This window comes from Hypanus sabinus, chromosome 1 (genome assembly GCF_030144855.1).
Source record: "Hypanus sabinus isolate sHypSab1 chromosome 1, sHypSab1.hap1, whole genome shotgun sequence".
NCBI classification, from domain to species: Eukaryota; Metazoa; Chordata; class Chondrichthyes; order Myliobatiformes; family Dasyatidae; genus Hypanus; species Hypanus sabinus.
Genome location: NC_082706.1, coordinates 195,271,123 through 195,343,211, shown reverse-complemented (window position 1 = coordinate 195,343,211; position 72,089 = coordinate 195,271,123).

Below are 72,089 nucleotides of genomic sequence, written 5' to 3'. Positions count from 1 at the left end.
CGGAAATGAACCACTTCACACTTATCTGGGTTGAACTCGATCTGCCACTTCTCAGATCAGTTATGCATGCTATTGATGTCCCGCTGTAACCTCAGACAACCTTCCAGACTATCCACAACACCTCCAACTTCTGTGTCATCAGCAGACTTACTAACCTATGCTACTACTTCTTCATCCGGGTCACTTATAAAAATCACAGAAAGCAGGACTGCCAGAACCAAACACTGTGGAGCACCACTGGTAACTAACCTCCATGCAAAATATGAACCATCTATAACCACCCTTTACCTTCTGTAGGCAATTCAACTCTGGATCCACATAGCAAGGTTTCCTTGGAGACCATGCCATATTACTTTCTGAATGAGCCTTGTATGGGGAACCTTATCAAATGCCTTACTGAAATCCATATGCACTACATCTACTGTTCTACCTTCATCAATGTGCTTTGTTACATCCTCAAAGAATTCAATCAGGTTTGTAAAGGATGATCTGTCCTTGGCAAAGCCATCCTGACTATCCCTAATTAGATTATGTCTCACTGGTCTATAATTTCCTGGGTTATCTCTACTCCCTTTCTTGAACAAGGGAAGAACATTTGCAGCTTTCCAACCTTCTGGTACTTGTACACTCCCAAGTGATGATGCAAAGGTCATCACCAGAGGCTCGGCAATCTCCTCCCTTGCTTCCCACCGTAGTCTAGGTTATATCTTATCCAGTCCTGGTGACTTACCTAACTTATCTTTCAAAAGCTCCAGCACATTCTCTTTCTTAGTGTCTATACACTCAAGCATTCAGTCCGCTGTAAGTCATCCCCATAACTGCCAAGGTCCTTATCACTGGAAAATACTCAGGCCGAGACCCATACTCAGGACTGAGAAGGAAGGGAGAAGATGCCAGAATAAAAGGGTAGAGGAAGGGAAATAGGCTAACTGGAAGGTGATAGGTGAACCAGGAAAACATAATTTTATTAATTATTATTAATTATAAAATGACTGGATTAAAGTATAGGGGGTTGTCAGAGGCAGTTTTTTTTACACAGAGAGTGATGAGTGCATGGAATGCCCTGCCATGGATGGTGGTAGAGGCAGATACATTCAGAACATTTAAGAGATTCTTAGATAGGTACACAGATGACAGAAAAATGGAGGGCTATGTAGAAGGGAAAGTTTGGGTTGATCCTAGAGCTGATTAAAATGTTGGCACAACCTCATGAACTAAAGAGCCTGTATTGTGCTGTAATAATCTAAATTCTGTGTTACTATGTTAACAACAGTTTGGGCCATATCACTCCTCCTCCAAGATCAAACTCTCCTAGCAAATCAACTCAATTAAAATTTGCTTTGGTGAATGTGTTGTGGTCCCATTTATGAGCAAGAGCTGAACTGGAAATCATTGGCCAATAAATCAGATCAGTAATTTTGAAGCAATTTTGTTAATCAATGTGTGGTGAAAATCAGCTGTCCATCACCTGGTTTTGGCAAATAGTGTAGATGCTTTTCAGGAATAGAGGTATACAACGTGATGAGGGGTATAGATATGATGACTACAGTACTAGGGTGATGGGATGGAGGTACGTCTCCACCAGAAGAAGTGTCAGGCACTCCTACCCTCTACTAGCCTGCAGGTCACCCTCGGGCAAAGTATAGCACCTGCTTAGCCACCCCCTCCACCAACCGATCAGGGTCACATGTCAGCAAGTGGTAAATAGTCGTATGCGCAGCTGGTTCATTTCACAAGTCCTGGTTATGCAATCACTGATGTCAGGCTGACAGTCTCTGAAGAGTATTGATAACGGCTGGGGTCATTCATCTTGTAAAGACACTGACAAGAAGAAGGCAATGGCAAACCACTTCCGTAGAAAAATTTGCCAAGAACAATCATGGTCATGGAAAGACCACGATCGCTCACATCTTCTGCCATGGCACAGAACTAACAAATGACTTTTGTACAGTACACGCAGACTTTTTGGGTAAGACTATAACTAGAGGTCATAGGTTGAGGGTAAAAGGTGTAATACTTAATGGGAATCTGAGGGAGATCTTCTCCACTCAGAGGGTGGTGTGACTGTGGAGTCAGCTGCCAGCAGAAGAGGCAGATGCAGGGTCAATTGTACCATTTAAAAGGAGTTTGGTTTGGTACGTGGATGGGAGGGTTTTGATAGGATATGATCTGAGTACAGGTAAGTGGGACTTAGGCAGAAGATCAGGTTGGAATGGACTAAGTGGGCTGGAAGACCTGTTTCTGTGTTATAGTAGTATATGGCTCTATGAATGCTAAGCATGTACAGGAGAGTGATAGGAACTGCAGAATATATTGAAGAAGGAGGAGAGAAGCCCAACTCAACTCTACATTAGCATGTGTCAATATTACATTAATTACTTGGGCTGAATGGCCTACTTCTGAGCTGTATGTTCTATTCAATTCTATGTAATCTGCAGTGATTTCAATTATAATGCCTGTGACTGTTTTATTTTGTTATTGCTAACATTTCAATTCCATTATTTGATTGACTATTCATTTTCAACAAATTGAGGATTACCAGTAGAAATCTGAATCTTCAGCAATGCCACCTTCCTCAGCAAAAAAAAAAAATGTAGATTACACTTTCTTTTAAATTTAATGGAAATATCCAACTGGTCTCAATGGGAAGCTAGCTATTACCAGTGTAAAACCAGAGAAAAGAACAGGATTTATAGCCATATTGGGCAAAGTGTCCAGTTAGAATGAATAACAGCATATTTATTGGCTGCAAGATATCTTATTATTAGAAAAATTGCTTTGTCTGAAATGACAGTCTTATTCCAGCAACACCAGTTTTAAAAAAGTAAACACAAATTATCATGTTGCAATAAGTTAATTACAACACACTCAGTGGCCACTTTATTAGGGACCTCCAGTACACCAGCTCTTCAATGCAAGTATCTAATCAGCTAATCATTTGGCAGCAACTCAATGCATTAAGGCATGCAGACATGGTGAAGAGGTTCAGTTGTTCCGACTAAACATTAGAATGGGCAAGAAATGTCATTCATTCATTTTCATTTTCAATCTTTTCTTTTCCAACAGAAAAATAGATACAAATCAGAGAAGTTTCAGTAAATATATAATACAAAAATGTAGAAACAACAAAAGAATATATACTTTTGTACTATCAAAGTCAAATAAATATAATATTAAACTATTGTATATAGCATATAAACAAGAAACCACAACTCCTCTTGGCAAATCGTAGAGAGAAAAAAAAAGATTGGAAATTTTATTAATAAGGAGAAAAAAAACCCTGCTAAACTGACCTAAAACAAAAAAAGAAAGATTGGGCAGTCCATTTGAGGATAAAATTAGAAAAAAAGAGGAAAGAAAAGAGGAAAGAAATGTGATCCAAGTGACTTTGACTGTGGATTGGTGTTGTCAGGTGTGGTAGTTTGAGTATCTCAGAGAGCATTAATTTCCTGGGATTTTCTCCTCAACAATCTCTGGACTTTACAGAGACTGTTGTGAAAAAAAAACATTTAAAAATCCAGTTCTGTGGATGAAAATGCCTTGTTGAGGAGAGAGGTCAGAGAATAATGGCCAGAATAGTTCAAACTGACATGAAGGTGACAGTAGCTCACATAACTACACATTTAACAACAGTAGTTTACTGAAAAGCATCTCTAAATGCACAGCACGTCAAAACTTGAAGTGGATGGGCTACAGTGGCAGAGGAATACATAAAGCAGAAGGCCATTTTATTAGGTAACTCCTATACCTTAAAGTGGCCAGTGAGTGTATATCAATGTTTAAAATTGCATAGTGCAGTGCAGGATCACAGGCCAAGTTCAAAGCAAAATTTTTGAAGAATACATTCTTTCTCTAGGAACATGGGGTTGAAGAGCCTCTCGGAGAACTATAGATATAATGAGCTTTTGTTCAATCTGTCTCCGTGAAGTTTTATAGTGTTTAGGTCCAATGGTAATAAGTGGGAGGTGATTGGCGGCTCCTAGATGTGGCAATGACCATCTTAAGACCATAAACCTACAGGACATCATCATTATTTTGTGCTGTGTCATATGATGTGGGTGCAGATGGGGCTAAGCAGGTGCTACACCTTGCCCAAGGGTGACCTGCAAACTAGTGGAGGGAAGGAGCACCTTACACCTGCTTTGGTAGAGTCATATCTCTGCCCCGCCATCCAATCATCAGACATAGGAGCAGAATTAGACTATTCAGTCCATTGATTATGCTCTGCCAATCCATTATGGCTTGATTATTATTCCTGTCAACCCCATTCTCCTGCATGCTCCCTGTAACATTTGATGCTTTTGAGATCAGTCTCGGTGGACAGATCCCTCTCCTGGAATGTCCTATAACACTATTCATTATTTTAAGACTAAGAGGCACTTTAACTCTTTGTGTTTCAATACCTTAATTTTAAAGTGCATCTTAACACCAGTATCTGGTCCTTTCATGTTTAGTGCTTACTATCAATGTCTTTTCTCATTCAGCTAACAAATTCCATACCTCCCCCTAATAACTTCTGGTTGTTCTTCCAATTTCTGATCTCATAATGGTGTCTTAGATTCCAGTAAACATAGATAAGGCCATAGAATATGAGACAGTACAAAACAGTGCATGCTCTTCAGCCAACAATGTTGTGCCAACTTTTTAACTGACACCAAAATCAATATAATCCATCTCTGCTATATAACCTTCCATTTTCCTCTCAGCCACCTGCCTATCTACAAGTCCTTTAAATGCCCCTAATGCAACTTCCTCTATCACCACTTCTGGCAGCACATTACTTCTTACAATCACCTTATAATTATACTCCCTTGTATTAGGCATTTCCGCCCTGGGAAAAAGTCTCTGACTATCCACTATATCTATGACACTTATCATCTTGTACACCCCTATCAAGTCACCTCTCATCCTCCTTCCCACCAAAAAGAAAAACTCTAGCTTGTTGAGCCTTGCTTCATTACACATGCTTTCAAATCCAGGCAGCATCCTGGCAAATCCTCTCTGTACCTCTCTCTCTCTCTCTCTCTCTCTCTCTCTAAAGCTTCCACATATTTCCTATAATGGGGCGACCAAAACTGAGCACAATACTCCAAGTGTGGGCTAAGCTGAGCTTTATAGAGCTACAAGATTATCTCGTGGCTCCTGAACTTTATCCCTGGATAACTGAAGGCCAACGTACAACACCCCTTCTTAACTACCCTTTGTCTCATATGACTCAGTGTCATCTATTATTTTCTTGGCACATTTCATCAAGCATTCCAGAATGTCTCATGGACAGTAATGAAAAAGCCTACTGTATATCTGTTGATATGCATATTCAGGAGCCAATCATTGTCTTGCTAAATGCCATTAAATATTAAAAATTTGCATTATAGGTCACATATGACTCATCAATAGTTGGGTGTATAAAGGGAGGATGGGAGGATGAATACAGGGCCCTGGTGGAGGACTTTGTCAAATGGTGCAAGCTGAATCATCTGCATCTCAACATTAGTAAGACAAAGGAGATGGTGATGGACTTTAGGAAGACTAAGCCTGCACTGCTCCCTGTTACTATTAATGTTGAAGATGTGGATGTAGTGAGGACCTACAAGTACCTGGGGGTGTACCTGGATAATAGACTTGAGTGGAGCATAACACAGAAGCTGTGTACGAAAAGGGCCAGAGTCGCCTCTAATTCCTGAGGAGACTGAGGTCCTTTGGAGTGTGCAGGACTCTCCTTCACATGTTCTACCAGTCTGTTGTCACTAGCACAAGCTTCTATGCGGTGGTGTGCTGGGATCAGTGACATCGACACAGGTGATGCCAAGAGGTTCAATAAACTGATTAGACAGGCTGGTTCTGTTATAGAATTTAAACTAGACACACTGGAGGGTGTGGTTGAACAAAGGACCCTACCAAAAATTGTAGCAATTCTGGATAATGTCTCTCACCCTCTTCATGCCACCTTAGGTGAACAGAGAGACATTTTTAGTAATAGACTAAGACAACCGTGCAGCTCCAAACAGCACTATATGAAGTCATCGTTATCCTTTGGCTCTATAATGAGTCAACCTATAGTGGGGGAAGTGATGACCTCCCCGCTCCTGTTAGACTGCTTGTGGTAACTTATTTTCTATTCTTTCTACTTCTTTTCTAATATGTATATCTGTACACTTGTAATGTTACAGTGACAGTGTAATTTGCTTTGGGATCAATAATGTATCTATCTATCTATCTATCTATCTATTATCTATCTATATACATCCTAAGATGTGCTAGGGTCAACCCACAGGTGCTGCCACACTGCAAGTGCCAACATAGCATCTCCAGAACTTATATACCCTAAACCAGAGCACTCAGAGGAAAATACAATCACTTAGGGTACATACGAACTCCTCACGTCCAGTGGCTGGAATTGAACCAGTTGATCGCTGGTTGGCGGCACTGTAAAGCATGCCACCCATCAGGGCCACTTGTGACAAGTAGCTACCCACTGTCCAAATAATTCAGTTTGTTTCAAGAGCCAATTATTCCAAGTAGCTGCAGTCTTAGTCAGCAGCACTGTTCCAATATAGAGTGGTCCTTGAAATCACAAGTATACCATGTGATTTTAATACTGATCACTGCAATAAAAGACTTTGTTAATGAAATATGAAAATTTGATGGAAGTGGTTTGAATCTGATCTTTGCTAATTATTAATAGTTGCACTATTAACTATATAACTAGTGGTGGCTTTATTGGGTACACCTGAACACCTGCTTATTATTCCCTGTGCAGTTGGATCCACAATTTCCTCACTTGCAGACCCCAGTCAGTTTGGATTGGGAATAACTCATCCACAAGCTCCATTAGTACAGTGCACCAGAAGACTGTGTGCTTAGCCCTCTACACACTTTATACTTGTGACTGTAAAGCTAAACATGGATAATGCCATATTTATGTTGGCGGATGACACCACTGTAAGACATGGGCGATCATGGTCTTTCCATGACCATGATTGTTCTTGACAAATATGTCTACAGAAGTGGGTTGCCATTGCCTTCTTCTGGACAGTATCCTTACAAGATGGGTGACTCCAGCTATTTTCAATACTCTTCAGAGATTGTCAGTGGTCACATAACCAGGACTTGTGAGATGTACCATCTGCTCCTACGACCATCCACCACCTGCTCCCATGGCTTCACATGATCCTGATTGGGGATATCAGAGCATGTGCTACAATTTGCCCAAGGGTGACCTGCAGGCTAGCAGAGGGAAGGAGAACCTTCTACCTCCTTTGATAGAGACGTGTCTCTACCCTTCCACCCTAAAAGAAATGGCTAATGAGACAAACCATGGTTAAAAATTTAAAGATTTTCTACGTTGTTGCAATGACATTAGTGAAGAAGGGAGTATCAGTACAGAAGTTAATGGTTCTTGCAAATAATTTTTCACTGTAATTTCCTTTCTCAACAGTATGTTTTTGCAAGAGATCCAGGGTTGCATCTTACAGCATAATATTTTACAAAATGTAATGTGGAAACCATATTAAAATCAGGTGTCTATATCTGCTGCAACACCTCTTTGTTTAATTTTCTTTCATCTCTTGCAAAAGGGTTGGGCTTGACTCTAAGTTACATTGACAAATGTGAGGTAAAAAATTCACTTATTCTCCACCACCTTTTATGTGTTTCCCTGAGGTTGCCAGCAGAAGGGTAACAATAGAGAAGTGAAAAACTCAACAAAGACCTATTGATGATGATCGCATACTGATTGGGCACTTACAGTATTTGAAGATACCATACAAAGAATTTTGTGCTGTCATTTCCAAATGGAAATTCTTAACTTTTCTGGGCCCTCTTGTGACAATCATTTAGAATGCATAAATATAAGTGGGTGTGGATGAAAGGCCCTAAGTTTTTTGATAACTTAAATTCGCGATTATAATGGGCTTAAATAAGTGGAAAATACATTTGGCTTTTTCAAGTGAGATTTTAACTGAAGATTTGCTGATCTTTTCAACTGGACACAAATAACCTTTAGATCTAGACACTTCCCCTGATTTTCTAGGTGTTGTGTACAGTAATTTTATCATATAGATCAAGTAGTAATTTCACTCTGTCCTGAAGCAGGAAAAATGAAAAAAAAAAGGTAATCCACCAAAGACAAGTGAAAAAATCACATTTTTGTGAAGAAAGGAAAGAACATGGATTTATATAACATCTTTCTCTGCCTTGGGTTGTTATAAAGTGTTCAGAGCCAATGCCATTGAATTTGAAAGCAGATTTATCCACTACTTACATTATCCATGACTACTGTGTATGATTCCCTGAAGGTATAAATTGAAAACATTCATATGAGTACCAAGACCTGTCAGGAACACAAAATCTACCAAGCATATAAAATTACCTCATTCCAGATAATCCAATCCCTTTGTTGAAGGGAAATGCATGATGATACTGAGACAGCTAATGAATTATTGCAATGGGTCTCTCTCCAACTTAATCACCAAATACCGTGCAAGATCACCATAATTCCAAATGTTCTTATGAGTGAGCTTAAAAGTGGGAGTAGTGAAATGTCACGGTTGACAGTTCCACATTTATATTCATCACTTATTTGGAGCTCGTATCCAAAAGCTTTGGACATGCATTTCCTCGGTCTATTGCACAATCTGACTTGAGCATAGAGCTCTCGAATTCCCATAGGTTTTGGTCTGATTTCATTCTGTAACTTTCTGAGAATGTCTTCAGCCACATGCAACATTTCCCCAAGGATTTTGCTCATTCCATTGACATTACAGCAGGGGAGAGAGAAATAGATGCCTGGATGTTCAATTTTTTTTGTCTAAGTACTACAAAGAACTGTATTGATTAAAGATTACGCTATTTCATTGGAATAAAGCAATGGGATAAAGTGGCAATTCAGTACGTTGGTCAACAATGTTAGGGGTTGATATTTCAACTTCATTGTTATGTCTTTCTGCTAAGAAATAAGATATTCAGCCAGTAATATATTACCACCCTTCAGCTTTTTTCCACATGTAAAATCCTGGATTATTTCTTATTAGAAGCAATAACCAATTCTAATTTTCATGCTGAACACAAGCAGTAAGCTAACTCCTCCTACACAAGGCAGATATCTCAGCTGAGATTGCTTCTCATGCATCAGGAGCAGTAGATACACAAACTGCACAGACGCAAGCTCATAAAAATGTGAATTGTTTTCAGACTCCTCTTGTCGCATAGCATCAGGTGTCAGATGATCAGAAGCGGTGAAGCAATACCAGGGATGTCAACGAGAGTGTCAATGGCAAGCTGTTTACTCACTGTCCTGCCGACCACGATGTCAAGCTGAACAGAGGCCGAGGAACAGGCAGGCAGTGTCATCGTGAGATCTACCTGCTGAAAATGCAATACGCTGTGCCAACGATACCTTAAAACTGTAAGACATAGGAGCAGCTCCACCATTCCATCATGGCTGATTTATTTTCTCTCTCACAGAGTCATAGAAAAGTACAACTCAGAAACCGGCCCTTTGGCCCATCTAGACCATGCTAAACTCTCATCCGCAATTGCCTGCATTCTCCCCGTAACCGTTGATGTCACCAGTAATCAAGAACTTATCAACCTTTGATTTAAATGACTTGGCTCCCAGAGCCACCCATGGCAATGAGTTCCATAGATTCATCACTCTCTGGATAAAGAATTCCTCCTAATCTCTGTTCTAAAGGGACATCCTTGTATTCTGATACTGTGCCCTCTGGCCCTAGACATCCCCAAGACACCATGGTTCTCAATTTTTATACCTTGTATAACCTTTAGACCTGTGCAAAGATAGTTAGTATTGCACAATATACTGTAGGTTCTTTAAATGGGTAACAGATATTTTTATTCACTGCAAGGCTGTTCTGACTTACTTTTGCTTCCTAAAAGCACCACAGAAAAACAACCCAATTAAAAGTTTCAAGTGAACCCAGATGCTGATGCCTCCAATGGTCATTTTTATTGGTATCAAGACCCCAGCTCTAAACTGAAAGCATGAGTCAGGATAGAATGCAAGATTGAACATTGAATTCAACAACTTCAGATAACTATCTATTTTATACTGTTCTTCATTGACTGCAGCTCCACATTCAATATGATAATTCTAAGTAAATTCACCTTTGAACTCCTAGACCTGGGACTCAACACCTTCTTTTGCAAGTGGATCCTTGACTTCTTGACCAATAGACCACAACATTAAGGATAGGCAGTAGTAACTCTGCTACGATTATCCTGAACACAGATGTCCTGCACAGCTACATCCTTAACTGTCTAGACCCCTCCCTGTATACTCAAAACTATTCAGCCAGACTCTGCTCTAACTCCATCTATGTGCTTACAGGGTGGTTTTTATTTCAAATAACAGTGAGTTAGAGTACAGGAAGGAGATAAAGAGCCTAGTGACCGGGTGTCATGACAACAACTTTACTCTCAATATCAGCAAAACAAACAGCGCTGATCATTGACTTTATGAAACAAGCTGGTGCACATGTTCCCAGTTACATCAACAGATCTGAGGTCAGGAGTGTTGAGTTCCTAGGAGTGGACAGCACTAATGTCCTGTCCTGGTCCAATTAATATTGATGATTCCGGCCAAGGAAACTCATGAACGTCTCTACTTGAGGGCGGAGGACTGATATTGGAAGGCGGAGCTAAACGGCGACTCCGTTGCTTGCGTCTTTAGAAACAGCTCTATTTCCATTTATAATATCTCTATTTTTCCCTTTCAGGGTTCTTTTGAAGACCCTGACCTGGATTTATGCACTGACTTTGGTTCTTTGCAATGGAACCCACTCGCAGGGTGTCACGACTGGCCGTTATTCGACATGCCAAGGGCGCAGCCTACGATTTTGGCTTACTTTTAGAGGCCCAGGATCTCAGGGCTCTGGAAACAGGCAGATCAACGGTCACTGTCACAGACTGGTGTGTCGTGGGAGCAAGAAGATCTTTGGCTGTGGGCCTGAAGACCTGAAACCTTTGGGCACAGAGCTCAGAAAAAGTGACACAACAGATTCTTAACATCATAAACCAGCAAGTTGTTTGTTATGTCTCCCCTCTCACTGTGAAGTGGAGACATCTCTTTCTCCCTTATTAAGGAGAGAGAGAACTTGTGGTACATCGAATACTGGGTGAACAAGTAGTCTTTGGAGTACTGCACGTCTGTGTCTTTGCTGTTGGCTTGCTCATGCTTGAGAGCTTGGTGGGGAGCATCAATGCTTTTATAGCTGGTGGGGGGTGGGGGATTGTTGTTTGCTGTTGCTTATGCGCTGGAGGGAGGGGAGCTGCGGGGGGGGGGGTACTTTGGGGCTCTAACATTTAACTGTCAAACTGTCATTCATTCTTTGGGACACTCCTCTGTTTTTGTGGATGGTTGGGTATTGTATACATTTCTCTGACATTAAATGTACCTTTGAAATCTTTGAAACCTTTGAAACTTTCTTAGCAAACAGAAGAAATTTCTCTACTTCAAAATTAATCCATCATCAAGGATATGGGGCCATAGGTGGAGACTGGTTAAAGGGAGCTTGCTGATTAACATTAGGAAGCACTTCTATACACAGCAGGTTGTGGACACATAGAACAAACTATCTCGTTGTGTAGTTGAGAGTGGCACCTTAGAGACTTTCTTATCTAAACTCAATAGTTATTTCAACACATGATGTGAATAGGAATTTGGCAAACTTTGTTGAATCAAATGGCCTGTCCTTGTCAAAAACTTTCTAATGTTCTAATTTTCTAATGCGTCCTTTGACCCCTGTAGGAGAAATCTGAATTGTTATTCAAAATAATGGGTGACTTTAACAAACTGGTGCACACCAGGAGACCAGTCAAAGTGAATCTATCTAATCATGAATTTGGAACTAATCTTACATTCTTGGATGATGAAATTACCAGTAAAACAACATTTTGATACAGGATGGTGGCTACATAATGATTTAAGTAAGTGACAGACTAGGAGCTGATTGCAGAATAAAATGATCATCTACAGGTCTATCAGCAAATCCAATTTTCAATTATAACAATAAGTGCATGCTATAAAACAATTAGTCATCATCATGATGTGACTTGTCATTTGACATGGGTGATCAAGGTCTTATGACCGCGATTGTTTGTGGGAAATTTTTCTACAGAATTGGTTTGCCATTGCCTTCTTCTGAGCAGTGCCTTTACGAGACCAGTGATCCCAGCCATTATCAATACTCTTCAGAAATTGTCTGCCTGGTGTCAGAGGTCGTAGAACGAGGACTTATGTTATGCACCAGCCACTCACACGACCATCCACTACCTGCTCCCATGGCTTCATGTGACCCTGATCCGGAGGCTAAGGAAGTGCCACATCTTGTCCAAGTGTGACCTTCAAGCTAACAGGGGGAAGGTGTGGCTTTTACCTCCTTTGGTGGAGACATGTCTCCACCCTACCACCCAAACACAGTTAGTAGAACTCCTGAAGCCTGGTGTTGTCACTGCCACATTCCACATTTCTACTTTTGCCTGCATTTCCCTGTTATCACATTGGAACAATTCACAGCACTATTTACCAGTTATTAGCCCTCATTATTATTTCCCCTACAACATCCCTCACCAATTGTTATTGGTACACCACTACACTATTGATACACTATTTTGGATACGTCAAGGCTTGTATGGCAACTGCTCTACACATGAGCACAAAAAACTGCAGAGAATGTTTTCTAAATAACAAAATAAGAGAATAAACTGTAATAACTCAGTGAAATGCATAACTGGTTTGGAAGCACAGGCTTTTAGTATGCTTTGCTGGGATGCCTGGCCCCAATAACCATTTCTTGACAACATGTAGAGTGAATCAATTTGGGTGAAGACTGCCTTCTGTCATGGCAGCAACCTCAGGAGCAAGCTGAGATGAATCATTCGCTTGGCACTTTTGTATGAAAATGCTTGAAAATTCTTCACCTTCATCTTTGGTACTCAACTGCAGGCCTCCAGCATCAGCATCACTGAGAGAGAAAATATTTTCTTGGAGCTGTCCCTTGGTTTCCATGAACTCCACATCCACCACAGGATAAAAGAACTTTATTTGATTGTGCTCCAGAGAAGTAACAAAATTATTTCCCCTTCCCACTTCTTTCTTTTACTATTCCCCATTCTGCCTCCTCTATTTTCCCTTCTCTTCTTCTCACCACCTTCTGGTGCCTTGCCTCTTTCTCTTTTTCCCATGATCCACTCTCCTCTCCTATACACATTCCTTCCTCTCCAGCCCTTTACCTTTTCCACCTATCATCTCCCAGCTTCTCAGTTCATTCCCCTCCCCCACTGTCCTCACTTGAATTTACCTATCACCTTCCAATTTGTACTTCTTATTCTGGCTTCATCGACCTTCCTTTTCAGTCCTGATGAAGGTTCATAACACAAAATATGGACTCTTTATTCCTTTCTATACGTTCTGCCTGGCCTGCTGAGGTCCTCCAGTATTTTGTGTGTGTTAATAAAACCATTTTGTGTCTCCTGGCAATTTCAGATTCAGTTAACAAGCCATTAAAATTAAACGTTAAATTCAGATACTCTGACCAACCTCTTGATGTTAAGCAATTCTTTTATTGACATTTTACACCTTTCAGTCAAAATTTTGTCCTCAGGATACTACATAAAAACTAGAAGGGGTTTCCTCTAACAGAGACACAAGGGAGAAAACAGATACTGGCAGTCTCAAGTAACGTGCAAAAAATTCTGGAACTCAATGGATCAAGCAGCATCTATGTTGGGAAATTAATAGGCAACCCTTTAAGGGTCTTGGCTTAAAACATTGACTGTCTATTTCCCCTGATAGATGTGGCATGACCTCCTGAGTTTCTGCAGCATTTGAGTGCGTTGTTTTGGTTTCCCTCTAAGGATCTTGTTTTAATACTTTATTGTAGTTGTTTTTGCTTCCTGTCCAGTGATGCATCAACTTCAAAAATTTCAATCATCAAGAAAATCTGCAGTTGTTGAGTTTGTTGTATCCCCAGAAAAAGAATTTACGGATACTAGAGTAACATGCATGCCAATATTATATATACATACAGCATAATCAAAATGTTGTAACAAATTCATTTTACTACTGTGTTTCAAATACATCTGCTGGGAGATAAATTCATTTAATGTGTATAATAAAGCTGTAATAAAGTTTTGCTATGTTCTTTGCTCTAATGTTGATCTTATGTTAATTCCCGGAATGGCGGGACTGTCATATGTTGAAATATTGGAGCGAATGGGCTTGTATACACTGGAATTTCGAAGAATGAGAGGGGATCTGATTGAAACATATAAGATTATTAAAGGATTGGACACATTGGAGGCAAGAAGCATGGTCCCGCTGATGGGTGAGTCCAGAACCAGAGGCCACAGTTTAAGAATAAGGGGTAGGCCATTTAGAACAGAGATGCGGAAAAACTTTTTCACGCAGAGAGTGGTGGATATGTGGAATGCTCTGCCCCAGAAGGCAGTGGAGGCCAAGTCTCTGGATGCATTCAAGAGAGAGTTAGATAGAGTTCTTATAGATAGCGGGGTCAAGGGAAATGGGGAGAGGGCAGGAACGGGGTACTGATTGTGTATGATCAGCCATGATCACAGTGAATGGCGATGCTGGCTAGAAGGGCCGAATGGCCTACTCCTGCACCTACTGTCTATTGTCTATTATTTAAAATTTCTACCCTCTGCTGGTTACAGTAGTTATTTTTTATTTATGTATATCTGAGAGGCAGCTCAAAACCAATAAGGACTATGAAACAAGCTCAGCAGAAAACTTATTACTGAAGTTCAGAATAATATTTTAAATTTGTAATTGGATAATCTATTAGAATCTATGATTAAGCTATAGCAAAAATTGATCTGTCAGAAGTCTTGGGCACAAGTATATATAGCTGGGGTGACTAAGACTTTTGCACAGCTCTGTGATAATTTTATGTATTGCATTGTACTGCTCCCGCAAAACAAAAAACACAGACATATGTGAGTGATGATAAACCTGATGCTGATATGGGTCTCTATTGTGAACAGAATGGTAAGGGAGAGGGGAGGGAGCGGGAAGCACTGGAGAGACATTCTGTAATGATCAATAAACCAATAGTTTGGAATCAACTGACAATGCCTGATGTCTTAGGGTTAGGTGTGTCTACACCTGGCCCACTCATGCCCCTGGCATCTATCACCTCTGCTATCTGTCCCACACCACATCTGCAGTGTTCCACCCTTGCCATTTCCAACATCCTTTGCTCCCGCCAGATTTACAAACTCGCTCTCCGCTCCACATTGATCAATACAGTACTGTGCAAAAACCTTAAGCACCTTAGCTATATATATGTACCTAAGACTTCGGCACAGCAGAGATAAAACCATAAGACATTGGAGCAGAATTCGGCCCTTCAGCCCATCGGGTCTGCTCTGCCACTCCATCATGCCTGATCCCAGATCCCATTCAATCCCATACACCTTCTCACCATATCCTTTGATGCCCTGACTGATCAACTTTGGCCTTAAATATATACATGGACTTGGCTTCCACCGTAGTCTGTGGCAGGGAATTCCACAGGTTCAGTACTCCCTGTCTAAAAAAAATTCCTCCTTACCTCTGTTCTAAAATGTTGCCCCTCAGTTTTGAGGCTGTGCCCTGTAGTTCTGGATAACCCCACCTTAATAAAGATGTTTGATAAAAAAAACAATAGATAGAAATTTGCTTAACTGATCTTAAAATAATTCTTATAAAAAGATACTGCTGAAGTTACACACACAAAATGCTGGAGGAACTCAGCAGACCAGGCAGCACCTATGGAAAAAAGTAGTCGACATTTTGGGCTGAAAACCTTCAGCAGGACTGGAGGAAAAAAGCTGGGGAGTAGATTTGAAAGGTGGGGTAGGGGAGAGAGAAACACTAGGTGATAAGTGAAACTTGGCGGGAGAGGGATGAAGCAAAGAGCTACTAAGTTGATTGGTAAAAGAGATAGAAGGCCATGGAAGAAAGAAAAAAGGGGCAGGAGGAGCACCAGAGGGAGGCAATGGGCAGGCAAGGAGAGAGGGACAAGAGGATGGGAAATGGTGAAGGTGGGCGGGAGGGGGGAGGCATACTGAAAGTTTGAGAAATTGATGTTCTTGCCATCAGGCTGAATGCTACCCAAACATTATATAAGGTGTTGTTCCTTCAACCTAAGTGTGGCCTTATCTTAACAATGGAGGAGGCCATGGATGGACATATCAGAGTGGGAATGGGAAGTGGAATTAAAATGGGGACATATCGGAATCCCCTTTTCCTCTCAGCCCCAATCTCCTGCCTTTTCCCTGTATCCCTTAAAGCTGTGATCAGTCAAGAATTTATCAACCTCTGCCTCAAATGTACATAAATACTTGGCCTCCACAGCTACCTGTTGCAAAGAATTCTGCAGAATCACCAAAGAAATTCCTCCTCATCTCCATTCTAAAAGGACACCCATCTATTCTGAAGTTGTGACTTCTGGTCTTAGACTGTCCCACCATAGGAAACATCCTCTTCATATCGACTCTATCGAGGCCTTTCACCATTCCATAGATCACCTCTCATTCTTCCGAATTCCAGTGAATACAGGCCCAGAGCCATCAGACAAGCCCTTCAATCCTGGAATCATTTTTGTGAACCTCCTTTGAACTTGCTCCAGTTTCAGCACATCCTTGAGAGGCCCAAAAGTGCTTGCTATACTCCACGTGATGCCTCACCAGTGCCTTATAAAGTCTGAACATTACATACTTGGTTTTATATTCTAGTCCTCTTGAAATGAGTACTAACATTGCATTTGCCTTCCTCACCACAGACCTAGCCTGAAAATTAACCTTTAGGGAAGCCTGCACAAGGACTCCCAAGTCCCTTTGTATCTCAGGTTTCTTTTTGTATTTTCTCTCTATTTAGAAAATAGTCAACCTTTTATTTCTTCTACCAAAGTGCATGACCATGAGGTTGAATCTATTCTTGGGCACAATCTGGACTCTTCTGTGTTACTGGTGGAGAGGAGGTCACTAAATAAACTGTTGTCCATTATGGACAATCAAGCATATCTTCTCCTTGACCTACTGAATAAACAGTGGAACAGCCTTTTGAACAGATTCATTCAGCTCCACTGTCTCAAGGACCATTACAGAAAATCTTTCCCACCAAATGCAATGTATATACAATAGTTCATCTCTGTGCAACAGGAGAACACACATCACAGTACAATAGTCTCTGTTTTATTATTTTGTACATTATTATTGCACGGAATTGCACATTATTGCAAATTGGTAAATTATTATTGTGTATGTTATTATTCTGTACTTTATTATTAGTTAAGTGAACAAGTTGTCCTTCAGATTCTATCAAATCTCTCTCTTCTCACCTTACACCAATGCATACCCTCCAGTTCTTGATCCCCTGATTCTAGGACCCTATCTATTCACCTTATAATTTTACACACTTCTTTAAGATCTTACCTCTTTCTCCTGCTCTCCTATGAAAACATTCTTACTTGCTCAAACTCTTCCCATAAATCAGCCCTTTATTCTAACCTGCTCAACCTCTCTCCATAATTCAGCTCCTTGAGTTTCGCAACATCCTTATTAATCTTCCCTGAACTCTTTCCAGATTAATCCATCTTTCCTATAGTAGGGTGACCAAAACTGAATATGATATTCCAAGTACAGCATCACCAATGTCTTGTAATATAACATCTCATCTTCTATACTCAACGTGCCAGCATGCCAAAAGCCTTCTTTACCATCCTGTCTACCTGTGATAACTCTCAGATAACCATGTAATTGTACTCCTAAATCCCTCAGCCCTACAACATTCCCCAGGCCCTAGTATTCATTATGAATGTTCTACCCTCAATTGTCTTTCTGAAATTCATCATCTTGCACTTATCCAAATAAAACTCCATTTGACTTTCCTTGGCCCACTTACCCAGCTGATCAAGATCTGAAATGGTGACTGTTTTAATTGAGAGCCTTTATTAGCATTAAAGTTGGGCTATAAACTTCAAAATAATGATCTAAAGATTAAAATGAGCTTTATTTGTCACAGGTACATCGAAACATCAAACATAGAGTGAGATGTGCTGCTTTGCATCAATGACCAACGGTCCGAGGATGTGCTGAGAGCAGCTCACAAGTGTCACCATGCTTCTGGCGTCATCGTTGCATGCCCACAACTCATTGGCCTACTAACCCCTACACCTTTGGAATGTGGGAAGAAACTGAAGTATCCAGAGTAAACCCACGTTAGGATGGAGAGACTATCTAAATTCCTTGCAGGCAGCAGTGGGAATTGAACCCCAAACTTCTGATCACTGAGCTGTAAAGTGTTATGCGAACTGCTACACCACTGTGCTGCTCTATTAAGCTATTACTCATATCCCCATATCAGTGAAGAGGTACACTTTTCACCAACTCACCAGTCTCCTGCCTCACTGCTACGTTGTAAACCTAGAACACAACGTGTAAAGGTAAACTTAACTATCACCAGCTCCTGGTCAGTAACAATCACTCAACTTCTAATGAAAAGAAATTGAAATAGTTCAGTAAATGAATTTACAGAGTAGAGGCAGAATTCATGGTTAATAGAAGGATTCATAGCAGACAAAAACCCTCTTTACAACCCTGTGAAATCTGGAACAACATTGGGAAGAATGAGAAGGTTCTTCAGATCAGATATTACACTTCTGTGCTCCATTGTGAAATTGTTGGCCTCCACTCTCTGAACTTCCCATCTCCTCTCCCCATCCATGAGATCCTAAGCAAAACTTACACTTAACTGCAAATCTGGAGATGATATAGAAGCATTTAGAGTTTTCCCAGAATTGAGAGCTTTAAATTTACAAGCAAACACCAGGAAATCTGCTGATGCTGGAAATTCAAGCAATGCACACAAAATACTCGTGGAACGCAGCAGGCCAGGCAGCATCTATGGGAAGAAGTACAGTCGACATTTCGGGCCGAGACGTCGACTGTGCTTCTTCCTATAGATGCTGCCTGGCCAATTTACAAGCAAGTCCGCTTTTTCTGTCTTACTTAAGTTGAATACACTCTAATTTCAATTGTCCTTCGATTTTGTACTCAGATTATTTCAGCCAAAGGTCATCAATTGATTTCAGAACTCATTAAGGTTGCTTCTACACTCAGCTTGTGTGTTTTTACATTTCACTGAATAATTATACCTGGAGTTGAACAAGAGCTTTAATCTACTGTTATTTGAAGAGCGAAGCAGGCTCTCAATCCTGATTAAAGAAGCAAGAACCGTGCCCCCAGCCCCTTTAGTAATGAATATGCCATTTGCAGAAGGCAATTTTCCAGGGTGTTCTAATCAGATTGAGACACAAGCTTCCATTTTCAGGAGCATAATGTGACAATGTCAGGCAACTGTTCAACGTTTGCAGCTTATTGCTTTTGCAAGTTATAGCAATTATCACTGAACCATGTAGCATACATAATAAGGGAAGCTGGATAATACTCCATTTAATTAGTTTCTGCTGCCCTTTACTTTCAAAGCCCATTTTGCTGGTCTTGTTCACCCTTGGACTGATGCCCATCAATAAAATAATTATCGACCAATAATCTTGTTTTCTTTGGTATAATAAGTCTGAGGTTTAAAGTTACTGCTAAATTAATGTATGTTAAATATCCTTTAGGATACATTTAGAAATGCATTTTGATAGACAGCCATTAATAATCTCTTAATTGATGAGGCTTTTCATCCACAATGCAATTAAATATTTCACTTCTATCTTGACAGATTGATTGGATGTCCATGGTGAAGATTTTGCCAGTGAGACAAGAAATTAGAAGCTGTCAAGGTGTTGAAGGGCATCAGAGGTGTCACAGACGTAAGTGCAAAGATACCAGGCTAGAAGGATGCGATTAATGACTAAGAAGTAAGTTCAATGAGCTAAGAGTAGGCTGAAATGAAGGGTCTGCCCAGACAATTCTGGATTCTGAGGACATGGTAGAAGTTGGCTGTGCGGGACTATAAAGCTAGAGGCTTTGGAGAGAAATGAACTCAAGGAATTTCCATCCTAGAGTGTCTGGGGACAGTGGCCCGGTGCCTGATGGTGGATTTATAGTCCAGCAGGAGATAAAGAAGACACCCCTGTAGGGCTGAGGTCAATTCACCGAACTACAAGAGCACAACTTTGTTGGTATGTTTGATGATGATATTGGGTTCAGTCTCTATCAAGTCCATGCAGCAAGTTGAATAGAGGGTTGGTTAAAGTGAGTGAGGGGAGTGAAATAATGTGAGAAGGGTCAGTGGTGTACCATTAGTTAGCAATGGATCAAGACCGGAGGTTGTGTTTCAGGATCAGAGATTCTGGGAACAGTAGAAGGTACATGGAGCTTAGAAAAATAAAGGGCTATGGGTAACCCTAGGTAATTTCTTTTCTTTTACAATATTTTTATTGATTACTTGCATAGACATTTATAACAGAGGTTAAACATATAAACCACTGGAATATACAAAAAATCCAAACCTTAAAATTCAAAATACTCAACCAAGCAATAGATGAGGCAGGGATAACCAAACAGCTGATAAAAAGGAAAAAAAAAACAGCCCACTCCCTCCCTCTCCCCTCCCAAAGAAAAAAAAAATCACCCAAGAGAGGACAAAAGCTAATCTACTGATGAATCCCTCCCATAACATCCTACCAACAGAGCTCCAAGTGAAGAAAAGATCAGTACAGAATGAGTTCCAACTTAGAGAAATAACCTTCAAAAGAACTAAAAAAAAAATTCAAAACTTAATGCTTGTAAAGAATAATTTCAAAGAAAACTTACTGAAGTTGTCTATTAATTTTCTAAACAGAAAAAATAAAAATACAAAAAGAAAAAGGATTATTTATGAAAATATATTGAAAGAAAAAAAAGAATTGTTCAAAGAAAGAGGTAATAAACAAATAAACTGCAAAATTGCAGCAAATTGATCAGCCAAACTGAGGGACCAAGGTTGTATGAAACAGAAATAAACAGTTAAACTTTTGGAGTTGATAGACTAAATAATATTCAGAAGAGCTAAAGAAGAGTTCAAAACATCATGTTGAAAAAAAAATTAACTCAGCAAAGAAAATATGAGAACAACAGAAACTAATCATGAGAGTATATGAGAATAGAAGAGAGAATTGTTTAAAAGAAAAACATACAAAATCATTAGACTACAAAATTCCAACATTAAAAAATCAGTCAAGCTAAAGAAATGTACTTTATATGGCACAGTATTAAACAATTAATCTTGTGGACTTGATTTGGCTTGAAGAATATTGTGCACTTCCTCAATTGAATGAAACCACTTAGGAGATCCAGTTTTCAAAATAATCCTGAGGTGAGCGGGGTAATTTAATGAAGGTTTATAGCCTTTGTTATATAATTCCGCCATGACCTTTTTATATTTAAAACATTCATTTAATACCTCAGGCGAATAATCATCGACCAACCTTATCTTATAATCTTCAAAGTTAATCATTCCTAACTGACGAGATTGGCGAATTATAGGAACCTTTGTTTGGAAGTCATGAAACACAATTCTCACAGGTCGAGGTTTTAGTTGAGAAGAGGAAACAAGCACTGGGGCTCGGTGAGCCCGATCTATTCTTGGTGAAGTATCTGAAACATCAGAAAGAAAATGAGCGAACAGCTTTGCAAAAAATTCTGTAGGTTGATTGCCTTCGACCAACTCAGGAAGACCCAAAGTTCTTGTATTATTCCTTCTTGATTTATTCTCCAAGGCGACAATCTTTCGTCTTAAAGGTTCAACAATTTTCGATTGCTTATCTCCGAACTTTTCCAACTCATCTGTCTTAGTATCGAGTCTCGTTAAAGCATCTTCATGTTCTTGAATCTGAATAGTATGTTCCTGTAAAGTTTTTTGAATAGTCTGCAGCAGAGTCTCCATTTGTTTAAGCTCTGTGGTAACTTTTAAACACACATCCAAATGTGGTTCCGAATTAGATCCACAATAGACTCCATAGTCCCAGAAGGATCCTCTTCTTTTTTGGAAGTTTTAGCATGAGACATCACAATACTCCAAGAGTAAGCTTTCAAAGCAGATTGAATTCAGTAATTTAAAAAGAATGGAGCCGTTCGATAAACACATCTACTCCATGCAATGCCAGTAGGAGGAGTGGGTTATTTCTAAAGTAAGTACATGCTTGGCACAGCATTGTGGGCCGAAGGGCCTGTATTGTGCTGTAGGTTTTCTATGTTTGTAGAATGGATCCAATCTGAAGTGAAGACTTCAGGCCGAAGGAATGGGCATGGAGGCAGATAAACGTAGGGTGGCATGGTAGCATAGTGGTTAGTACAATCGCTTTACAGTACCAGCAATCGCTGATCGGATTCAATTCCCACCACTCTCTATAACCAATTTGTACTGTATGTTCTCCCCAAGAATGGGTGGGTTTCCTTCAAGTGCTCTATTTTTCTTCACATTCCAAAGACATACCAGTTAGTGTTAGTGAGCTGTAGGCTGCGACATTGGTGCTGGATGCATCGTGACATTTGCATGCTGGCCCAACACAAAACTTAATGCAAACTATGCATTTCACTGCACGTTTTGAAGTTTCGATGTATCTGTGACAAACAAAGCTAATATTTTTTTTCATCTTTCAATGTTATGCTTGGCTTGGCATTCACTCAGTCTAGGGCCTAGGGTTTTAAACCTAAGGCTCCTGCTGAGGAGCTATCATTTAGGATCAGAGAAGCGAAGATCAAGAAAGATGTTGAAAACATAGCAGGAGATAGATTTGCAAGGCATAGATGATGGCTGAAGGAAAGCAAAAGGGGATAAAGATCCAGAGGATTATTGGAGAGCCATTGATAATTGATATTTGTTATCAAACTTTGACATCTGTTGGAAAGAAAAACATTTGTTCACTTTGAAATGTGATAGAGAATAAAGCGGAACTGTGGGCCACAAAATCTAAACCACTGCAGAGAGATCAAGAACATGTACGTGTTAATAAATTTGGATCTTGGGTGCAGTGCGCCACAAACTTCAGACAAATTGAAGAGACTTGTGATCCTCGATAAATCCAAATTGTAAGAAGTGAAATTTTTGTCAGCGTCCATGACCTAAGGGTTTGAGCTAAGGGCATTTGCTAAGGAAAGAGATGTGTCTGTTTAATTAACACCCAACTGAGGACTAGAGAAGAATAAGTAGGTAGAAAAGGCAAGAAATCCATTCAAAGAAAGAAGTTATAAACACAAAGTCTGCAGATGCTAGAAATCCAGAATAACAGGAACGGCATGCTGCAGGAACTCAAGTCAGGCAACATCTATGGAGGAGAATAAACAGTTGATATTTCAGACCAAGACCCTTCATCGGGACTTGAAAAGATGGGGTCAGAAGCCAGAATAAGAGGGCAGGGGGAGGGGAAGGAGGACGAGCTGGCAGGTGATAGGTGAGACCGGGTGAGGAGAAAATGTGGTTGAATGTGAGAGGCGTGATGGTGAAGTGAGAAGCTGGGAGTCCATAGGTGGAAAAGGTAAAGGGCAGAAGAAGAAGGGATCTGATAGGAGAGGATAATGGATGACGGGAGAAAGTGAATGAGGTGGGGCATCAGGAGGGCAAGTGAGGAGAAGAGAAGGGGGCAAGAAAGGAGCTGGAATGGGGAATGGAAAAAGAGAATGGAATTGAAAATTCCAGAATTGTTAAGTTACTTCATTGTTGGCATCTCTGGAAGAAAAGGACACATCAGTTTAACCATAATTTGAAAGAAAAGCTTTGACCATGCTGAAAATCTAAATTAAAAATTGAGAATGCTGGAAACACTTAATAGGTCAGGTGCAGCTGTGGAGGGTGAAACAGGATTAATATTTCAAGTTGAAAACACTTCAGAGCTAGGGAAGTATAGAATCAAGTTCATTTTTAAAGTCACACACACAAATGCTGGAGGAAATCAGCAGGCCAGACAACATCTATGGATAAGAGCAGAGTCGATGTTTCGGGCTGAGACCCTACAGCAGGACACTTCAGATTTTAAAGTTGCAGAGAGGGCGGTGGGGGGACCAGTGAAGCCAGGATTACCATAATGTTTACCAGGTTGATAGAGACATGAGAATAGTTGGAGAAAAAGAAGACAAAAAAGGGATACTTAAAAGCTGTGAAATGCAAGATAGAGCTAATGTAGAGAATTGAAGCTGAAAGGAAATCCCTGCTGGTGGCTGTGAAGAGAGATAATTTTACAGGTGGATAGCCTTATAATAGAAAGGATAAAGTAGGTTACCAGAAATTGTTGAACTCGATATTGAGTCTAGAGACTGCATGCATTGGCAGCAACTAGCCAAGAATGCTACTGATAGTGCAGCCATTATAATGTGACTGCAGTGCAATAATCCAATTTCATTCTAGAAGGTTAATGACACTGGATGGATGACAATCTGCGCTAAGACTGTTTTTTTGCAAAACATTCTTGGGCATTTATAATAACTCACCATTCATGATATTTTGGTGAAGTGGCACACATTTCATTTTCTTCAATACTGGTAAAAACATGTTTTTTTTCTCAGAGAGGGCTGCATATATGACCATAAGACCATAAAATATGGCCCGTCCAGTTTGCTCCACCATTTCATCATGGCTGGTCCATTTTCACTCAACCTCCTGCCTTCTTCCCATATTCCTTCACGCCCTGATTGATCTAGAATTGTCACAACCACTGATTAGGCAGCGCCATAGATATGGCAATTGTACTTGTGAATTTGCACATGTCAGCTAATTATTATTTAATCGTGATAGCACTTAACTCCATACTTGTCATCGTAGTGCTTGTCAAGACTTAGACAGAGCACAGGAATGCTTCGCTGCTGTTTTGCATTCGGCCTTCCCTGAAATATTGGACTTTCAAGTCAACTGACTCTGAAGACTAGCGGTATTCGTTTAATGTTTGGATATTCTTTTCAGCCGCAGTGTAGGCTTTACTTTCCTTTTGAGAGTTTTAGTTCACGGCCCTGTTTGGCCTTGCGTTTATTGTTCTATTTTCCCTTAGACACTGTTCTTATTAATGTCTGTGAACTATTGAGGTGCTTCAGTGCCTCTCACTCTGCACTTGGGCCATATGCGAACCTGGCAACAAGAATCTATCAACCTGTGCCTTAAATACTCCCAGTGCCTTGGCTGCCACAGTCACCTGTGTCAACAAATTCCACAGATTCACCACTCTTTGGCTAAAGAAATTCCTCTTCATCTTCATTCTACAATATAACATCACCTCTTAAAAGTTGAACATCAATAGTTTTTCACTTTCCAAATGTTTTCTCAGTTTGTAGATCTGCAGTGTGGCTGTAATATGCAATGACATTTAGACTGCAGGATTAATGTCTATGATGTCATCACTCCCAAGTTCATTCAGAAATAATTTGTGGCTCATTACCATAAATTTCCATGACAATTACATATTCAAAACTGATTAATTTCTTGTGCACTTACATAATATGCAGCTGTCAATCATATCAAATAAAGTTGCATGATTATTTCAAATACTTTGATTTAGAGCGGGGGCTCTTAACCTGGAGTCCATGGGGGTCTGTGAACATGGATGGGAAAAAGTTATGTCTTTTTCTAACTAACATCTAACTGAAATTTAGCATTTCCTTCAATTATGAATATAGACTACAAACCACAGTAGTATTAGAAGTACCTGTGACTTTTTCACTAATAGAACTCAGATATTTTTATGACACATTACTGTTGTGTTACAAATATCACAAAATATTGTTTACTATGTCACTACGTCAAAATTACAGTCATTTTTAGACCCACCACTAGATTGAATGTGATCGCAGTCTTCCTGTTTGCAAGCTCTCGTTTGCCGTAGCTGGTCAGCTGTTGGGCAGCCCTGTGACTGGATCTCCAACATGACATGCACTTTGGTTTGTCAAAGGCCACCACATAGTTTAATGTTTATTCAAGCTAAGCAACAACTGTCTTCACACTGAAATGTCTTTGAAAATGAAATTTAATTTTGATTTGCCTATATTTTAAATGTGTTGTGTTATTATTTATTGTTTTAATAAAGAAGCACATCAGAATCAGAGTTAATATCACTGGTATATGTTGTGAAATTTGTTAACTTTACAGCAACAGTACAATGCAATACATGAAAAATAAATATAGAGAGAAAAACTGATTTACAGTAAATATATATGTCTATCACATGCACAAAAACAGAAATAAAAAAGTATTGAGGTCGTATTCATGGATTTTATGCCCTTTTAGAAATCATATGGCAGAGGGGGAATAACTGTTCCTGAATTGCTGAGTGTGTGCCCTCAAGCTTCTGTACCTCCTTCCCAATGGTAAGAATGAGAAGAACTGCTCCTTGAAGATACCTTGGAAACTCTGGAGCTAGTATCTGTGATGGAGCTGGCTAAGTTTATGTAATGCCCTGGTTAAGAATTTTACAGCCATGCTATAGGTATTTAGTTTTAGCAGTTTCGTCAGAGCAGTCTGTTCTACTTTCAGCCTGTTTGAATGTGAGCTGAGACAAGGGCCTTTGATGTTCAAATTAGGAATGTGGAGTCAGCCAATCAGGATAGTGGAACTGGGAGAAGATTCTAGACAACGGTGGGCAGAGAGATGTGTGGGAGGGACACTGGTGTGGGTCGAGGACTTTTTGGTGAGAGCTAGGAGAAGACAGGAGAGAGGATGCCGACCCTGTTGCACAAGGTGCTTCGTGCAGATGAATAGCTTCAAGGAGGACGGACCAATACTCCGATGGCGGAGCTCATTTCGAGATGGATTTCGAGCGACATTCAGAAGGTGGTGTGTGCTTTCATGCAGTTCGAGGGTCCAGCACATGACTTAAAGACAAATGCAAGATGAGCTTCAATTTATGTGCACATTTGACTGTTTAGTTATGATGTTTTTTTCATTCTTTTCTTTGGTTCAGTTAACATTCTTAAATATACTTTCTTTACAATTGTATGCAGTGTGCAGTCTGTTGCTTCTTGCCGTTGGCGGTTACGGTGGGGGGGGGTAGAATTGAGGGCAGTAAATCGCACAGCATTCACACAAACTGGGGTTTGGGTGGGCAAAACATCCCAATCTTGTAGGTTTGGTGGGACCAAAGTTGTGTACATCTTAGACATATGGGACTTGAGAAAGGTGGGTTTCTCACCCGAGTGTCCAGTGGCTGGTAGCCAGCAGCTATAAACTGCATTTCCAGAGATGTCCAGTAAAAAGGGGTTGCATTTACAAATTTCTGCAATTTATTTTGATCTTCTCATTAATTACTATATCACAATTTTTTAATGACTGTATTTCAATATAATTAGCTTCTTTTGTAATTCTATGAATTTTATTTTATATATTTGCAGTAAATACGTTGTTCTGAGAAGGGGTCCATAGGCTTCAGAAGACTGCCAAAGGGGTCCATGATGTAAGAAAGGTCAAGAACTCTCACCACATTGTGTGCTTCTTTTTTTGAGTATTTCTACTACATGTTAAAATTGATTGATACTACCAATTTTCTTCAGGCAGAGAGATAGTTCAAAGTTCAAAGTAAATTTGTTATGAAAGTACATACATGCTATATATACTACCTTGAGATTAATTTCCTTACAGGCACTGACAAGGAAAAAATGGAAATACAATAGGCAATGAATTTGTTTTCTTGACTGGTCAGATTTTTTCTTGCTTTTGCTACTACGTTTAATGTGATATATGGAAGGAGCCATGTCACATTCTAATGAAATTATAATGATTTTTCAAATCTTTAATTAAATCTATATCCAATTAGATCACAAACCAGCCCCAACAAAACCACAGAACATTCAGCAAGCATAAATATAATCCATATGGTGCTGGGATAGGTTATTCATTTTGTCCTGGGACATTCTGAAGGATGGCAATCAACCAGTAGAGGACAGAAGAAACAAATCAGCCAATTTTTCAAGCATTCGTACTTGTTAGGCTGACAGCACTAGAAGGCTATTTTACCTAGAGTATCATTATAAAGTGCAGCAATAGATAAAGCCAAACAGATGCCAAGGGTTATACTCATGGAAGTTATTTCCAATTTGAAATGTGGCGGTGATTAACCTCCCGAGACCCATTGCAAGAAAGAAAGTTTGTGTTTGAAAATGAGTCTTCAGGCTGAGGATTGTGAGTTTAAATAAGCTACCAGCTTTCACATCACACAAGTGCAGGGCTGACATTGGGATGGGCTGCAAAACCAAGCATCAACACACTTAAAAACATGAACTGTGTGATAGTTTCCTCCAGGTTGCCTTGTCTCTCCAACGCAATTTTCCTGAAATTGTATGAAGCATTGGAATAAGATCGAGAAATTTCAAGTGTAAATTAGGTACAGTGTTATTTGAGTTTCCATAATCTTTATAGAATATTGGTTGAGAGATGCAATCACACAATCATGATTCTTCAGGGTTATGCAATTGAAAATTGATTCTTTTTTCTTCTAGAAAAAAACATGATTGTGAACATTTCAAGGTTGTTTTGTGTCCCTCTGGGAAATTAAAGTGAGCACTATTGAGTGAATTATCCTTGTCTCATCAGGACCACTTGAAATAATGTAATTTTCCTCCCAGTGATCTTTTGGACCATTGCAAAAGAATATTGACCAAGTCGCCATGATCAATCATCTTTAGTCACTCCTGGGCCATATGGGCCTTTGCAGTGCTGGAAATGGCTGGTGGTGTGGAGATACATCTCTACCAAAGGCACTCCTTCCCTCTGCTACCTGCAGGTCACCCTTGGGCAATGTGTAGCACCTGTTTAGCCCCACCCTCCGATCAGGGTCATGTGAAGCCATGGGAGCAGTGGTGGATGGTCATAGGAGTAGCTGGTGCATTTCACAAGTCCTGGTTGCGTGACCACTGACACCAGGCAGACAATCCCTGAAGAGTATTGATAATAGCTAGGATCACCTGATTTGTAAAGATGCTGCCCAGAAGAAGGCAATGGCAAAACACTCAGCAGAAAAAAATTGCCAAGAACTGTCATGATCACCTATGTCATATGATATGGCAGATAGACAATAGACAATAGGTGCAGAAGTAGACCATTCGGCCCCTCGAGTCTGCACCGCCATTCCGCGATCATGGCTGATCATTCACTATCAATACCCAGTCCCTGCCTTGTCCCCATATCCCTTGATTCCCCTATCCATCAGATATCTATCTAGCTCCTTCTTGAAAGCATCCAGAGAATTGGCCTCCACCGTCTTCTGAGGCAGTGCATTCTACACCTCCACAACTCTCTGGGAGAAGAAGTTCTTCCTCAACTCTGTTTTAAATAACTGACCTCTTATTCTCAATCCATGCCCTCTGGTACTGGACTCTCCCAACATCTGGAACATATTTTCTGCCTCAATCCTATCAAATCCTTTAATTATCTTAAACATTTCAATCAGATCCCCTCTCAATCTCCTCAATTCCAGTGTGTACATGCCCAATCTCGCCAATCTCTCTGCGTAAGACAGCCCTGCCATCCCAGGAATCAACCTAGTGAATCTACGCTGCACTTCCTCAATTGCCAGAATGTCCTTCCTCAAACCTGGAGACGAAAACTGTACACAATATTCCAGGTGTGGTCTCACCAGGGCCCTGTACAAATGCAAAAGGACATCCTTGCTCTTGTACTCAATTCCCCTTGTAATAAAGGCCAACATTCCATTTGCCCTCTTCACTGCCTGTTGCACTTGCTCATTCACCTTCATTGACTGGTGAACTAGGACTCCTAGGTCTCTTTGCATTTCTCCCTTACCTAACTCTACACTGTTCAGACAATACTCTGCCCTCTTGTTCCTGCTTCCAAAGTGGATAACTTCACATTTATTCACATTGAATGACATCTGCCAAGTATCTGCCCACTCACCCAGCCTATCCAAGTCTCCCTGTATTCTCCTAACATCCTCTTCTCATGTCACACTGCCACCCAGTTTAGTATCGTCAACAAACTTGCTGATATAGTTTTCAATGCCCTCATCTAAATCGTTGACATAAATCGTAAAGAGCTGTGGTCCCAATACAGAGCCCTGTGGTACCCCACTAGTCACCTCCAGCCAGTCCGAGAAACACCCATTCACTGCTACCCTTTGCTTTCTATCTGCCAACCAGTTTTCTATCCTTGTTGAAACCCTGCCCCCAATGCCATGAGCTCTGATTTTACTCACCAATCTCCTATGTGGCACCTTATCGAATGCCTTCTGAAAATCTAGGTACACAACATCCATTGGCTTACCCTCGTCTAACATCCCTGTTACACCCTCAAAAAACTCCAACAGATTAGTCAAGCATGATTTGCCTTTGGTAAATCCATGCTGGCTTGGCCTAATTCTATTACTGCCATCAAGATGTGCCACTATTTCGTCCTTAATAATGGACTCAAGCTTCTTTCCCACGACTGACGTTAGGCTAACAGGGCGATAGTTCTCTGTTTTCTCCTTCCCTCCATTCTTGAAAAGTGGGATAACATTAGCCACTCTCCAATCTTCAGGAACTGATCCTGAATCTAAGGAACATTGGAAAATGATTACCAATGCATCTGCAATTTCCTGAGCCACCTCTTTTAGAACCCTTGGATGCAGACCATCTGGACCCGGGGATTTATTAGCCTTCAGTCCTACCAGTCTACTCATCAGTTTCTTTCCTAATGTCAATCTGTCTCAATTCCTCTGATATCTTATGACCCTGGCCCATCCATACATCTGGGAGATTGCTTGTGTCCTCCCTGGTGAAGACAGATCTAAAGTACGCATTAAATTCTGTTGCCATTTCTCTGTTTCCCATAACAATTTCTCCCAATTCATTCTTCATGGGGCCAACATTGTTCTTAACTATCTTCTTTCTCTTCACATAGCTAAAAAAGCTTTTGCTATCCCCTTTTATATTCCTGGCTAATGATGATGAGTACTGGGAGGGGGACCTGCGTCAGGTAAGGCTTTTACTTGCATCCTGTCAGATGACCTGTCAATGTTTGCTGTCTCTCTGTCTCCCTGTCTATATATGCATGAGTGACTTTATCGCTGTGTTTTGTACCTTAACCCTCGAGAAATATTGTTTCTTTTAGTTTTTAAATGACAATTAAATTTAACTTAACTGTCCTGGACCCAGAATATTGAAGCAATCTTGAGGAAAGTAGGCCAGCATCTTTGCCTTGTTAGGAGGTTGAGGAGGTTTGCCTTGTCACTAAACACTCTAACAAACTTCCACAAATGTACTATTTGAGGTATCCTAATTGATTGCATTACGGTCTAGTAGAGCAGTTCAAATGTAGAGGAATGCAAGAAGTGCAGAGTCTAGTGAGCTCTACTCAATATATCGCAGGCAAATCCTTCCCTACTGTCAATAGCAACAACATGAAGCACTGCCTCAAGAAGTGCACATTCATCATCAACAGGGGTTTTCAACCTGTTTTGTGCCATGGACCAATACTATTAAGCAACGGGTCCTTAGACTCTATTGGGAACCCTTGATCATCAAAGATCCACACCACCACCTTCTTACAGCTACCAGAAGCATGAAGTCCCACATCTGGTTCAAAACTATCTACTTTCCTTTAACCATCTAGACCAACCAAATTACTAGAGTTTAGCAGCAGAATGACCTCTTTAATCACCTTTTCTAAAATAGACTTTGTCTTCCTTTTTTGATCTAATAGTGTTCCTTCTTTTAAAAATGTGTGTTTATTTATGTTGTTGTGAATGCAGCTTATTTAATGGAATGTGACTGCCCACCCATCAGCCACCCCATGTGCAACTAAATCATTCACAGGCGTTAAAGTGACCCATCCTAGATTTTGTGGAACATCTCTGTGACAATTTATATTTTATATCTTATTTAGAGATTTAGCACAATAGCAGGCACTCCCAGCCCAACAAGCTCACACCACCTAATTACATCCATGTGACCAATTAATCTACTAACCCGCATGTCTTTGGAATGTGGGAGGATGTTAGAGCACCTGGAGGAAATACACGTGGTCACAGACCGCAGAGGAATTGAACCTGGATTGTCGATGCAGTAATAGCACTATACTAACTGCTCTGACACCATAGGATTGCCTAGTTGGGATAGATGGAACTCTTAAGCACTTAATGCTGCCTTCTCCACAGAGGCTTTCTTAAAAGTCATCTCTGGTGCACTGAGTAATTTCTCATCAATTAATTGACACCAGCTCACCTCTTTCAAGTAACTTCTTGAAGCCATGATGTATTGAAAGGATTTTCAGTGCCATGGTATACTCTCCAATGGACTCATTCTGCTCTTTTGATTTTAAACATGAAAACATTGAAAATATTCAACCAATGAAGCAGCACAAATGGGGTCATTAAATGATAGAAAAATACAACACAGAAAAAGACCCTTTGGCCCAATTGTGATCTATGCTGAACTCAGCACCAGTCCTGCTAGTCCCAGTTGTCTGCAATCAGCCCATAACTTTACAAGTCACCCCCTCATGTTCTTATCTAAATGCCTTTTAAGTGTTGCAAAGATACCCTCCTCTATCACTCCCTCTGTCAGCTCATTCCAGGTACTCACTGCTCTCCGTGTAATGACTATTTGGCATTTTAAACCGACAACCTTTCAGCAGGGCAATCAATTCATATTTCCAAACTTGTAACTTCCAATTATTTCCAATTCTGCAAAGGACACATTAATTACCTTTAAGGTCCAATTAGTTCGATTGCTGTACCATCACTACCTGGCTTTCCAAACCTGTTATTTTTATTTCCTGCTATGTATCTCATTGACTGTAAAAATCTGATTTCTGAAATATCCTTGAAGCGATGTGGTGGCATCTGGGCAATTTTATAACTAATTAGCTAGTAATTATATTACTTAGTGTCCCACCTGCTGCAGTCCGTGTCCTTGGAAAAAGTTATTGTTGGGACAGAGACTTTGGTGACCCTTTTGGATCGTGTCTTTTCTTCTGCTAGGAGGCTTAAGAGGATAGGTTTTATGAGGATAGGCCATATGAAGATGACAATAGACAATAGGTGCAGAAGTAGACCATTCGGCCCTTTGAGCCTCCACCACCATTCTGAGATCATGGCTGATCATCTACTATCAATATCCGGTTCCTGTCTTGTCCTCATATCCCTTGATTCCCCTATCCATCAGATATCTATCTAGCTCCTTCTTGAAAGCATCCAGAGAATTGGCCTCCACTGCCTTCCAAGGCAGTGCATTCCACACCCCCACAACTCTCTGGGAGAAGAAGTTTTTCCTTAACCCTGTCCTAAATGACCTACCCCTTATTCTCAAACCATGCCCTCTGGTACGGGACTCTCCCAGCATCTGGAACATATTTCCTGCCTCAATCCTATCAAATCCTTTAATTATCTTATATGTTGCAATCAGATCCCCTCTCAATCTCCTTAATTCCAGCGTGTACAAGCCCAGTCTCTCTAACCTGTCTGCATAAGACAGTCCGGACATCCCAGGAATTAACTTTGTGAATCTACGCTGCACTTCCTCTACAACTAGGATGTCTTTCCTTAACCCTGGAGACCAAAACTGTACACAATACTCCAGGTGTGGTCTCACCAGGGCCCTGTACAAATGCAAAAGGATTTCCTTGCTCTTGTACTCAATTCCCTTTGTAATAAAGGCCAACATTCCATTAGCCTTGGATAGATGGGTATGGCTTTTCACTTTGGAGCAAAGAAGAATGAGAGATGACTTGATAAAAGTGTACAGGATGATAGGAGGCACAGATTGAGTGGAAATCCAGAGACTATTTCTCAGGGTAGAAATGACTAATACACAGGGGCATCATTTTTAAGATGATTGCAGGGAAGTATTGGGGGGGGGGGTGTTGTCAGAGGTAGGGTGGTGAGTGTGACACCATTGCAGCTTGGGGGATTGGAGTTTGGTGTTCAGGTCCGACATGGTCTGTAAAGAGTTTGCACTTTCTTCCCATGAATGTGTCATTTGGTTCCCAGTTCCCTCGCACATTCCAAAGACCTGTTGGTCAAGAGGTTCATTGCTCATTGTAAATTGTTCTGTGGCTCAGCTAGGGTTAAATAGGTGTGTTGCTGGCCAGTGCAAATTATTGGGCCAGAAGGGCCTGTTCCACGTAATATCTCAAAATAAATTAAAAATAAATAAAAACTTATACAACAGCAATGAGTATATGGATTGCACTGACAAGGAACGCAGTGGAGGTAGGTACATTAGCATCATCTAAGAGACTCTTGAGTAAACACATGGATGGTAGAAAAATGCATGGTTATGTAGGAGCAAAGGGTTAAATTGACCTTGGAGAAGGTTAAATGGTCAGCACAACATTGTGGGCTGAAGGGCCTATACTGTGCTGTACCTTTGACAGGAGAAGGAGCAAAAATGTGTTGCTGGCACCTTAAAACCAGTCGTTTTCGGCAGATGGGGCTTGTCAGCTGTGGTTGGCAGCTCATCCAGGAGAAGGAAAACTCTGATCTCAAACCCCTGCTGCCTTGCAGCTATACCCACTCATGGGTAAGGCTTCGGGAGTAAACTCCAAGGGAAAATCTGGAGCCAATGTCCCTAAGGCACTTTTATGTTGAGTTCAATGTTGACTGGTAACTCCTGCGATATCGCTGATGTCAACCTGTATCAGTCTCTACCATTCCTTTGGATACATCAGCTGCCTGGAGAGGGGGATCCTGCTGCATGGGCAGCAGCTTATTTGTGTCTTGACTTGCATATCACATAGACAGTTGTCACACAACATCTATGGCCAATCCCTGCCAATGGAAGGCCCTAGAGTCTATGTTCTATGTTCTTTGAAATAGAAAACAGAAGAGAATTAAGTCAACGTCCTCCAAATGAAAATGTTCCTATGGAAGCATTTCATCAGAATAAAGGCAGCAATTTCTCTGGGATGCTTTTTTTTCCCTTTCTCCTTTAAAATGCTTCAAAAACAGAAGTACATTAACAGACTGCATTGTAGAGATATTTGCTTCATCATTAGCTGCTGGTGACGTTCCATAGGACTGCAGTATAGGGAATAAGGTAAATAATCTTGTAGCGCATTTAGAGATTGGCGTTCATGACACTGTGGGCATCACTGAGTCATAAGTGAAAGGAGAACACAGTCAGATGCTTAACCTCCAAGGTTACACCTTGTTTCAAAAAGACAGACAGGGAGGCAGAGGGGATGGCGTGGCTCGGTTGGTTAAAAATTACTTCTAATCCTTAGAAGGAGGTGTTATAGGATCAGAAATTGTAGACTCCTTGTCGGTAGAGTTAAGAAACTGCAAAGGTAAATACACCCTGATGGGAGTTACATACAGGCCTTTAAATAGTAGCCAGGACATGGGCTACAAATTGAAATGGGAGATAGAAAGTACATGTCAAAAGGGCAATGTTACGATAGTTATCAGAGATTTCAATATCCAGGCCACATGGGAAAATCAGGTTGGTGCTGGATACCAAGAGGTGTAATTTGTAGAATGCCGATAAAAGGATTTTTTGCAACAGCTTGAGGTTGTGCCCACTTGGGGAAAGGCAATTCTGGATTAGGTGCTGTATAATGAACTGGATTTGATTAGGGACCTTAAGGTAAAGGAACCCTTAGGAGTGAATGAAATATGATAAAATTCATCCTGCGATTTGACAGGTTTGATACCTTAATATCACATTGGAGTAAAGGGAATTATTGAGGTGTGAGAGAGGAGCTGGCCAAAGTTGATTGGAAGGAAACATTAACAGGGGTGATGGCAGAATAGTGATGGCTGGAGTTTCTGGGAGAAATTTGGAAGGCACAGGATAGATACATCCCAAAGGAGAAGAAGTGTTTGAAAGGCAGGATGCTGGAACCATGGCTGATAAGGGAAGTCAAAAACACCATAAAAGCAAAGGATAATGCATGTAATAGAGCAATGAAGGACAAGGAAATGGTGGACAACTAAATGTAAGTGTACAATGTCCTGTGTATGTTACTCAAAATGGGTTTTTTTGGTTTGTTAAGAGTAGGAATGCTTCTTTGATAAGTGTTTCTCTTGCAGTTGTTTTGCTTTATATTTGTTGATATGGTAATTGTATTCATTTGTTAACCAATGGGGAATGTTATTTTGTCTTGTGAGGCTGGGAACTTAGGAGAGGGGATTTACGTGGGCTCTTGGGAGAGAGCGAGAGGAAGACGTCGAGGAAGGTGGACGTGCACTGCACTGCTCGGAAGACCACTGGGCGTGGTCCTAGGTGCGAAGACATGGAGGTTGGAGGCAAGCGATGAGGGGTTGAATGGTTCGATGTTTGAGCTCCAACGATATGCACTAAACTGACTAAACTTTGATAAGTTGGCGCCTTGTTGTTTTGTTTGTTTCCCTTGCATATATATTGTATTACCAAATACTCTTCATTTTAGTAAACTCTTTAAAGTGTATTTCATAACGGTATTTGTTGTGGGTTTGATACTGTGGGCGGGCACGAGGCATAAACTCGATTCTCACAGCACCTGCGTGTACGGGAAGTGGGATTGGTGTGTGGCTGGATCTCCTTTTCCCCTAGACATATACCAGCCTGTTGGGTAAGTGTTACGTAAGTTTTGCATCTGTGTTCACTGTGGAAGACACTAGCAGTATGCCGGAAGTTCAAGAGAGTCAGAGGACAGAAGTGAGTTCAAGTTGTATTACTAAGGAGAAGGTGCTTGGGAAGCTGAAAATTTGAAGGTAGATAAGTCACCTATATCAGATGGACTACACCGCAGGGTTCTGAATGAGGTAGCTAAAGTAATAGTGGAAGTATTAGGAATGGTCTTTCAAGAATCAATAGATTCTTGCATGGTTCTGCAGGACTCCACTCTTCAAGAAGGGAGAGAGGCCAGGTTAGTAGGTGCGAAAGAGTTGAAGTGGATTGTTAAAGATGAGGTCTCCGGGTACTTGGAGGAATATTATAGAATAGACCAAAATCGGCAAGATTTCCTTAAGGGAAATCTTGCCTGAAAAATCTGTTGGAAATTTTTGGGCAAATAACAAGTGGGGTAAGCAAAGGGATATCAGTGTACTTGGATTTTCAGAATGCTTTTGACAAGGAGTCACACATGAGGCTACTTAACAAGATAAGGTGCCATGGTATTACAGGAACGATATTAGCACAGATAGAGGACTGGCTGATTAGTAGGTGACAAAGAGTGGAAACAAAGGAAGCCTTTTATGGCTGACTGCCAGTGACTAGTGGTGTTCTGCAGGGACTGCTCTTTTTTAATGTTATATGTCAATGATTTGGATGATGGAATTGATGTCCTTGTGGCCAGGTTTATGGAGATACAGAGATAGGTGGAGGGGAAGATAGTTTTGAGGAAGTGGAGAGGCTACAGAAAAATTTAGACAGATTAAGAGAATGGAGAAAGGAACGACAGATGTAATACAATGTAGGGAAATGTATGGACATGCAGTTTGGTAGAAGGAACAAAAACACAGACTGCTTTCTAAACGGGCAGGAAATTTAAAACTGAGGTGCAAAGGGAATTGGGAGTCCTCAAACAGTAATCCATAAACCATAGAACATTACAGCACAGAAACAAGCCTTTTGGCCCTTCTTGGCTGTGCCAAACCATTTTTCTGCCTAGTCCCACTGACCTGCACCTGGACCATATCCCTCCAAACCCATCTCATCCATGTACCTGTCCAAGTTTTTCTCAAATGTTATAAGTGAGCCCGCATTTACCACTTCATCTGGCAGCTCATTCCACACTCCCACCACGCCCTGTGTGAAGAAGCCACCCCTAATGTCCCCTCTAAACTTTTCCCCCTCCTCCCTTAACCCATGTCCTCTGTTTTTTTTTCTCCCCTAGCCTCAGTGGAAAAAGTCTGCTTGCATTCACTCTATCTACACCCATCATAATTTAATATACCTCTATCAAATCTCCCCCCATTCTTTTACGCTTCAGGGAATAAAGTCCTAACCTATTCAACCTTTTCTCTGTAACTCAGTTTCTCAAGTCCTGGCAACATCCTTGTAAACCTTCTCTGCACTCTTTCAGCCTTATTAATATCCTTCCTGTAATTCGGTGACCAAAACTGCACACAATACTCCAAATTCAGCCTCACCAATGCCTTATACAACCACACCATAACATCGCAACTCTTATACTCAATACTTTGATTTATAAAGGCCAATGTACCAAAAGCTCTCTTTACTACCCTATCTACTTGTGACAACCACTTCTAGGGAATTTTGTATCTGTATTCCCAGATCCCTCTGTTCTACTGCACTCCTCAGTGCCCTACCATTTATCTTGTATGTTCTACCTTGGTTTGTCCTTCCAAAGTGCAATACCTCACACTTGTCTATATTAAACTCCATCCGCTATTTTTCGGCCCATTTTTCCAGCTGATCCAAATCCCTCACTGTCCACCATAACTCCAATCTTTGTATCATTAGCAAATTTGCTGATCCAATTTACCACATTATCATTCAGATCATTGATATAGATGACAAATAAAAATGGACCCAACACAGATCCCTGTGGTACACCACTAGTCACAGGCCTCCAGTCAGAGAAGCAATCCTCCACTACCACTCTCTGACTTCTCCCATTGAGCCAATGTCTAATCCAATTTACTATCTCACCATGTATACCTAGTGACTGAATCTTCCTAACTAACCTCCCATGTGGGACCTTGTCAAAGGCTTTACTGAAGTCCATGCAGACAACATTCATTGCCTTCCCTTCATCCACTTTCCTGATAAACCCCTCAAAAAAACTCTAATAGTTTGGTTAAACATGACCTACCATGCACAAAGCCATGTTGACTCTCCCTAATAAGTCCCTGTCTATCCAAATACATGTAGATCCTATCTCTTAGTAGTCCTTCCAATAATTTACCTACTACCGCCGTCAAATTTACCAGCCTATAATTTCCTGGATTACTTTTAGAGCCTTTTTTAAACAACAGAACAACATGAGCTATCCTCCAATCCTCCAGCACCTCACCCATAGATATCCCTAAAAGTTAGCATACAGTTGAGTTGGTGGTGAGGAAGGCAAATGTAATGTTAGCATTCATTGAAGGAGGACTGGAATATAAATGCAAGAATGTAGGTTTTATAAGGCACTGTTGAGTCCTCACTTGGAGTGTTGTGAGCCGTTTTGAGCCCACTTTCTAAGTGTAACCCTCTCAGCAGGATCATAGGCAAACTTGATTCAATAGCTAACTCACCAGCAGCCACATGACTCAACAGTGAGAAGGCCACCTCTATAAGCAATATGTCTAGAGTTGGTATGACTTGGGGTTCAACCAAACAGGAAAGTCATGCTGTTCCGATTAAAGAAAACTGAATTTGAGCGAATGCTGTGGAAATACGGCCCACACACAATTGTCAGTCGGCAAGAAATAACAGATCGTACGCTGCATAAAATTATAAAGAGAGTGTATTTGCTAATTTCAGCTTTATCAAACAGTTAACAGGAAAAGAAAAGAAAAGGGCCAATTACAGTAAAATGTGTACATAACCAATGGAGTACTCCAGGGTATATCTCTTGCACGCTGATGCACATCAATAACTCACTCTGAGACGTAAGGCGAGATATCGGCTTTTATTGACTGGAAGAAGGAACAAGCAGTGAGTGACCACCATACTACATCCTGGAGACTGAGAGGCTGGGCTCAGGCCTTGATCGCCTTTATACAGGGGTCAGAGGGAGGAGCCACAGGAACAGTCAGCAGGGGGCGTGTCCAGACAGGTGTATGTAGTTCACCACACACGCTGGTGTCATGGTCTGCGTAAACGCACCCACCACATATTCAAACTCCCCTCGAAGACCATGTTGAGCAAACTGGCTCTCTCTCTCTCTCAGGAGTATCGTCATTCCTGCTTGGAGTCATTCATCTTCACAAAGCACTTCTTGCAAAGGAAACTCTACTAATAGCATTCTGTGGCATCATCTCTTCTGTCCCTCTCTGCACCTCCTGCCAACAGACCCCAAACCAGACTACTATATATCACAAAACTCTCTCTGCCCGACTCTCTCTAGAACTCCCTTCTGATCCCTCTATCCTGATTGGCTGGCACAACATTCCTAAGTTGAACAACTGGCGTCTTATCTCTAGCCGAAACCAAAAAATTCCATGCAGGACACACCGCTTTTGCAGAAAATTGCTAAAGTGAAATACCTACAGCATAGCAGCAGAAATTTTAACCAGGGTATTATATAAGAAAGAATTGTTGACGTTAGAGAGGGTTTAGGGGAGGTTCACGAGAATGAAGACGGGAATTAATGGATTAACATTTGAGAAGTTTTTATGACTCTAGTACAGGTATTTGCTGAAGTGAGGAAGGATTTCATTGTAACCTATCGAATGTTGAAAGGTTTAGATAGAGTATATGTGTAGAGGACACTTCCTATTAGGACCAGAGGGCACACCCCAAGAACAGAGGGATGTCAATTTAGAACAGAGATAAGGAGTAATTTCTTTAGCCGGGGGGTGGTGAATTTGTTGTCCCAGCACACTGTGGAGGCCGGGCCATTAGGTGTATTTAAGACAAAGGTAGATAGGTTCTTGATTAGTCAAGGCATGAAGGGTTATAGAGAGAAGGTAGGAGAATGGGGTTGAGAGGGAAAATGGATCTGCCATGATGAGCTGTTGGAGCAGACTCAGACTCAGATGGGCTGAGTGGCCTAATTCTTGTCTTATCACTTATGGTCTTATGCACTGGAGGCTGGCTAAAGTTATTCTATTTTTCAAGACAGGTAGTGTGAACCTGACTTCAATTGTAGAGATGTTATTTGGAGGGAATTCTGAAGGATAAGATCTTCCTTCATTTGGTTAGTCAAGGCTTGATTGGGAATATTGTGTGGGAGGTGATGTCAAATGAAACTTTCCAGTTTTCCAAGAGGTAACAAAGGGTATAAGTAGGGTAGCAGATGGTTTCTATATGGAGTTTAATAAAGCCTGTGATAAGATCCCACATGGAAGATTGGTCTAAAAGATTAGGAGTCTGGAAGATTGGTCGGGATTGAGGGGGAACTAGCAACATTGACTCGGAATTGGCTCGTTGTTATGAAGCAGTAGGTGATGGTTGAAGGGTGATTCTATGACTGGAGGCCTGGAACTTGTGGGGTGACCCATAAGACACTGATAAGACCTCCATTATCACAATTTATATGAATAATTTAGGGGTAGAAGTCTTCTGATTATACTAAATCAGTGGTTTTTATTCATAGTGAAGCAGGTTACAGTGAATTGCAAAGAGATAGAACCATAGAACACTACTGCACTGTACAGGCCCTTCAGCCCTCCATGTTGTGCCAACCCATATAATCCTTAAAAAAGTACTAAACCCACACTACCCCATAACCCTCCATTTTTCTTTCAATCATGTGCCTGTCCAAGAGGCTCTTAAATATCCCTAATGTTTTAGCCTCCACCACCATCCCTGGCAAGTCATTCCAGGCACTCACAACCCTCTGTGTAAAAAACTTACCCCTGATGTCTCCCCTAAACTTCCCTCCCTTAATTTTGTACATATGCCCTCTGATGTTTGCCATTGGTGCCCTGGGAAACAGGTACCGACTATCCACCCTATCTATGCCTCTCATAATCTTGTAGACCTCTATCAAATCTCCTCTTATTCTTCTATGCTCCAAAGAGAAAAGTCCCAGCTCTGCTAACCTTGCTTCATATGACTTGTTCTCCAATCCAGGCAACATCCTGGTAAATCTCCTCTGCACCCTCTCCATAGTTTCCACATCCTTCCTATAATGAGGTGACCAGAACTGAACACAATACTCTAAGTGCGGTCTCACCTGTGATTTGTAGATTTGCAACATGACCTCTCTACTCTTGAACTCAATCCCCCTGTTAATGAAGCCTGGCATCCCACAGGCCTTCTTAACTATCCTTTCAACCTGTGCAGCGACCTTGAGGGATGTATGGTTTGAACCCCAAGGTCCCTTTGTTCATCCACACTCTTAAGTAACTGACCATTAATCCTGTACTCAGTCTTCTGGTTTGTCCTTCCAAATGCATCACCTCACACTTGTCTGGACCATCTGCCATTTTTCTGCCCAACTCTGCAGCCTATCTATATCCTCTTGTAACCTTTGATAACTTACAGCTCCATCCACAACTCCTCCAATCTACATGTCATCCGCAAACTTACTCATCCATCCTTCTTCCTCTACATCCAGGTCATTTATAAAAATCACAAATAGCACGGGTCCCAGAACAGATCCCTGTGGCACTCCACTGGTCACCGACCTCCAGGGAGAATACCTTACTTCCACAACTACCCTCTGCTTTCTTCCTTTAAGTCATTTTTTTATCCAAACAGCCAACGTTCCACTTAACCATGCCTCACGACTTTCTGGATGAGTCTCTCATGAGGGACCTTGTCAAATGCTTTGATAAAGTCCATGTAAACCACATCCACTGCCCTACCTTCATCAATTTCTTTTGTTACCTCTTCAAAAAACTCAATCAGGCTTCTGAGGCACGATCTTCCCTTCACAAAGCCATGTTGACATGTTGATCTTAAGCAACACACACAAAATGCTAAAAGTATTCAGCAGATTATGCAGCATCTATGGAGGGTAATAAACAGTGGATGCTTTGGGCCAATAACCTTCATCAGGGCTATACGGATTGGCGCTGAAGCCACAATAAGAAATAGAGCAGGAAATACCGCCAGCATTTTGTTATTTTAGTTATTGCTGAGACTGCACGTGGAATTCTGTGTCCAATGTTGTCCATCCTGATATAGGAAATTTATTGTCAAGCTGGAGAGGTTGCAGAAGAGATTTACAAGGATGCTGACTGGACGAAAGGGCTAAAGTTATAGGGAGAGGTTGACCATGCTGGATCTTTATTCTTTGGAATACAGGAGACTGAGGAGTGACATCACAGAAATATATAAAACCGTGAGGGATATGGATAAAGTGGATGCATATCGTCATTTTCCCCAGTGATAGAGAGTTGAAAACAAGACAGCACGGATACCAGATAAGATGTGACCCAACAGACGACCTCATTACACAGCAGGTAGTGAGTACCTGGAGTGAGTTGCTAGAGGAGGTAGTTAAAGCAGGTACAATTGCAATATTTAAGGGGCATTTGGACAGGTACATGGTAGAGAGAAGCTTAGCAGGTTATGGGCCAAATGTGGACATTGGGACCAGAAGAGAGGATGCAGCCAGCATGGACCTGTTGGGTCAAAAAGACAGTCCGACTTACTTAAAATAATTAAGTGCCTTTAAATCACATGTCAAATAAAAAGGCCATAAAACCCATTTGTGGATTTCTATTCTTCCCATTAAGTGAAGTGAGGCCATTAATCACACAGGAAGGCTAACTTAATAAAATCCCAGAGGCAGATTTCCTAGTCTAGAAGCTGCAAAACCTAAAGAAGTCTGTCTTTCCCCCCGTGGACTTCAGCAGAGTCCTAGACTCGTCCACTATTGAAAGCAGCCACTCTATGTCCAAATGGAGTTGCCTATACCTGATGCTATCCAATGAAGAAAGTCTTCCCTGACCTCTGTAATTCAAGTGTCATTAACTTCCATACACAATCCATCAATACCATGACTGTGCTTAGATACTATAGACTTTGTGCCCATGATACAAGGAGAATTCTGGGGTGCAGAACATCACTAAGCTGCCTGAAAGAACATTTGTGCACCACAGTCCCAAGGAGACATCAGGTTCTGCAGAGAGAGAGAGAGTTTAAAAGAATCAAGTGGGGGCAATCAGGACATCTGGAGCGTCACAGTTCCCGAGGAGCCATCAGATTGTGCATAATTAGGTACTTGGCGAGGGCCAATAAAAAGAAGTTGATTTTAAGTGGACTGGCCACCTTGGGAGTGGCCATTGTGTTAGTGGACTAGTGTTAGGGTGGGAAGGTGAGGCTTTGGCTCATCGAGGCTTCGGTGAAGTGAGACGTCGGATTTGTTTTTTTTTTATATTTATTCTTTCTTTCGTATTGTACATTTAGAGCAGTGGGTATGCCAAACAGGATAGTGGAATGCTCCCCTTGCAGGATATGGGAAGGCACAGAAAATTATGAGGGGTATAAATAGGGAAAATGCAAACAGGCTCTTTCCACTGAGGTTGAGTGGGAGTATAACTAATGTCATGGGTTAAGGGTGAAAGGTGAAAAGTTCAAGGGGACATGAGGGAGAACTTCTTCAGTCAGAGGGTGGTGAGAGTGTGGAACAAGCTGCTAGTGGAAGTGGTGGATGAGGATCAATTTCACCATTTAAGAGAAGTTTTAATAAGTACATGGGTTGGAGGGCTATGGAGTGCTATATTCCAGGTGTAGGTCAACAGGACTAGGCACAATAATAGTTCACCATGGACTAGATGGGCAGAAGGGCCTAGTTTCTATGCTGTAGTGTTATATGACTCATTGACTCTACAAAACTTTTAAACCTAAAATAAATTTGACTAAAAAAAAAATTACTGTCTTAATTTTTCAGTCGCAACTGTTTCTACTATTGAAATGAATGGAGACCCTGTTGCTCAGTCAAGCCGAAACTAGGACAGCTTACTCAGGCTTGTTCCATACCGCAGGTAGTGAAGTATTTCTGGAACTCTGTATTCTCATTCTGCCCTCAAAATCAGTGCCTTGCTGCAAAAGTTGTGTTGAAGTAACTATCATCATCGATAATAAAATAATACAACTAAGAACCCTAAAATAACTGGGCCCAAAACAATTGCACTCTTACAACTTAAGCATTCCTTTTATTTTACATGGGCACAAGGAGAACAGCATAGGCCCCTGTCACTCATACCGTTCGTAAGTATGAACAGAAAACTGTTACTTTTCTATAGAGTTGGCTGATCAGTTATGGATATTGATCATTGTATATGTTTGAATTCCTAACTCGCAAGATCAATCACATCACCATTCACAATGGAGGTTTTAAAGTCAGTCGAATCTTCAAGTGGACAGCTGATGATACTTTTTGAAGTTAGTAAAAACAACTGAGCGTTAGTTATTGGGAATGTTTCACATCCTTCCGTTATCATTATCTCGTCTGTCTCTGGCACCCCTATTGTGTAAAGGGACATCACATTTTAAAAAGACTTCTCCATAAGACCATAAGATCATAAGACATAGGAGCAGAATTAGGCCTTTGGGCACATTTGAGTCTGCTCCGCTATTTAATCATGGCTGATCCTTTTATCCCCTCCTCAACCCCATTCCTTTACCTTCTCCCTGTAGCATTTGATGCCATGTCCAATCAAGAAAATATCAATCTCTGTCTTAAATATATCCAACAATCTGGCCTCCACAGCTGCCTATGGTAACAAATTTACACCCTTTGGCTAAAGAAATATCTCCACCTCTCTGTTTTATTAGACACCTCTCTATCCTGAGGCTGTGCCCTCTTGTCCTATACTTCCCCACCATGGGAAACATCCTTTCCACATCTACCCTGTCCAGGCATTTCAACATTCAAAAGATTTCAGTGGGATTCCCCCATCATCCGTTTAAATTCCAGCAAGTACAGACCTAGGACTATCAAACATTACTCGTATGATAATCCTTTCATTTCCAGAATCACTTTTGTGAAGCAGCTCTGGACCATCTCCAATGCCAGCACAACTTTTCCAAGGTGAGGAGTCCAAAATTGTTCACAATACTCAAGGTACGGCCTCACCAGTACCTTATGAAGCCTCAGAATTACATCCCTGCTCTTGTATTCAAGACCTCTTGCAATGAATGCTAACATTGCATTTCCCTTCCTCACCGACAACTCAACCTGCAAGTTAACTTTTAGGACTCCCAAGTTACTCTGCATCTCAGAGTTATGGATTTTCTCCCTGTCTAGAAAATAATCTGCACACTTATTTCTACTATAGAAGTGCATGACCACGCTTTGTCCAGCATTGTATTTCATTTCCCACTTTCTTGCTCATTCTTGCTCAAGTCTTTCTGCAGCCAACCTGTTTCCTCAACACTACCTGCCCCTCCATCAATCTTCATATCATTTGCAAACTTGGCAACTAAGCCATCTATTCCATCACCTAAATCATTGATATACAGTATGAAAAGTAGTGGTCCCAACACCCACCCCTGCGGAACTCCGCTGGTCACTGGCAGCCTACCAGGCAAGGAACGTTTATTCCCACTCACTGCCAATCAGCCAATGCTCAAACCGTGCCAGTAACTTTCCTGTAATACCATGGGCTTTTAACTTAGTAAGCAGCATCATGTGTGGAAACTTGTCAAAGGTTTTCTGAAAGTCTAAAAAACACACATCCACCTCATCCCCTTTATCAATCCTACTTGTAATCTTCTCAAATAATTCCAACATGTTTGTCAGGCAAGGTTTTCCCTGAAGGAAACCATGTTGACTTTGTCACTTACTTGCCCTGTGTCACCAAGTACTCTGTAACCTCATCCTTAACAATTGACACCAACACCTTCCCAACCACAAAGGTCAGGCTAACTGGTCTATAATTTCCTTTCTGCTTCCTTTCTCCTTTCTTAAATTTGGGGAGTGACATTTGCAATTTCCCAGTCCTCTGGCACTATGCCAGAGTCAAATGCTAATGCCTACACAATCTCTATTTCTACCTCTTTCAGAACCCTAGAGTTGAACTCAATCATATTGTGATCACTGGCTCTAAGGGCTCTTTTACTTTAAGCTCCCTAATCGCTTCTGATTCATTACATAAGACCCATTCCAGTATAGCTGATTCCTTAGTAGGCTCAACAACAAACTGCTCTAAAAAGCCATCTCATAGACATTCAACAAACTCACTCTCTTGAGATCCATTACCAACCTGATTTTCACAATGTTAAAATTTCCCATTGCCCTTTTGACATGCCTTTTCTATTTCCTGTTGTAATATGTGATCCACATCCCAGCTACTGTTAGAAGGCCTGTATATAACTGTCATCAGGGTCTTTTACCCTTCTAGTTTCTTAACTCAACCCACAAGGATTCAACATCTTCTGACCCTATGTCACATCTTTCTGTTGATTTGATGCTAGTCTTTACAAGCAGAGCCACACCACCACCTCTGCCTACTGTCTTATCCTTCTGATACAATGGATTCCTAGAGAATTCTCACCTCAGAGGCCTCTCTCATTTGTCATCAGTACACACTGGAGCAGTCACACCAGCCTATCTAGTCGTAGTATATAGAGGTGTCTCCAGCGGTCTCACTTCAAGCTTGCTTGACTCCAACTGCCCTATGCTATCCTTGCCTTACCACAATTTCCACACTCCTTCCTCTGACCTGTCGAGGACATCATAATTCTTTTTATTTTAGAAGCACTGAGTCTCTGAAACTCTGTGACTCTGAATCTCCCAGGTCCCTTTGTATTTTTTGTTGTATATTTTTTTGTATTTTCTCTCCATTTAGAAAATAGTCAATCCTTTAATTTCTTCTTTCAAAGTGTATGGCCATACACTTCCTAACAGTTTTCCATCTGCTACTTCTTTGCCCATTCTCCTAATCTGCCTAAGTCCTTATGTAGCCTCTTTCCTTCCTCTAAACTACTGTATGTGCTCCTCTACCTATTTTCATATCAACTGTAAACTTTATAACAAAGCTATCAAGATTATCATCCAAATCAGTGACATATAATGTAAGAAGAATTGGTCCCAACACAGACTGCAATGGAACACCTCTAGTCACAGGCATCCCACTCTTTGCCTCCTGCCAGTCAGCCACTGCTTTATCCATGTTATAATCTTTCTTGTAATACCATGGGCTCTTAGCTTGTTAAGCAGCCTCATTCGTGGCACGTTGTCAAAGGCCTTCTGAAAATTCAAGTGCACAACATCTACCAATTCTCCTTTGTCTATCTTGCTTGTTACTTCTTCAAATAATTCCCACAGATTTGTCAGACAAGATTTCCCCTTGAGGAAACCATGGTGACTATGGCAACCATAATTGGAAGAGTTCTTGGCTATGTTTTATCTAACTCCCATACCTCTGCACGCTGCCCAAATCCTCCCATTAAGACCAAGTACATATTTCCTCAGTTCCTCACCTTCTAGCTCATTAGCCACTGCATTCATTGAATCAGCCTTCATCACTTTGTCTTTTTTCACCAGCAGACACATTGAATCATACAGCACTACAGCACAGGCCTTTTGGCCCATCTAGTCCATGCCAGATTTTATGCCACCATTCTCCTCCCATTCATTTACCTATCTGAACTTGAAATTGAAATTGAAATATGTTTATTGTCATTGCATTGTACAATTTGTCATGCACCAATACAGCGAAAATGAGTTTGCAACTCTCATACTCAATGCTATAAAACAACAAATAAAATAAATAAACAATAAATAAAATCAAGTAACCAGCCAGTACAAGCAATGTCCGGCAGTCCAAAAGCACAACTCAGATGCATGACAGCCATAAAACCAGTATTAAAAGTAGCAATATAACAAATTTATGGATGATGCTTGATCGATTGGTTCAGAGCAATTATAGGTTTGGGGAAAAAGCTATTTTTCAGTCTGAAAGTGCAGGCATAGAAAATCTTATAGCATCTGCCAGATGGAAGAGGTTCAAATGGATGACTCCATGGGTGTGTATTGTCCTTACAGATGCTTGTAGCTTTCCTTAGGCAGCTTGAGCTGTAGGTGTTCTCCAGGGCTGGGAGCTGTGTCCCGATGATCTTCTGTGCGCTAGAGATGACCCGCTGAAGTGTTTTCCTATCAGCTGCTGTACAACCTCTCTTAGATGTTGACATCAAACCCGGTCTCAGCTCATTTCACACGCACAACAGCCTCTGAGTGAACAAGTTCCTCCTCATGTTTTCAATGCCCAAATTTCAAAGTAAATTTGTTACAGTACAGTGCAAAGGAACAGGCCATTTGGCTCACAATGTTGTGCTGAATCAGGTACAAAGCAAATCAAGAACACCCAAACACTACTCCCTCCTACTTACACCATGTCCATTTCCCTCCATCCTCCTTACGTGCCAATCCAAATTTCTTTAAAACCTGTAATGTATTTGCTTCTACCATGATAACAGGCATCCACAACTCTAAATAAAAAACTTACCTCTCACATCCCCTTTGAACCTATCTCCTCTGCATGCCCACTGGTATTAGACATTTCAACCCTGGGGAACAGGTACTCTCTGTCTAATCTATCTATGCCTCTCATATGTTCAAGGGTACTTAAGGAGGTCTGGGATTATATACAGAAATTCCTAACTTGCATTTTTCAAAAGTCAGTGAAGATTGGTGAAATCCCAAACACCGTAAATGGGCTAACGTTGTCCCACTAATAAGAAGGGTGACCACACTGACCCTGGTAACTATAGAACAGTAAGCTTAACGTGCATTGTAAGTAAGATAAAGGAAACAATAATAAATGAACCTGGTCAGATGCCAGATCTCTCAGTGGGAGAGCATTTTGGAGATAGCAATCGTAATTCTATCTCCTTTATAACAGCTTTGGAGAGAGATAGGAACAGACAAGTTAGAAAAGCAAGTAATTGGAGTAAGGGGAATTATGAGGCTATCATGCAGGAAATTGGAAGCTTAAATTGGAAACAGATGTTCTCAGGGAAAAGCACTGAAGAAATGTGGCAAATGTTCAGGGGATATTTGTGTGGTGTTCTGCATAGGTATGTTCCCCAATGAGACATGGAAGGTACAGGAACCATGGTGTACAAAGGCTGTAATAAATCTAGTCAAGAAGAAAAGAAAAATGTACAAAAGGTTCAGAGAGCTTGGTAATGTTAGAGATCTAGAAGATTATAAGGCTAATAGTAAGGAGCTTAAGGAGGAAATAAGGAGAGCCAGAACGGGCCATGAGAAGGCCTTGGTGGGCAGGATTAAGGAAAACCCCAAGACATTCTACAAGTATGTGATGAGCAAAAGGATAAGACAAGAAAGGATAGGAACTATCAAATGTGACAGTGGGAAAGTGTGTATGGAACCAGAGGAAATAGCAGAGGTACTTAATGAATACTTTACTTCAGTATTCACTATGCAAAAGGATCTTGGTGATTGTAGTGATGACTTGCAGCAGATTGAAAATCTTGAGCATTAAGATATTAAGAAAGAGGATTAAGCTTTTGGAAAGCATCAAGTTGGATAAGTCACTGGGACTGGATGAGAAGTACCCCAGGCTACTGTGGGGAGGCAAGGAAGAAGATTGCTGAGCCTCTGGTGATGATCTTTGCACCATCAGTGGGAACGGGAGAAGTTCCAGAGGATTGGAGGGTTGAGGATATTGTTTTTTTATTCAAGAAAGGGAAGGGAGATAGCCCGGAAGTTATAAACCAGCGATTCTTACCTCAGTGGTTGGTAAGTTGATGGAGAAGATGCTGACAGGTAGGATTTATGAACATTTGGAGAGGTATAATATGATTAGGAATAGTTAGAATGGTCAAGGGTAGGTCATGCCTTATGAGCCTGTTTGAATTTTTTGAGGATGTGACTAAACACATTGATGAATGCAGAGCAGTAGATGTAGTGTATATGGATTTCAGCAAGGTATTTTGATAAGGTACCTCATGCAAGGCTTATTGAGAAAGTAAGGAGGCATGGGATCCAAGGGAACATTGCTTTGTGGATCCAGAACTGGCTTGCCCACAGAAGGCAAAAAATGGTTGTAGACGGGTAGTATTCTGCACGGAGGTCAGTCACCAGTGGAGTGCCTAAGGGATCTGTTCTGGGACCCTTACTCTTCATGATTTTTATAAATGACCTGGATGAGGAAGTGGAGGGATGGGTTAGTATATTTGCTGATAACATAAAGGTTATGGATAGTGTGGAGGGCTGTCAGAGGTTACAGCGAGACATTGATAGGATGGGCTGAGGTGGCAGATGGAGTTCAACCCAGGTAAGTGTGAAATGGTTCATTTTTGTAGGTCAAATATGATGCCAAAATATAGTGGTTAAGAAGGCATATGGAGTATTGGCCTTCATTAATTGTGGAATTGAATTTAGGAGCTGAAAGGTAATGTTGCAGCTATATAAGACCCTGGTCAGACCCCACTTGGAGTACTGTGCTCAGTTCTGCTCGCCTCTCTACAGGAAGGATGTGGAAGCAATAAAAATGGTGCAGAGGAGATTTACAAGGATATTGCCTGGTTTGGGAAGCATGGCTTATGAGAATAGGTTGAGCGAACTCGGCCTTTTCTCCTTGGAGTGACAGAGGATGAGAGGTGACCTGATAGAGGTGGATAAGATGATGAGAGGCATTGATCGTGTGGATAGTCAGAGGCTTTTTCCCAGGACTGAAATGGTTGCCGCAAGAGAACAGAGGTTTAAGGTGCTAGGGAATAGGTACAGAGGAGTTGTCAGGGGTAAGTTTTTTTACTCAGTGGTGAGTGCATGGAATGGGCTGCCGACAACGGTGGTGGAGGCGGATGTGATAGGGTCTTTTAAGAGACTTCTGGAAAGGTACATGGAGCTTAGAAAAATAGAGGGCTATAGGTAAAACTAGTAATTTCTAAGGTAGGGACATGTTTGGCACAACTTTGTGGACTGAAGGGCCTGTATTGTGCTGTAGGTTTTCTACGTTTCTAGGTTTCTATATTTCTATAATGAAATGGAACAGCAGATAATAAGAACAGGAATGTTACAGAAAGCCAGCATGAGTTTAGAAAGGGGAAATCATGTTTTACTAATATGCTGGAGTTCTATAAAGAGGGGACTAAAATTTATTTTAACTATAGAGCAGTTGATATAATTTAATTGGACTTTCAGAAGGCTTTTGACAAGGTACCCAGAAGAGATTAATAATCAAATTACAGGGGATAGAGATTCCAGGTAAGGTGTGCGACTGGGTGCAGAATTGGCTCAAAAAGAAAAATTTCTATTGAGAGGATCATTTTCATACCTGGAAGGTGTTAAAAGTGGGGTTCAGCATGAATCTGTTTTGGGACCACTGTTGTTTTTAATTTACATTAATTATTTCGGTAAGGAAATAACAAATAAGCCAGTAAAGTTTGTAGATAACACAAAATTAGTGGGGGGGGGGGAACAGGCTGATAACATTCAGACAGCAAGAATCAATATAGTTAGATCTAAACAAAATCCAGATTTGGGCAGATTAATAGCAGATGAAATTTAACTTAAGTAAACAAAGTATTGCATGTAGGATGTAGAAATATTAAGATACATGTATACTATTGGGGTCTTGAGTTAGAAAATGCACTCTATGAGAGGGATTTAGATGTCTTAATAGACTCATCACTATCAGTATCTGGACAATGCATAGAAGTGATTAGGATGGCTGATAAGAATTTTGAGCTATATAATGCACCCAGTGTAGTTCAAGGTCATAGACATACTCCTTAAGCTGTATAATGTGCATGTGAGGCCACACCTTGAGTACTGTGTACAATTTTGGTCTCCATATTTTGTGAGGAACGTGAAGGCACTGGAAATGGTTCAGAGAAGGGCAACTAGACTCATTCCATGTCCGCAGTGTCAGGCTATGAAGAAAGATTAAAATAATTAAATCTTTTTAGCATAAGTAGATGTAGTATGAAAGGAGACATGATAGAAGTGTTCAAGATCATTAAGGGTAAGGTGGATGCAGCTGCTACTTCAAAATTAATCTATCATCAAGGACACGGGGCCATAGGTGGAGACTGGTTAAAGGGAGATTTCAGGCTAACATCAGGAAGCATTTCTTAATGCAGTGAATTGTGGACACCAGGCTGTGTCATTGAGAGTAAAGACTCGCAAATCTAATCTCATTAGTTATTTTAACACATTTTTTGAATAGGAATTTGGCAAGCTTTCTTGGGCCAAATGCCCTGTTCTTGTCAAAAACTTTCTAATGTTCTAATATAATTTTCAACCACTCTCAACACTCCAGACACCCAAAATGAATGTTAACCCCCTTTGTCTCTCTAACTGCATTCATGCATGTGCAGACATCTCAAGTGAACAATCCCAGTCTGCAGCATCAAAGATAACAGTTGCATTTTACATCCGATCTGCAATCCACATTCAAATCTGAAGATTGGCTGCTGCTGGATTAATATTTGCAATATACCTTAACTCCAGAATACAGCCTAACAATGGATATCCATACTATAAGCAAAAGCATGTTGCAATATTCACACACAAATGCTGGTGGAACACAGCAGGCCAGACAGCATCTATAAGGAGAAGCACTGTCGACGTTTCGGGCTGAGACCCTTCATCAGGACTGACTGAAAGGAACGATAGTAAGAGATTTGAAAGTAGGAGGGGGAGGGGAAAATGTAAAATGATAGAAGACTGGAGGGGGTGGGGTGAAGCTAAGAGCTGGAAAGGTGATTGGCGAAAGTGATACAGAGCTGGAGAAAGGAAAGGATCATGGGACGGGAGGCTTAGGGAGAAAGGGGGAGGGGAGCACCAGAGGGAGATGGAGAACAGGCAGAGTGTTGGGCAGAAAGAGACAGGAAAGAAAAGGAGGGGGGAAAACACTAAATATATCAAGGATGGGGTAAGAAAGGGAGGAGGGGCATTAATGGAAGTCAGAGAAGTCAATGTTCATGCCATCAGGTTGGAGGCCACCCAGCCGGTATATAAGGTGTTGTTCCTCCAACCCAAGTGTGGCTTCATCTTGACAATAGAGGAGGCCGTGGATAGACAAATAAGAATGGGAATGGGATGTGGAATTAAAATGTGTGGCCACTGGGAGATCCTGCTTTCTCTAACGGACAGAACGTAGGTGTTCCAGGAGACAGTTTCGCTGAACACCTACACTCTGTCCTTGATATATTTAGTGTTTCCCCCCCTCCTTTCTTTCTCTCTTTCTGCCCATCACTCTGCCTGTTCTCCATCTCCCTCTGGTGCTCCCCCCACCCCTTTCTTTCTCCCTCGGCCTCCCGTCCCATGATCCTTTCCCTTCTCCAGCTCTGTATCCCTTTTGCCTATCACCTTTCTGGCTCTCAGCTTCACCCCACCCCCTCTGGTCTTCTCCTATCATTTTACATTTCCCCCTCCCCCTCCTACTTTCAAATCTCTTACTATCGTTCCTTTCAATTAGTCCTGATGAAGGGTCCCAGCCAGAAACGTCGACAGCGCTTCTCCTTATAGATGCTGTCTGGCCTGCTGCTTTCCACCAGCATTTTGTGTGTGTTGTTTGAATTTCCAGCGTCTGCAGATTTCCTCGTGTTTGCATGTTGTTTAGCACTGTCAAAAGCTCTTAAAGGTTCCCATCAATAGGAAACCCAGAAGACCTTGCTAACTATAAAGTGTCAGACCTACTAGCTGGGAAATTTTTCATCTTATCTATTAGTATGAGCTTCATAGTTTATAACAGCAATTAGTAATTGCAGTAAGTAATTGAAAAGCAGAAGGTGGTTTATATTTAAGTCACCATGCTTAGTGGAATTCCAAAGAGGTGAGAAACTAGAGCAGAGTGTCAGGGCGCTGGAGCAGAGATCCAATCGCAGACCCAGTGCACACAGTGATATTAATTGAGTAACAAATCCCAAGGTACAAATAAAGACAGTGTCAAAGTTCAGGCAGAGATCAAAACATCCAGAGATATCCAAAAACCAGAATCAGGAAACAGGCAGAGTCAATATTCAGAATACAGATACAAATGCTGGAAAGACTCAAGAAAATTCACTGGCACAATCTGGCAAAAAACAGGTGAAAATACAGGACTGAAATACACTGAGCAATAAATGGAGAGGCAGATGATAGGTGGAGCACAATGATACAGAGTGGCAGCAAAAGAGGTAGTAATGAGAAACAGGTGAGAGGCGGGGTACTCAATAATACAGGGGCTGGAGTAGAACAGGAGTGGGGACAGGAGCACATGGGGCATGGAAACAAACAAGAGCACATGGCAATACAAAACCACAGACTGATGGTTGGGGGAATACACACAAAAAGCTGGAAGTACTGACACAGAGTTTCCCAATCTTTTTTGTGCCATGGACTAAAACCATTAAGCAAGAGGTCTATGGATACCAAGTTGGGAACCCCTGATCTAGGGAGATCTTGTCGCACAATTTAGCTAACCTGCTTTCTAAAACCCTGTTCTGTCTTTCAGTTGTCCCATAAAATTGAGGATGGTAAGGGCATGTGAAATGATGCATTCATTAATAGCAATCAGAAGAATAAGGGGTGACTGCACTGAAATCTTTGGAATGTTGAAAGTCCTCGACAGAGTGGATGTAGAGAAGATGTTTCCCATGGTGGGGGAGTCTAAGACCAGAAGACTGCCTCAGAATAGAGTTCTAGAATGGAGGTGAGGGGTTTTCTTTAACCTTAACCTGAGAATGGTGAATCTATGGAATTTGTTTCCACATGCGGCCAAATATGGCAAGTCATTGGGCATATTTAAGGCAGAAGTTGATAGGTTCATAAGAACATTAGAGCATGACAAACAGGAGCAGGAGTAGGCCATCTCACCCAGCAAGCTTGCTCCGCTATTCAATAAGATCATGGTTTATCTGAACATAGACTCATTTCCACTTACCTGCCTTTTCCCCATAACCCTTAATTTCCCGACTAAGCAAAAATCTATCCAACCTTGTCTTAAATATATTTATTGAGGTAGACTCCACTGCTTCATTGGACTGAGAATTCCACAGCTTCCTCCTGAGAAAGGCAGTTCCTCTTCATCTCCATCCTAAATTTACTCCCCGAAATCTGGAAGCTATGTCCCCTAGTTCTAATCTCAACTACCAATGGAACAACTTTCCTGTCTCTATCTCATTTATCCCTTTCATAATTTTATATGTTTCTATAAGGTCTCCTGAATTCCAGCAGTTACAGTCCCAGGTGACTCCATCTTTCCTCATAGTTTAACCCCCTCATCTTCGATTCTTGATTAGTCAGGGCATGAATGGATATTGGGAGAAGGCAGGAGATTGGGGCTGAGAGGAAAGATGGATTAGCCATGATAAAATGGCAGAATAGACTCGATGGGAAAATGGCCTAATTCTGTTCCTATATCTTATGGTCTTCTGGTCTAACTCATATAACTTTATCTGTTCTCATTTTAGATTTTCTTGGGAATCCCAAACCTAGGAATACATTCTCATAACAGTAATTATCAACAGTTACAGCATAATTTCTCCGAATTGAATCAGTTTCTACCCAAGGAAATAGCAAACAAAATAACAAGTGCACAATTATAGCTCAAACATCTAGGTAGCTACCTAAAGTCCATTTGAAGATGCACAAATTAATTCAGCAGAAGGACCCAGCTGCAGCAGATCTGACAGTGTCCTTCAGGATTAGGTCTCTGGCAAATCACACAGTGCTGTTGCTTTTCCTGCTACGGTCGAGAATCTCTTATTGTTGATTATACCCATCGTCCTTTATAGTTTAGCACATAGTGTTATTTAGTCCGTAAAGTCCTTTCAGCCTCTGACACATCACGCTGTAGTTGTAGAAGTTCATCAAAGAACTCGGAAAGTGTTGGCAGCCTGATCACATTAGAGTGCTACATGGCCATAAAGATCTGCTGTTCCTGCCTTTGCAAAGGAGTCATCTCATTTGTTCCCTCTAGTTATTTCATCCTTCCCATTAGTATGAGCCGCATAGGTTATAAAAGCAATTGCAGTAAGTAAATTGAAAAGCGGGAGAAGTTCATAGTTAGTTCACAGTGTTCTATCAAAGTCCTGAAGAGGTGAGAAACCTATGTCTTTTCCACAATTACCTATTGCTATGTGCTGCTCCTGAGGCATAATGAGATTCCATTCACCAGCTGAAGGGATGCAGGATTTTGCTCAGCAAGAAGATTCAGCTGCTTGAGCAGAACAGTGGGGAAGGTAGCTGCACTGCTTCATCTGTTACATGACGTGCACACACCACATATACACTGAAATAAACAAAAACAAACAAGAGGAAATCTCCAGATGCTGTTAATCCAGGCAAAACACACAAAATGCTGGAGGAACCCAGCAGGCCAGGAAGCATCTATGGAATAGAGTAAAGAAGACTCAACATTTCTTTTTATTTATTTATTAATTTTTTAGAAAATTACAAAGAATAAATGTAATGATAAAATAGTGAAAAGAGAAAAAAAAATAATATTGACCCTCCCCCTCCCCTTAACCCTTCCCCCCTTAACCCTTATCTAAAGAAAAAGAAAGAAAGAAAGAAAGAAAGAAAGAAAGAAAGAAAGAAAGAAAGAAAGAAAGAAAGAAAGAAAGAAAAAAGAAAAAGATTGCCTGGATATCGGAGGATCCCCACATGCTCCATGGAGTACAAAATAATTTTAATTTTTATTTTTACTTTCCCCAAGTAAAGTAGACTCAACATTTCGAGCTGAGACCCTTCATCAGGACTGGTTCCTTTTTTTTCCCAGTATCAGATCGGAAGGAAAACAATTAAAGAAGTTATATGCGGGCATACATCAGGAGGCATTTTTCAACGGGCAGAATTAAAATTGTACAAGATCTTTAACAGATTGTTTAAATTCAACTGTGCAGTCTATGACGTTGGTAGTAGTGGAGGCAAAACTTATCAAAGTTGCCTCGGCCTGAGGGCATCTTCGAGCCCAGAGGCCAGGCTGTCCTCTCGGCAACTCCATGTTTACCTAGAGTCCACCGTCCCATTTCCTTACTTGTTGGATCAATGAACTGTAAAACACATACATTTAGAAAAGCACTATTGAAGCAAGTATGCTTTTCAAAACAAAAACTGACAGTCACAGATGGGTCACCTGAGCCATATGTGTATAAAACAGGTCATGTTAAAAATGAAGTTAACAGTGAAATTTTATGTAGAAGTTAATCTGGTAAGGATTAGCCAAAATTTGGTCACTGTCAAGTTTGTTAAATATGAAACAAAACTACAAGTTAAAATAATATTCAAATTGTATAGGATAGTTATCGCAATAGCTTTATAACAAATACTCCAATACTGCCCAGAAGCTATAGTGGAGCAGCTGGGAAGTCTCACACAAGTATTGTCCAAATTCCCCGTAACAGCTTTAATCCCTTGATGCTGTAATTGTTTTTGGCGATATTGTACAACACTTGCAATTTTACTTAACTTTCTCATCTCACACAAGTAACAGTACATGTTTTTAACTTTAACATAGATTGCAATTTATTTACAATAATGTAGATTGGTTCTGGAATTATTTCCAGGTAGCGGACGATTTCTCTCCACGCCACTCTGACATATTGGGAAATTGCTTACTAGGCAAGTTACAGCAGTGGTTTGCCATTGCCTTCTGCCGGGTGAGTTTTTGTTAAAGAGATCACCAGTTCTTAACAGGAGCCGGCTGGATCCGAACTCGGGACCACTTGCCCCGAAGACCAGCGCTGATGCCACTACATCACCAGCTGGCTCTTATTTACAATAATATCTATTAAAATGGGTGTCCCCATTTGTAAAATTGATCTGAAATACTTTTGAAAATATTTACGGACTCGTTCTACATATATATGAACATAGTTTTCTCCTGTCGGACACCTCATTTTAATGCGAACCCTACTGTGCGAGGGAAATATTTTCTTGTGGGCTCCTAGTAGATCAGTTCAATGTACATTTAGGTTAACATTTCACACATCCCCTTTGAAGCCCTCCACCTCCCTTCTCCTGTAGTGCTATCGCGAACTGCCACCTGTGGCAGGGCAGCAGCTGACACCTGCCTCACCAAGTATTCAAGAGGCATCACTTAACATGGGCTTTGTTGGGAACATGACTGGGGAAGGCGGAGATACAGCATTTAGTTCGTCCTCACATTTTGGTGCTGATTTTTATTTCCGAACACTGAGGTAGTTTTATACTTTGCTTGTTCTTTCAGTGTCTTCTTTAACTTATGTTCACTTTTCTGCTTTTCACAGGATTCATCTAACTGTTTCTGCATTTCACATGGACATTAAACAAACACAGAACACCCTGCAGTCTTCTCACATTTTCCTTCCTCTATTGACATGTCTGCAGATGCTCACACTCACAGACACACTTCAACATACTTAATAATCTGTGGTACAAACATGCACGCTACCGGAGTCAATAAGCGGTTCGGTTCAGGACTGAGGGCTTCCAGACCACGATTCACACATACACAATCAAGGCGTACACACACATACGTACATACATTTCAGAATTCCTTTTTTTAATAACACACTTCCTGAACTTTCTTGGGTGCTTCTTGCGGGCACCAACCTGGAGACTTCAACCCAGACCACGGCAACTCGTCGTGAGGGTATCCAACCTAGCCAATGGCCACACCTCATGCGGGGCTCTAACCAGCCACACGGCAAGCTCGTCTTTTTCTAATGCTGCAGCTTTGCTGTGTTGGCGACTAAGAGGATGTACCTCGACTACTACACGCAGGAGGAAATTTGCGTTCCAGTAACAGATTCGGTTCTTTGCCCAGATACGAACAGCCTAGAATTTAGGACTGATAAGCTAATGTGTTAGAATTCCTTTCTCCCGAATAATGAAGCCAAGGATTAGCCATAGAATATCGAACAGTACAATGCAGGTACAGGTCATTCATCTCACAATGTTATACTGAACAGCTAAAAAGCAAATCAAATATACCTAAAAACTATTCCCTCCTACTAACACAATGTCCATATCCCTCTATCGTCCCCAGATCCACGTGCACATCCATTAAAAGCCTGGGATGTATTTGCTCAGCCACTGTACCAGGCAGCACATTCCCAGTATCCACAACTCTCTGAGTAAAAGCTTACCCCTCACATCAACCTTCCCCTGAACTTACACCCTCTCAGCTTCAATGCATGCCCTCTGGTATTAAAAACAATACAATCCTGCGAAACAGATACTCTCTGTCCACTCTGTCTATGCTCTCATAATATTGTAAACCTTAATCAGATCTTCCCTCAGCCTCCAGCTCTCCAAAGAAAACAACCCACATTTATCCAATGTCTCGTGATAGCACATGCCCTCTAATCCAGGCAGCATACTCCAGATGTGGCCTAACCAGAGGCTTATAAAGTTGCAACATAGTCTCCTGACTTTTGAACTCAATGCCTTGACTAATAAAAACAAGCATTCCATCAGTCTTAACTACCTTATTTCCCTACTAGCCTCACTAGCCACTTTCAAGGACCAATGAACGTGGATCCCAAGATCTACAGGGAGATTTAGAACATAGAACGTTGAATAGTACAGCACATTACCGGCTCTTCGGCCCACAATGTTGTGCCAACCCTCAAACCCTGCCACCCCCCAGTTTAAATTCCTCCATATACCTGTCTAGTAGTCTCTTAAACTTCACTAGTATATCTGCCTCCACCACTGACTCAGGCAGTGCATTCCACGCACCAACGACTCTCTGAGTGAAAAACCTTCCTCTAATATCCCCCTTGAACTTCCCTCCCCTTACCTTAAAGCCACGTCCTCTTGTACTGAGCAGTGGTGCCCTGGGGAAGAGGCGCTAGCTGTCCAATCTGGCTATTCCTCTTAATATCTTGTACACCTCTATCATTTCTCCTCTCATCCTTCTTCTCTCCAAAGAGTAAAACCCTAGCTCCCTTAATCTCTGATCATAATCATACTCTGTAAACCAGGAAACATCCTGGTAAATCTCCTCTGTACCCTTTCCAATGCTTCCACATCCTTCCTATAGTGAGGCGAGCAGAACTGGACACAGTACTCCAAGTGTGGCCTAACCAGAGTTTGTATATCGTAAACACTATTTTTAAGGATGTTGACTGGACTGGGGAGAATGCCTTATGAGGTTAGGTTGAGTGAACTCGGCCTTTTCTCCTTGGAGCAAAGGAGGAAGAGAGGTGACCTGACAGAGGTGTATAAGATGATGAGAATCATTGATCAAGTGGATAGTCAGAGGCTTTTTCCCGGGGATGAAATAGTTTAAGGTTTAAGGTGCTGAGGAGTAGGTACGGAGGAGATGTCAGGGGTAAGTTTTTTACTCAGAGAGAGGTGAGTGCATGGAATGGGCTGCCAGCAACGGTGGTGGAGGCGGATATGATGGGGTCTTTTATGAGACTCTCAGATAGGTACATGGAGCTTAGAAAAATGGAGGGCTATGGATAAGCCTAGTAATTTCTAAGGTAGGGACATTTTCAGCATAACTTTGTGGGCCAAAGGGCTTGAATATGCTGTAGGTTTTCTATGCTTCTATGTATCTATCTCTTTGCTCAGCAACACTGTTGTCCTTTACAGTGCACTGTCTCCTTGCACTTGCCCTGCTGGAGCATAGCACCTCAGGGTTAAACTCTATCTGCCATTTCTCAACCCATACCTGCAACTGATTTGTATCATGCTGTATTTTCTGCCAGTCTTCTACACTATACACAACTGTCAATCATGGTATAATCTTCAAATTTACTAACCCACCTATCTACATTTTCATCAGGCCATCTATATACATCATAGCAGAGGTCCAGCACAGATCCTTGCGGAACCCCACTAATTACAGACCTCCAGCTCAAATAAGTCCCTTCAGCTACTATCCTCAGTCTTCTACGTTTACATCATCTACTGCCCTCATCAGTCACCTTTGTCACCTCAGCAGAAACACTAAGTTTGTATGACATGACCTCCCCTGCATAAATCCAAGCTGACTGTACCTAATGAGACCTAGCTTTCCCAGATGTTCTTAAATCCTATCTCTAAGAATCCTCCTCAGTAGCTTCTCTCCCATTGATAAGAAGCTAACCAGCCTGTAATTTCTTGGATTATCCCTATTTTCCTTGTTGAGCAAAGGAACACTATTGTCTTCTCTCCAGCCATCTGGGACCTCACCTGTGGCTAGAGGACACAAAGATCTTCAAAGCTCCAGCAATCTCATCTCTTACCTCTTTCAAAAACCTAAGATATTTTCCACCAGACCCTGAGGATATCCTGCTTGTTGCTCTTCTGAAGAACCAATGTCACCTCCTGTTGACCTCTAAATGCCCCAGCACATTAGCAAGCCCCACAGTAATCTCTCTGTCTTCCAGTTCTTTCTATTTGGTGGCCACCAGTATGAAGCAATTTTACAATCTGATTCCAAGCATCAAATCCCTGATATTTCCTCGAGTAGTCCCCTCTTCCTCACTTTCCTTAGTTATCCTCTTGGTGTTAATGTAAGTGAAATACCCTGATTAAGATTTCTACTGCTATGCTGTGAAGTTTTTCTTTATTTTAATGGTTTGAAGCTTACTAACAGGACACATTGCATTTGTACAGTAGTCTGGTTTGGGGCTTTTGGCCCAAGGTGCAGAGCGAAACACAAGAGAAGATGCTCCCATAATGCCTCTTGAAGGAGAGACCTTATTGCTTTTTCTGTTAAATGTTTGGAAAACTGGTAAATATATTTCCTTGTATTTTATGCTGGTGTACGATCTGTCATTTCCTGGCGAATGATAACTGTTATAGGGCAGTATTTACAGAGCATTCACTATAATCGATGTTCCTTAATCAGAACATCCCAACTTTCCTGTTTGGTTGAACCCAAATCAGATGCATCTTAGACATGTGTTGCTTATGCAAGGTGGACTTCTCACTGTTGAGTCACGTGGTTGTTAGCTGAGTTAGCTAATGAGCCAGATTTTGTATATGAGCCTAGGTGAGAGAGTTGCTAATGAATCTTTTAAATACTACTTGCCAAGTGCATTTATTGTCCCTTATCAGTCTTCCTAATCCTTTGTTTGAGCTCTTTCCTTCGATCTTTATATTCCTCAGGATATAATTGATGAGTTAACACATCAGTTAGGTGGATTAACTCCCAAAAGGTTCTCCACAAAATCTAGGTCACCAACCCCAGGTAATGCAATGCCTTAATTTGCTAAATCATCTTTGCTGAGTGAACCAAAGAATATGATCCAGGCTTGAGGTTTTCAACTATCAGCTCAAGATCTGAGAAGAAGGAATGAATCAAATCCCTGAGCTACATACTGTGGATGCATTAAAAAAAAAAACAGTTCTCTGAATTACAGGCAGTTCCACAAACAGGACAGACTTGTATGATGGTTATATTTCAGAGATGGTCAATTCAAATACCCAAACCAATCCTCCAAACCAATCCTCCAAATCCACATTAAGCACACACTTTCTTTGGTTCATTGGGAGTTTGAAGTTGGTTTCAAGTCACTTTTTATTGTCATTTTATTGCTGATAAAGTACATAGTAAAAATGAGACAACGTTTTTCAGGATCATGGTGCTACATGAAACAATACAAAAACTACACTAAACTACGTACAACAACACAAAAAAATTACACTGGACTACAGACCTGCATAAAGTGCACAAAACAGCGCAGGCATTACAATAAATAATAAACAAAACAACAGCCATAGTAGAGGGCAGTAAGTTGGTGTCAGTCCAGACTCAGGGTATTGAGGAGTCTGATGGCTTGGGGAATTAAGCTGATACATAGTCTGGTCATAACAGCCCAAATGCTTTGGTGCCTTTTCCCAGATGGCAGGAGGGAGAAGAGTTTGTATGAGGGGTGTGTGGGGTCCTTCATAATGCTGTTTGCTTTGTGGATGCAGCGTGTGGTATAAGTGTCTGTAATGGCAGGAAGAGAGAACTGATGATCTTCTCAGCTGACCTCACTATCTGCTATCTATAGTGATCCGAGATGGTGCAATTTCCAAACCAGGCAGTGATGCAGCTGCTCAGGCTGCTCTTAATACAACCCCTGTAGAATGTGATGAGGATGGGGGGTGGGAGATGGACTTTCCTCAGCCTTCACAGAAAGTAGAGACGCTGTTGGCCTTTCTTTGCTATGGAGCTTGTGCTTAGGGACCAGGTGAGATTCTCCGCCAGGTGAACACCGAGAAATTTGGTGCTCTTAACAATCTCTACCGAGGAGCGGTCAATGTTCAGCAGGGAGTGGTCACTCCGTGCTCTCCTAAAGTCAACAACCATCTCCTTTGTTTTGTTCACCAGTCCGTTAGCCGCTGAACCTCTTCTGTGCAAGCTGACTCGTCACTCTTGCTGATGAGACCTACCACGGTTGTGTCATTGGCAAACTTGATGATGTGGTTTGAGCTGTGTGTTGCAACACAGTCATGGGTCAACAGAGTGAACAGCAGTGGTCTGAGCACACAGCCCTGGGGGGCCCCCGTGCTCAGTGTGATGGTGTTGGGGGTCTCCCAGTCAGGAAGTCTAGGATCCAGTTGCAGAGGGAGGTGTTCAGGCCCAGTAGGCTCAGCTTTCCAATGAATTTCTGAGGGATGATTGTGTTGAATGATGAACTGAAGTCTATGAACAGCATTCGAACATACGTGTCTTTTTTGTCCAGGTGGGTTAAGACCAGGTGGAGGGTGATGGCAATGGCATCGTCTGTTGAATGGTTGGGACAGTACGTGAACTGCAGGGGATCCGGTGAGGGGGGCAGCAGGGTCTTGATGTACCTCATGACGAGCCTCTCGAAACACTTAATGATGATGGATGTGACTGTAGTCATTGAGGCGGGACACTGAAGACTGCTTCAGCACGGGGATGATGGTGGTGGCCTTCAAGCACGTTGGAACGACGGCACTGCTCAGGGAGATGTTGAAGATGTCAGTGTGAACATCTGCTAGCTGATATGCACATACTCTGAGAACTCTGCCAGGAATATTGTCTGGTCCAGCAGCCTTCCGTGGGTTGACCCACCACAGGGTTCTCCTCACGTCGGCCACTGTGAGACACAGCACCCGGTCATTTGGAGGAGGGGTAGAGTTCCTCGCCACCATGTCATTTTCCGCCTCAAAGTGAGCATAGAAGTTGTTCAGCGCATCTAGGAGGAAGGCAACACCTGCACAGTCAGGTGACGTTGTCCTGTAGTTGGTGATGTCCTGAATGCCCTTCCACATGCGCAGTGTGTCGCTGCTGTCCTGGAAGGTCCAGAAACAGAAAGTTGGTTTATGTAAAAGATCTTTGACCCTTGCATGCTCTCTCCCAATTTCTTCTCTCAACTATTCTCTAAAGTCATTCACGCTTCAGTTTTTCAGGTCTTTCTCAAACCATGAATGCTGCAAGAATTAATTGTTCAGAGTTTGGTAGTGCTCTTAACAGAAACATATAATTGTGAATGCAACCTGTTTTATAGAAAGGAATTTCTTTTATTTTAATTATTTTGTTTATTTAGACATATAAAATGATAAAGAGCCCTTCTAGCCCAACATGCTCGTGCCACCCAATTATCCCACTAACCTATCCGTCATCTTTTGGTAGCCTCCAAACTGATGGCATGAACATTGATTTCTCTCTTTCCAATATTTTTATTAATTTACATATAAGAATACAGAGTACAAGAAAAAAAATCAATACATTATACTAAATCACATATAATGAATCCTTACCCTATGTTCATACGGATTAGTTAATTCATAACATTGAAGTGTAGCAATTTTATTATGTAAAAAAATCTAACCCACTACCAAGACCGAAGCTGATTAGTAAAGGAAAAAAGGAAAACAAAAATTATTAGTCATCATCTGTGCTTTAAAAGCAAATCAAAGGTTTTGAAAATAATTCAAAGAAGGACCCCACAATATTTGAAAGCCTTGACTAGATTCAGAGATTGAACATCAAATCTTCTCTAAATTTAAACATGACATCACATTACCTAACCGTTGAGCGAACATAGGAGGGGCTGCATCTTCCTACTTAAGCAAGAGCGTCCTTCTGGCCATGAGAGAAATAAAAGCCAAAATGTGTAAGTCAGATGGCTCCAAAATAATATCATAAAACCATAGAACCATAAGACACTACATCACAGTACAGGCCCTTCAGGACTCCATGTTGTGCCGACCCATATAATCCTTAAAAAAAGTACTAAACCCACACAACCCCATAACCCTCCATTTTTCTTTCATCCATGTGCCTGTCCAAGAGGCTCTTAAATATCCCTAATGTTTTAGCCTCCACCACCATGCCTTGCAAGTCATTCCAGGCACTCACAGCCCTCTGTGTAAAAAACTTACCTCTGATGTCTCCCTTAAACTTCCCTCCCTTAATTTTGTACATATGCCCTCTGGTGTTTGTTATTGGAGCCCTGGGAAACAGGTACTGACTATCCACCCCATCTATGCCTCCCATAATCTTGTAGACCTCTATCAAGTCCCCCCTCATTCTTCTACACTCCAGCTCTGCTAACCTTGCTTCATATGACTTGTGCTCCAATCCAGGCAACATCCTGGTAAATCTCCTCTGCACCCTCTCAATAGCTTCCACATCTTTCCTATAATGAGGTGACCAGAACTGAACACAATACTCTAAGTGCGGTCTCACCAGAGATTTGTAGAGTTGCAACATGACCTCTCTACTCTTGAACTCAATCCCTCTGTTAATGAAGCCTATCATCCCATAGGCTTTCTTAACTACCCTATCAACCTGCGCAACTAACTTGAGGGATGTATGGATTTGAACCCCAAGGTCCCTTTGTTCTTCCACACTCTTAAGTAACTGACCATTAATCCTGTACTCAGCCTTCTGGTTTGTCCTTCCAAAATGTGTCACCTCACACGTGTCTGGACCAAACTCCATCTGCCATTTTTCTGCCCAACTCTGCAGCCTATCTATATCCTCTTGTAACCTTCAACAACCTACTGCTCCATCCACAACTCCTCCAATCTTCGTGTCATCCGCAAACTTACTCACCCATCCTTCCGCCTCTACATCCAGGTCATTTATAAAAATCACAAATAGCAGGGGTCCCAGGACAGATCCCTGCAGGACTCCATTAGTCACCGACCTTCAGGCAGAATATATTCCTTCCATAACTACCCTTTGCTTTCTTCCTTTAAGCCAATTTTTTCTATCCAAACAGCCAAGGTTCCACTTATCCCGTGCCTCATGACTTTCTGGATGAGTCTCTCATGAGGGACCTTGTCAAATGCTTTGCTAAAGTCCATGTAGACCACATCCACTGCCCTGCCCTCATCAATTTCTTTTGTTACCTCTTTAAAACACTCAATTAGGCTTGTGAGGCACGATCTTCCCTTCACAAAGCCATGTTGACTATCCATGAGTAGATTGTACTTCTCCAAATGCTCGTAGATCCTATCCTTAAGAATCCTTTCCAGTAGTTTGCATACCACTGACATAAGACTCACCAGTCTATAGTTCCCAGGTTTCTCCCTATTACCTTTCGTAAACAAAGGAACTACATTTGCCATTTTCCAGTCCTCCGGCATTTCCCCTGCAGCCAAAGAGGATTCAAAGATCATGGCTAATGCTCCTGTGATCTCTTCTCTCAATTCCCACAACAACCTGGGGTGTATCATAACCGGCCCTGGGGATTTATCAATCTTAATGTTTTTAAGAAGATCCAGCACTTCTTCTTCCCTAATCTCCACATTGTCCAGCACACAGGCCTGCTCTACTTCGACCTCATCCTGATCAAGATCCTTTTTACTTGTGAATACTGAAGCAAAGTATTCATTTAGGACCTCCCCAACCTCCTCTGCCTCCAGGCACATGTTGCCCTCTTTATCCTTTAGCGGTCCCACCTGCGTTCTCGTCATCCTCCTGTTCTTCACATACGCATCGAATGTCTTGGGTTCTCCTTAATCCTGCATGGCAAGGCCTTCTCATGCCTCCTTTCAGCTCTCCTAAGGCCTTTCTTTAGCTCCTTCCTGGCTACCCTATGTTTCTCATGAGCCCCTCCTACTTCCTGCTTCTTATATCTAATATATGCTTCCTTTTTCCTCTTGACGAGTTGCCTCACGTGTTTCGTCAGCCACGGTTCCCTTTTCCTACCATTTTTTCCTTGCCTCAGTGGAACAAACCTATCCTGAACCCAGCTCAAGTGGTCTCTAAACGTCTCCCACGTTACTTCTGTGCTTTCCTCTTTGAACATCTGTTTCCAATTTACTCTCGCTAGTTCCTGCCTCATCCCTTCAACGTTAGCCCTTCCCCAGTTAAGCACTTCACCATTTTGTCTGATTTTATCCCTTTCCATAGCTATGCTGAAGCTAAGGGAGTTGTGGTCACTCTCACCAAAATGCTCCCCCACCAAGATTTCTGTCACCTGACCAGGTTCATTATCCAGTATAGCCTCTCCTCTCATCAGCCGGTCCACATACTGTGTCAGGAATCCTTTCTGAACACACCTGACAAATTCAGTCCCATCTATCCCCCTTGCACTCAGGAGGTGCCAGTCAATATGAGGGAAGTTGAAATCACCCATAACTACTACCCTGTATTTCCTGCTCCATTCTAAAATCTGCCTGCTTTTCTGCTCCTCGGTGTCCGAAGGCCTATTTGGGGGCCTATAGACTACTCCCAGCATAGTGATTGATCCCTTCCTATTTTTGACTTCCACCCAGACTGACTCCGTGACACTCCTTCTGCAGGGTCCTCCCTTTCTATGCCGTGATACTATCCCTGACCAGCAATGCCATTCCCCCCCTTTTCTACCTCCCATCCTATTCCTTTTAAAACACCCGAACCCTGGGACCTGCATCATCCAGTCCTGCCCTTCCTCCAGCCAAGTTTCAGTAACGGCCACAATACCATAGTTCCACGTACTAATCCATGTGCGAAGTTCATCCTTGTTCCTAATCCTCCTATCATTGAAACAGACACATTTCAACCCCTTTAACTGGCTACAGTTATGTTCTGTCCCCTGCCTGTCTTTCCTCATCAACTCAGAACTCTTAGCATCATGGCCTTGTCCTTCTAGCTTAATCCCTGCACTCACATTCTGATTCCCACCCCCCTGCCAAACTAGTTTAAAACCTCCCCAACAGCTCTATCAAACCTGCCCACCAGAATATTGGTCCCCCTGGGATTCAAGTGCAACCCGTACTTTTTGTACAGGTCACATCTGCCCCAAAGGAGGTCCCAATGATTGAAAAATCTGAACCCCTGCCCCCTGCTCCAATCCCCCAGCCACGCATTTATCCTCCACCTCATTCTATTCCTGTTCTCACTGTTGCGTGGCACAGGCAGTAATCCCAAGATTACTACCTTTGCGGTCCTGCTTCTCAACTTCCTTCCTAACTCCTTGTAGTCTTTTTTTAGGACTTCTTCCCTTTTCCTACCTATGTCATTTGCATCAATATGTACCACGACCTCTGGCTGTTCTCCCTCCCACTGCAGGATATCTTGGACGCGATCAGAAACATCCTGGACCCTGGCACCTGGGAGGCAAACTACCATCTGAGTTTCTTTCCTGCGTCCACAGAATCGCCTGTCAGAACCCCTGACTATAGAGTCCCCTGACTATAGAGAACTCCTGACTATAGAGTCCACTACTGCCTTCCTCGTCCTTTCCCTACCATTCTGAGCCACAGGGCCAAACTCTGTGCCAGAGGCACGGCCACTGTTGCTTCCTCCAGGTGGGCTGTCCCCTCCAACAATACTTAAACATTGTCAAGGGGTACAGCCACAGGGGGCTCCCTAGTACCTGACTCTTGCCCTTCCCTCTCCTGACTGTGACCCATTTCTCTGTCCCCCGTGGCTCCAGAGTGACCACCTACCTCTAACTCCTCTCTATCTCCTTCTCACTCTCCCTGACCAGACGAATGTCATCGAGCTGCAGCTCCAGTTCCCTAACATGGTCCCTTAGAAAATGTATCTCAATGCACCGGGTGCAGATGTGGCCGTCCGGGATGCTGGGAGACTCCAGGACCTCCCACATCTGACACCAACCACAGAAAACGGGCCTCACACACACACTACCTCCTTTTACAATCAACAACTGCCTCACCTCGTCCCGTTACCGCCGAAGCCCGTGGAGCCAAAGCCCTTTCACTCCGCTGCCTCTCACTCCGTTGCCCGCTGGATATGGCTGCCCTCTTTTTAAACTGTTTGCACTCAACTGGCTGACATCACGAGCCTGCACCCCGAGAACTTAAAATGTCTTCCCGCTGCCTTCTTGTTCTGAATCCTTTCCTCCAACAATACCAAATAAAGCGGTCAAAGGATTAGGCTTAATGTGTACTTGAAAAAGTATCAAGAAAGTTTGAAATACTTCTGTCCAATACTCTGACATATCCAAAACATGTGAATGAGTGAAGCTTCTGCTTCTCCATTATTACATTTATCACAATATGGAGATATATCTAAATAAAAACGAGACAACTTATTCTCTTATTCTTTGTCATATGGGCCCTATGGACCATTTTAAATTGTAGGAAAGAGTGGAGGGCACATAACAATGAAGTGTTAACCCATTAAAAAAAATGATTCCAAGTTTCCCCAGAAATTGAAGTCTGTAAATCTTGTTCCCAAAGATTTTTAATTTTATCTAAAGGAACACTTCTCATTCCCAACAGCATATTATAAATATTAGATATAGATCCATTATAAAAAGGTTTCAAATTAAAAATTAGTTGATTCTTATCAGGACTTTTAGGAAATGTACTTATTTGAGACCGTAAAAAAGCTCTTATTTGTCGGTATTGAAAAAATGAGTTTTGGGTAAACAATATTTAGTTGACAGTTCAAACGAAAAGAGACTTCTCTGTACAAGCAAGTCCCGAAAGCATTTAATACCTAATCAATCCCATTCTTTAAAAGCCACATCAATCATAGAGGGTTTAAAAAAATAATTAGAAAAATGGAACTCGAAAGAGAAAATCTCAGTAAGCCAATGTATTTTTGGAATTGTATCCAAATTCTCATAGTGTGTTTAACTACCAGATTATCAGTTAATTTACTTAGAGACAAAGGAAGTGAGGATCCAAGAAGAGAAATAATAAAAAATATATTAACAGAGTTAGCTTCTAAAAAAATCCACATTGGGCAATCCTCATGATTAATGTAATATTGTAGCGCCTCATTTCCTAGCGTATCCGAACCGACTCACAATTAGATAGCCTACGGGGGTTTGCGAGCACAGAGCTTTGGAGCCTCTTCGCCATGGGGGGCCGGTTGACAGAGGCTTAAAAGTGAGGCTGAAGTTTTCGAAAAAAGTTTTTCCTTCGACTGCAGTTACCGACTCCGTGTCGTAATTTTAGCGCTGCTTGTAGCACACCGCTACAATTGGTGACCCCGACGGTCCAAACGATTTTTGGACCAGAAATGACCGACGCCGCCTCTGTTCATGCGGTTTCGTTGTAACTGCCGGGTTTCTGGACACAGCGCCCGGACCTATGGTTCCAGCAAGCCGAAGCCCAATTCCACGTTCGCCGGATCACCTCAGAAGACACCCGCTACTACTACGTGGTGGGCTCCCTCGACCAGGACACAGCTGCCCAGGTCGCGGAGTTCGTACAGTCGCCCCCGGCAGACGGCAAGTACACGGAATTCAAAGCCCTGCTCCTCAGGACTTTCGGACTCTCACGGCGCGAGCGGGCTGCCCGTTTACTGCACCTGGATGGCTTGGGCGACAGACCTCCATCGGCTTTAATGAATGAGATGTTGTCTCTGGCCAAGGGACACACAGGCCTCATGTTTGAGCAGGCATTCCTGGAGCAGCTGCCCGAGGACATACGCCTGCTGCTGTCCGACGCGGATTTCAGTGACCCCCGGAAGGTGGCAGCCCGGGCGGACTTGCTGTGGAACGCCAAAAAGGTGAGCGGGGCGTCCATCGCACAGATCTCCCAGCCACGCTCCCGGCAGCAAACCAGTCCAGGCCCGGCCGCAGAGCCCGCTAACCCCCGGCCCAATGACCACTGGTGCTTCTACCACCAGCGGTGGGGCGCAGAAGCCCGCCGTTGCCGCCCGCCCTGCAAGTTCCCGGGAAACGCCAGGGCCAGCCGCCGCTGATGGCTACGGCGGCTGGCCATCGGGATAGCCTCCTGTATGTGTGGGATAGAAGGTCGGGACGCCGGTTTTTGGTCGATACTGGGGCTGAGATCAGCGTTTTACCTCCGACGAGTTACGACACCCGCAGCAGGGCACCGGGTCCCCCCCTGAGGGCCGTGAATGGCAGCACAGTAAGGACCTATGGCACCCGTCAGGTGCAGCTACTGTTCGGCCCCAGCCAGTTCACGTGGGACTTCACACTGGCAGCCGTAGCCCAACCGCTTCTGGGTGCGGATTTTTTGCGAGCTCACAGCCTGCTGGTTGACCTGCCCAGGAAGAGACTGGTACACACCGAGACCTTTCAGACGTTCTCCCTGGGCGCGGCCCAGTTGCCAGCCCCTCACCTCGGCTCCATCACGCTGTCCGACAACGACTTCACCAGGGTCCTGGCGGAGTTCCCATCGGTTCTGGCACCGCAGTTCACAGCAGCCATGCCCAGGCACGGCGTACAGCACCACATCCCGACACAGGGACCACCCCTCCATGCCCGTGCTCGGCGGCTTCCCCCGGACAAGCTCCGACTGGCGAAGGAGGAGTTCCAGAGAATGGAGGAATTGGGGATCATCCGGCGGTCCGACAGCCCCTGGGCTTCCCCCCTGCACATGGTGCCCAAAGCGA